Source organism: Nelumbo nucifera, chromosome 4 (assembly GCF_055504915.1).
Source record: "Nelumbo nucifera cultivar China Antique chromosome 4, China Antique-T2T, whole genome shotgun sequence".
NCBI lineage: Eukaryota > Viridiplantae > Streptophyta > Magnoliopsida > Proteales > Nelumbonaceae > Nelumbo > Nelumbo nucifera.
In genome coordinates this window covers 41,045,417-41,117,505 of record NC_142652.1, presented here as the reverse complement: position 1 = coordinate 41,117,505, position 72,089 = coordinate 41,045,417, and the positions used below count along the sequence as shown (strand labels likewise).

Genomic DNA, 72,089 nt, shown 5'->3' with positions numbered 1-72,089 from the left:
CGTTGTATTACTTTAATTCTTTTAACTACCATAGGGTTCTGTTGTATTCGGCTCCTTCGAGTTATAAGATGTATTCAGATAATTATTCTCTTTTGCATCTGATTTAATTATTAATTCTTTCCCGAAATAAAATTTTCTAACAATGCAACTAGACATCTTTTTTGTTTTTCTCCATTCAACCCTGGTGATGAACTTAAGGAATTGATCTCAAATTTCATCTACAACTAGCCAGAAACCTTATCAACGGACCCAGTTGGAACCTTTGAACCTACTCAAACTTGGGTATCTCTGGATATTGTGTGTCATGTTCTGGTATTTTATGGTGCCAAGCGTGTGCGGCAAAAAAAAAAAAAAAAAAAAAAGGCTGGAAGATATTAATCAAAGGAAAGGTGGAGATTTCCCATGGAGTCTTGCGATCATCCTTGAAGACACAAGATGTATCCCTTTTAGGCTCAGTTTGGAAAGAGTGAAAATACAAATATGTTTAGTTCAAAAACCTTCTAAGGCTCAGTTTGGAAAGAGTGAAAATACAAATATGTTTAGTTCAAAAACCTTCTAAGGCTCAGTTTGGGAAGAGTGTAAATACAAATATGTTTAAACCTTGTATTTGCATTCTTCGCAAGAGAGATATCTGTGCTTCTCAATGTCACAAAGCCTGGGCTGCTCAAGAGAGATTATCTGTGCTGCTCAATGCCATGTTCTGGTATTGAACACTTGTTTCTTACATTGATTTAAAATTTTGTCTGATTACTCCAACTCGTTAAATTTCTCTCCTGGTTTTCCTATTTAACTTGATTGATATCCATAATTTTTGTTCTTAAAATTAGAAAGACAGGAAAATTTCTTGAAGGATGAAAGAACACGCCCCTTTGGAGATATTTGTTAGTTCTTCCTGTTGAAACTTGGAAGTTAAATTTCCTACCAGGATTAAGCGGATAATGAAATGCTTTTTCTGCAAAATCTTATCATATCCCTTTCATCCAGTTTAGTTTTGCATCCATACCTAATTATGATATAGGTATAATTACTATAATATTATGTATAATATCATAACTAATAATATGGTATAATATCATATAATCCAACAGTAATTATATGGTATTATATTATATTATAATATGATATATGATATAGTTACATAAATATACTAATTATATGGTAATACCAATAATTTTAGTTTCTTAATGGAAATAATAGAATGGCATAAAATATTTTTAGATGCTTATATTGGTGTTGTCCATTCTTCTAGATAAAATGAGTTAGTTTAATTAAAAAACCAAAACTAATCTATTGTTCCAAGTCAAATAATAAGTTCAACCAAAATGCTTCAAAACTTTTTTTTTTTTTGAAAAGGTAAGGTAAAAAAATTAATAAAATAAAAAAAGCATACGTATACATGGAGAAAGTAGTTCTCAACTTAAACAACCATCAAAAGAAAAACAAAAAAGATAGAGGCCCACCAACCCAAAAGGGATCCCTCCAGAACCTAGCCTCAAACAAACAGGCAAAACTAGGGCCCTGTTTGGTTCATGGGAATAGGGGTTTGGAATCAGAAGTGGAATGGACTATTCTGATTCCAACTGTTTGGTTGGGCGGAATCGGAATCCTATTCCCATTCCTGCTGGAATGACATTCCCCCTTTTGAGGGGATAGCCATTCCCTCCTCTTCCTTGGGAATGAAATCCCATTCCTACTGATTCTAATTCCCATTCCCATTCCTATTTGAACCAAACTGACTATATATAGGAATAGACCATTCCAATTCCGATTTAAGAGGATTTCAATACTGATTCTGATTCCAATTCCAATTCCAAACCAAACGGATCCTAGGTGCTACCACTCTCAACCTCAGCCAAAGCGACAAGAATTAGAATCAAATAAACAAGTATTGGGCCTCCTCTTCCTTCCTCTTCTACCCCTTCCTTGTGTGCTACAAGACCCCATGAAAGAAGGGGGGATGCATTTGACATTTCTTATTTTAATGACTTGTCTCCTTTTTGCAGTTAAAATGCCCTTATGAACATTAATTTTTCAACGGTAAAAATGAAATAAGTCTTTAAAATAAGAAATGTCAAATGCACCTTTTGCAGTTAGCTAGGGAGATACCCTAAGCTATCAATGGAGCAACTAGAGAGCATACTGCCTGTGTTTGACTCTCCCTCCACATGATGCTCTGATTTCTATGTTGATGTGTTGAAAGTATCCATGGGGAAACTAAAAAGTAAAGAAAAACGTTCAAGATTAAATGGGATTCCAAAGCATGGTGGGTTGGAGATAAATAATCAAAAGAGAAAGAAAAAGAATAAAGAAAAAAGAAGTAACCACCTCGGTTGCTATTTATTCTCCTTCCTCTCGACAAAGAGAAGGTTCTGCTTTTCTTACATGAGGATATCGATGAGGAACATGTTGAAAAGAAATGTATGATTTTTTCAGAAATAAGAAAGAAAAAGAAAAAAAAAAAAAGTGATGGTGTCATTTAGAATACATGAACTTGCAATTAGTATCCAAACAATATGATCCCCACTTTATATAAAAGAGAATTGAGTTGGATGAGGTCCAACCACGTCCTATTCCAAACCTTGTATTGAAACTTCAAGTCTAAATCTAATCTAAAATTCTATATTGAATTTGGATCCGCTTTATTGCGTTTAAAATAAAGAAAACTTAAAATGTTTTAAAATAAAGTTTAGTTAGTTTTTAACTTATACACTTACATATATAATAATTTTATAAAAACATAAAATATTGAATTATGTAATATTAGGACTTACATATGTTATTGTAATAATTATAATTAATTAAACTAATCTCATAAAAATTATTAATTTATGAATGAAAATAATAAATTAATACAAAATTTCCAAACAATAACAAATAAAAATAAAAAATGAATACAAATTAAAAATCTATCAACACGAAGCATGAAATATAAATGGAGAGCAAGGCAATCATGGAAGCAAAGGAGAAGAGAAGTGATATCATGTTTGAGATAATGAAACTGTAGTAGTAGCTATGTTGGATAAGAATGGAGATCCCTGTGTCAAGTTCTATTAATATTATTATATAAGTATATTATGTATTTCCCTTTGATTCAAATCGATAATCATGAAGTAAAAAATCAATTGGTGCAAACAATGGGGAACATTGAAGTATACGTGTTAAGTGGTACCATTGGTAAACCATTTGATGTTTATACATGTACTTCCCTTTTATTCAAACCAATAATCATGAAGAAAAAAATCAATCGGTGCAAACAATTCACTAAAAGAAATTCAACTTATGAATACAAATTCAAGTCACCAAGCCATCCTACTAAGAGAATTGTTATAGTTCAAGTTAATACGTTATTGCAAACAAAAGGGATTTTAAGCAATTTACAGCTATCTTCTGTATTAAATCTCTATTATGTAATGATATAATTTGTATACTTCAAACAAATAGAACTGAAAACTCATATGTTCTAGCATCCTAACCAAAAAAAACCATATGTTCTATCAAAATGGTTAGCATTCTCCATTCGGATTATACAAAATGTAATCCCTTACATCCAACAAAGGATGTATATTGCATTATCCCCCTGAATATATAAACCCACAAAACAAAACAAGTTTAGCTTAATTCCTTCCATCATGGTACCTTACTTCCTAAACATAAACAACACAATGAAGCCCAATAGAAACATGAGTTTCAGGAGGCACATGAATCCCAGGCCTTCTGCAATTATTATTTTCTCAAATTTGTTCTCCAATGTTTTCACCCGATTGTCAAGCTCGACAATGAACTTCTCAATCTCCCACATACGAAATGCTTGGCCATCTCCATCTTGGTAGTTGATGATAGTAGATACGATAAACCCAAGATATGTTTCTAAAACATGCAAAATAAAATTTGATTTACCTTCAATCATTGTCTTTGTTGCTTGACAAGATAATTTTTGTCTTAAAATTGAACCCACGTCCGGCCACCTTGATGCCCCAACTCAGCAAAATAACTTTTCTCTCACTTTTTCTCTCAATTTTAGATGGTGTGTGAGCAAAAGAGAATAATGAGAAGACCAAAACAATGGGCTTATATAGCTGTCTACTATCAAAACGGCTTCTCTTTCCCCATTATTGCCATTATTTGCACCACGTTCATTTATCATCCAAACGTACATTTGCACCACGCTTTTAACATAATAACATTACATGTTGTACGTTCGTAAAAAATGTTTCATTAACTGGTGCGAACGTGCAACATGTAACGTAAAGACGTTACAGTTGATTGGAACGATCCATTCAAAAAAATCACATGGTTTGACAATCGGCTGTTACCCTACATAAAACACTTTTTTAGTAAAGCATGAACAATAGCCATGATGCCAATAATAAAGAAAGGTAAAACTTACAACTTTGCTTGGGCATATATAAAACAACTTCTATGGATTGGAGGTGGTCTCAGACACCCTTATCACACACTTCTTATATTACCATTGTCACAAACTCTTCTTTCAAACCTTAGATCACTTGGTGATTGGAGGGAAAATGTTGAATGGTCACTCATTGATACATTAAAAATAGAATAAACTACAAACATTCACAAACTAAATTCAGCTAAACAGAATAAACTTCACCATAAGACATGAGCATTAATATATGAACCATTGACTCTCTTTCTTGAACATTGAACACTTCATGAGAAGTAATATATAGATCATTAAACCCATTTCCTGAACATTAAACATAATTATACTTCATGGGAATTAATATATGGATCATTGAACCTCTTTCCTAATCATTAAACATAATTATACTTCGTGGAAATTGATATATAGTTTATTAAACCATTAAAGAACCTATTTAATGACATTTAGTAAAATACAAAACAACAAATCATTCAACTCAGGGAGTTCAACCAAGGTCAAATGGCCCTTGAATATATTAAGATGATATACCCAACTAGCACCATCAACCATGTATTTATCCTCAAGCGATTAGACATACAAAACATATTCAAAGAAGAGTAATAAGCTTCAAATTCACTGATGGCATCAATTAATCTTCATATATCCTTTCTAATCTTAGTTATTGAATTTTTTAAGCACCTTCTTAAGATCGTTTTATTATAAGAAATCACAAGAAGATGAGGTTTCATGTGTCATTACAAATTCGGAGTGAAGAACATAAAATAGTGGATTAAATTAAGGGATTAACTAAAGGTTTCATTCCTACTATATTGTAGAGCCACAAATAATGGATAAAATAGCAATATTCATTCAATATATTTAGTTCAACAACAAAAAACCTTTATACTTTCATTGAGACAAGAATGAAGCAAATTAATTCTCCTTTCAACCTTTAAACCATAACAATGAGCAAACCCTTGGTCATAGTGGAAGTGAACTCATCGAAACAAGAAGAGTTGTCGCCAACCTTCTCTATGAAGAAAATGCCTCTACTAATCTCCGCTATGAAATAAAAGCCCTCTACCCTCTACTCTTGAAACTTGAACATGCCAAATAAAGTGAGATAACTTGCTAAAGCCAAGCTTTAAAATGATATTAGGGGTAAAATGGTTTGAAAAAATGTCAAAAGGGCAGTTTGTGTATTTAGAAATTTTGTAACAGTGAAATGCAACTTCTTGTTTAATGGTCAAAGTTCAAGGGGGTCTTTGTCGCAAAAAAGTACAGGGGTATTTGTCACAGACCCCATAGTACGGGGTCCGTGTAATTTACCCTAATAAATATGTACCACTTTAAAAAGCATGAACGGCCTCAAGAATATTTCTAGATTTTTTTAGGACAAAATTTACCCTTCTATATTTAAATTTATTGATAAAAATGAGGAAAAATAGGATAATTGGTTATTGATATTGAATGAATTGAAAAGAGGTAATTTTAAGATATTCAATGCATTCAATTTCCTCTCATTAAATCCAACATTTAAGTTATTAACTTCATTCATGTTCATTGGATCATAATATTTATATTTATATTTATTTTAAACTTTTTATTATCTAACTATGAGAACATTGGTTAACCCATTTGATGCAGATGGTTGAGTTATTTATTTGTCACTCAAACAAAAGGGTGGTTTATTTAATTATTTTTCATGTTGGTCTTAAACATAGGTTTTACATCATTAAAAAGATTAGATATAGATTTAATTTGTAGAATTTATTGGTGAGAAACAAAAAATAGTTCAGAGAATGAGTGTTAATACCTTAATGAGAGGGAATTTAATAAAGTTAAAAGTAATAATACTTTAAATTACATTTTTGCCCACATAGTTAAAGGAGCACTAAATTCATAAATAAGGGTGTTTTAGTTAAAAAATACAGAATTAATTTATTTAATGTGCATTAAATATGAGATTTAATAAAAGAAAATGAGAGTTAATACCTTAAAATATAGGATTTAATGATGAAGAATATATTTTGCCCTCATAATATAGGGATACCAAGTTCAGAAAAAAGGGGTATTTTGGTAAAAAAATTTAAAATCTAGAGTTTCTTAGCACTAATACTAGTATAGATATAGATTGTTGAAAATCATCTCGGGGGATGGTCTTTCCAACGTCTATGCAATCATTTTGAGTTAACACAACAACTAATCTTGGGTCAAGACTCAAGAAGACAATATTTTTGAATTGGGTATCATTATTAACACAATCTGGGTTGGCCCCATAAGAACATCTGAACATGTATTGTTTCAATTGGGTCTACTGTGATTACCAAAAAAGGAATGTGAACCATATTATATCTATTTGTTTTTATATGAACGCGATTTCATTAATTAACAGTAATTATTCTAAGACTGATTAATAGTAAATATTTAATGAACAGTAATTATGTTAACTTATTATTTATAATTAACAATAATTATATTTTTGAAGCCAAAACAAAAATTATAGAAAAACAATACTTAATAACAATAATATGGCTACTAAAAAAACCATAATACCATATTACATTTATTTGATTTTACACCTAATTAATGAAGAGTGATTCTGTTAATTAATAGTAATTATTTTAACACCTGATTAGTCGTAAATATTAGTGAACACTAATTATGTTAATTTATTCCTTGTAATTAACAGTAATTACAGAAAAAGATTACTTAATACCAGTAATTATTGGTAAATATAAACTCGATTGTACTTACAGTGTGTGTAAGGGACCCAAGAATGGTTTGAACAAACTACTTTACTGGGTCGAGTCATTTTATTGATCGGTTCAATTATCTAAATGCTCTATTAGTTGAAATTTCCACATGATTCAACTAACCCAATTGTACTTACATTGTATACCATTTAAATTAACTTTTTACTACCATCAGGAGATTTGGTTATGGAATACTAATTTATTATAATATTATAATATATAGTATAGTATACTATTATAATATATATAATATTATAGCATATAACAATATAATATTATTAGATATAATAGTATACTATTATACATTTAAATTAACTGGATCTACGGGCCACATGGCTGCCTTATATACCTCGTTTAGTTCGTACTAAGCGGGGATTTCACCCTTTCTTGGTCTTCTTTGCTTGAGTTTGACAAAAGTTGAGGGGTATTGAGGTCCATCCCATCAAATATATATCCACGTAGATCCAGCATGGACGTAATGGTGCTCCACTGCTCCATCCCATCAAATTTCATCTGCCATCTCTCTTTGATTTTTTCCAACGCTTTCTCGAGTTTCCTTCATTCGAAGCGGCAATGCCGCTTCAGAGGAAATCCTTCAAGCATTGAAACTGAAAATTTGAAACTCGGCTCCACGAATCATCATCACTTAATTGCATAAAATTGTTTTAATCAGAAGCTAAGACACATCTTGTTCTTCTAATTGTTGCTTAGTTCTTATTTCTTATGTTTCTATCTACGTTGATTCTTTTTAGATTATCAACTATTTGATATGTATAGAATTTCAATTTCTAAAGATTGTTGTAATGCTCTTCTGTATCTAACGAGTAGGATTTCTTTTTTTTTTTTGTTTTTGATGAAGCTGCAACAATAGCCATTATGAGGACTGTCCTGATAATGACACTGATTATGATCGTGATGGTAACAACTTCGGTGGATGCATGGGATACGAATGACATCTATGATCCCTGCTCAGATGCCAAAATTCTGAAATCCGATGGTTTTACCCTCGGGTTAGCATTCTCCTCCAAAGAATCGTTTCTCTTTGAGCAGATACAGCTCTCACCTTGTGATCGACGTCTATCGCTTTCAAGCAAAATTGCTCAGCTTGCTGTGTTTAGGCCAAAGGTAGATGAGATTTCTCTACTTACCATCAATGGCAGCAACTTCTCTCTGGTACGTACCTAAAAAAAAATGAAATGTCCTTTTCCTTTACCCCTGATATCATTTGAGATTTCATTGGTGAAGGCCCAATTTTGATGATTTTCCTGTCATCAAGAAAGAAAAAGGAATATTAGCCTATGGGTGGCATTACCATTGGATGTTCTGTATATTAGTGCATGGACAAAATTTAATTTAAGAAGAAGAAAATACATGCACAAAATTTTAAAATTAAATGATGCTCGATTTTCACAGCACCCAAGTAATGATGGAATTACATGATGCAGAGTGGTTGGGGGAATTAGTTCAGATGTCTAATTATTAAGTCCTAATCCATATAGAATACAAAACTATTGAAAACAGCCAAAAGTTGTGTTAGAAATAGATTTTCTGATTGACTAATGGAGCTGAATTTTTTGGACTCACAACTATGCGCTCTCTCATTGCACCATCTTGATGACTCCATACCCTATATTTTATTCCTAGATAATACAAAGCTCTGTCTCACCAGGTTGATATGCATAGGAGAATAAATGGATAGCAAGGTGAATTGGGAGATATGATTTATTTCCAAATAGTCCAAGTTTGCTCCCTACATGGAAGTCATAATTCAGTCTTGCAATTGTGCTAAAAGGCAGAAATGCTTATACCTTCTCCTGTTGCAGAGTACTCAAGCACACATAAAGATGTACGTGGTTAAGCTTTATAGCTTTTGTCCACGGGCATCAGAGGAGATGAAATCCACTATAAAACTACATTCACAGTGTTCACAACCTCTCTCACCAAACTTTGGCCCCCAATACACCCATTTCTCCTCACACTCAACCTCTCACATATTCTCAAGATACAAGATACAAGACAGCTTGCTCCACAAAATACAATGAGATATATAAGAGAACCAAGCCCTTACAAGCTTCTTATTCAGGTTAGATCCTATATTGATGTGGATCCATACCATGAAATTGTCCACTATAGACCACTGGAAATTTTCCCTTTAGGTTTCTCTCAGTTCTAGTCAGTGTGGATCATGGATCATATCTGGAATTAGAGGCACCAACACAATGAGTAGTTTAAAGTAAAGACTCCTTGAAAAAAGAAAACAATCAATCCAATTTGCCCTTAACTACCTCTTGATTTTTTTGTGTATCTAATACCTTCATCCTCTGAGATATGGACCAATTTTGGACACCTCATCTTCAATTAATAACCTTATAATCTTACATGCAATTCTACCTATTTTATGTTAAATGGACATTTAGAAATGCTTCAAATATCATGAACTCTTTGCCATCCCTGACACTTGGTTTTCCATATGGTCTTCATCTTCCTTGTCCTTTTCTCCCTTGATTATTGTTCCAACTATGAAGACCCAAGAATTGCATACCTGACAAGCCTAAACTTGATGTATGCAAACTTTACATTCATTGGTTTCATACATGTGAAATGGACCCATTCTGCATAGTGGAGAATTGTTCTTTGTGTCTAACTTGTTCACATGTTTGCAGGCATCTTATTTCAACTACTTCATATGAAGAGACATTGCCTCAGGGTTGTAATTCTATATATAGCTTGATAAACAATTGTATGGTATAGCATTGTTATTATGAGGGATATGTGCTAGATATAGGAGATTGGATTAACTATTATAATTTGGTGCATTTTTTAGTGTTGTATTTTTTATCTAGAATTCATTGTATTCTCCTTAAACCCATGATCATATTAATTATACTACCATGCAGGATGTACTCAAATACGTTGATCCATATGAATATATGAAAACTATGAATTCAGATCTCACAGTTGCTCTAATTGTAAACATCCACAATAATCTTTGGGCTGATACTGGGACTAGTTCTAGCAATCTAGGTTGTCATCTGATGGTTATTTTTCATCAATAGTCAGAATTACCAGCTCACTTGACTTTCAACTGAATCATTGCCTCTTTTGTCCATGAATTTGTATACCAGTTTTGTACTATATTACCAAGACAAGCATTCTTTTGGTGCGGATATGAGCCACTGGACCAAAATCATTTTCTGGTTTCCTAGATTTGAACATGAAGGAATTGGGTTATTGACCATTATGTTTGACAATCTGCAAGAAGATGGCTAGAGTTGATATTACAAGTTTATCATGTATTTATTGACAATTTCCTAGTACAAAATAATTAGTCTAGTACTGCAACTTGTATTCACTTTCCGGGATATGTATGGTGGATACATGGTAGCATTTGCTGGACAAAAATATGCAGCAAGATCACAACCCACTTTTGTTGCAAACAGTACCTACATAATAACCAGCTTTACATTGGTAAGAGAATTGGATGGGGATACAAGCATATCCAGTCATGTTTTCCTATGAACTCATTAATCATTATCAAAGTTGTTACTGTGTATGCAAAGGTACTTGAATTCCAAAAGGGAACCCTTCAAAACTTGTATTGGAAGAAGGATGGATGTGCACCATGTGCCGGAAAGTCATCTTTCATTTGCCTTAACCTCCAGGACTGTGCAATTGGAATCTCTAGTTGCCAAAGCCATGGTGGGCCTTTTGATTGCAGCCTTGGCATACAATTAACTTTTTCAGGTACAAATAAGAGTGATGAGATCCTTAATTCATGGTATGAGGTGAAGAATCTTCGGCAGTACTCTCTCTTTGGTCTATATTCCAACCTCAAGAATAGTCTCACTAGCCAATATAACAATCTTTTCTAGCTATTGGGTACCACAAGGTTGTTCCTTGCTTATGAAATTTTCAATCTTATAACACCCTCAACTCCATCTATTTGAATGGATAATTGTGTTTTACCAAAAAACAGAGTGAATAATTGTGATATTAATGTATCATGTACCCTAATTGTTATCATAAAGATTTAGTTCGTATGAGTATATGCTAATTATATTCACCTGACAGTACTGACAACTAAAGCAGAACAGGCTAATGAACAGATACTACTTGAAGCCAACAAAGCCAGTATTAACTAGGTATTGTCTAGATAAGGAATATGCTTTATAGGTTAGGAATGAACAATTTTCCCTTTAAGTGGTTTACTTTGTAAAATCAGTCAAGGAACCAGAGGTTTTTCCTCTTTAAATTCTTTATGATCTTTTTGACAATTTTTGGGCAAACCCTGAATCACTTTAATATTTTTGACATTGTGAAGTACTTTTGACTATTAGTTGTCTTTGATAATGCACTTTTCTTTTGGTAATACTTAATAAATAACACATTTGATGGATAATAAACTCTTTAGGGTCTATTGCATGGAATCTGAATTAAATTTTAAAATTTCAAACAAGGTTTTAAAAGGCTAAAGGCATAGTTGAGGTGTAATGGCCCAAAAAGGTGAGGCTTAAGCCTCAAGGCGTTGCAAGGCATAAGCCTTAAAGTTTAAGAAAAAATTTATTAAAATTTATAAATTGATGAAAATAACATATAATACTAAATTAAAATGATAGAAGGTACACATATCCATAAACTAGAAGTTTATAAGTAATAAATTTTAGCATTTAAGCATTAAACAAAATAATAGCTAATCAACTAACAATTATAAACATTTTATCTTTCTTCTAAATTATTATTTAAAAGAAAGGAAACAACTAACAGTTATTATTATTATTATTATTAAGAAAAAAAATCGATTAGAAGAAGAAATGAGAAAAATAAAAACTTGGGACATTACATTTAGAATAATAAGAAAAACCTCACTTAATTTATCCAAATTCCAAAAGAAACTAAGAACTAGATTAGTCCTTTCTGCATTGAACACTCTTAAAACAACACTAAGAAAAACTAATAGAATTTGATTTCCCTTGTTGTTTTTCATTTTTACTTTTTTTTTTATTTGGCCCATAATTATTGAAGTGTTTTTTCCATATATTTTAAATTATAAAAATACATTTTTTTTGCATTAAATCACTAATTAATCATTGATACTTGAGGCATACACCTCAAGCTACGCCTCACGCCTTGAGGCTTACGCCTCATTCTGATAAAGGCTTACGCTTCACCCATCAAATTTGTGAGGCTTAAAGCCTTGAGGCAAAATCTTTATGCCTCGCCTCAAGGCTTAAGCCTTTTAAAACAATGATTCCAAATCCTTGAATTGGTAGGAATTGGAATTCAAAGAAAAAGAGTTAGACATTAGAATGCTACTATTTAGATGAGCTACAAAGTTGATTTGGAATTAAAATAAAAGTAGCATTAATATATGTCTATTAGGAAACGCCTCTAGAAAGAAACGCTTATTAGGAAGATTAGCCAAGGTGAAGGCAAGGATAGGACCCCAAGCCTCTGTTGCAACCAATGAAAGACCTTACCAACAAACTGGCTGACACCTTGTTGTTTTCCATTTTTACTTTTTTCTTATTTGGCCCATAATTATTGAAGTGTTTTTTTCCATATATTTTAAATTATAAAAATACATTTTTTTTTTGCATTAAATCACTAAATAATCATTGATACTTGAGGCATACACCTCAAGATATGCCTCACGCCTTGAGGCTTGAGGCTTACACCTCATTCTGATAAAGGCTTAAGCTTCACCCATCAAATTTGTGAGGCTTAAAGCCTTGAGGCAAAATCTTTATGCCTCGCCACAAGGCTTAAGCCTTTTAAAACAATGATTCCAAATCCCTGAATTGGTAGGAATTGGAATTCAAAGAAATAGAGTTAGACATTAGAAAGCTACTATTTAGATGAGCTACAAAGTTGATTTGGAATTAAAATAAAAGTAGCATCAATATATGCCTATTAGGAAATGCCTCTAGAAAGAAACACCTATTAGGAAGATTAGCCAAGGTGAAGGCAAGGATAGGACCCCAAGTCTCTATTGCAACCAATGAAAGACCTTACCAACAAACTGGCTAACACCCTCAATTGCCAGCATCTTCACAATCACAAGAGAGAAAAAAAGGGGCCTAAAATAAGAGAATAGGCACTACTTACCCCTTTAATCAAACTGTTCTATACAAAAATAGGAAACTTCATGCGAAAAATTGTTGTTTGGATGGTCAGGATGTACTCATAGGCCATCCAAATGTTATGTCTATATCCAATTCATCCTTCTTAAGACCCTAGATGGTTGGAATCAACCTTGGGTAGTGGTTTTATTTTTAATGTAAAGAAAATAATGCAACCTACAATAGTCTAAAAGACTTTACTACCACATCTATTTTTTGTCCTGGTCATGGTCAATAGTATATATATACTATTTAATACTATAATAGTGTATATATATATATTATTAATATAGTATAATATACTATTATAATAGTATATTATAATATATTATATTATATAATATTAATATAATTAATAATATAGTATAGTATTAATATATGTATATACATTTATATTATAATATAATTAATAATATTATATTCATATATTAATATAATATATATGTAATTATATTACTAATATAATACTATTATATGTAATTATACTATATAATCAATATATTAATTAATATTATAATATTGTTAAACATGTTATAATTAAATATAAAAATATTAATAATTATATGGTATAATATTAATTATACAGTATACAATATATATATTAATAAATATTAACTAATTTAGTAATTATTAATTAATGATATCATATCATAATATGTATTATTTGTATTAATATAATGGTATTTATACATATAATGATATGTATATTATATAGTATATAATATTAATATTATACTGGTCACGGTATATACATACCATGTTTTATACCACATTGTGTTAATATCATGATACGAAAGGGAGAATTCATCAATATATATATATGGTTAAGTCTCCATGTATTTATACCATATCTACACATGTTTATTATAATATATTTGTTTATCAATAAATAACCATTGTATAATCACAAATACGCGTAATTATGTCATCAATGACCTTTTAAACACTCACTAATGGTAATTAATAAACGCACGTCCTTCATGTTTTAATTTGAGGCCTCTTCTTTCCCTTTCATTTCTTCCTATCAGATTTGCCTTTTTCAACAAGCATGACCACTAGTTTGTCCTTTCTATTCAGTTCCTTGGCTTTCCATAACATATTATTGAGCTCTTACAAGCTAGTTGTTAGCTTATTCATGTTGTAGTTCATAACAAAATGATTATAGGATGTGGGCAAAGAGTTTAAGATGGCATCAATCTTAGTGTCACCACTCAGCTTAGAACTAAGAGCCTCCAGTTCATTGATAAAACCTATCATCTTCATGGCATGGTTATGAACCGTTTGGTTCTCGATCATCTTAGTGGTTATCAACAATTTGATGACCTTTTGTTGTGCATAACGATTTTGCTCCTCATACATAGTCTTTAAACTATCCAAAATATCTTTGTAGTTTTTTACTTTGTCAAATTACCACCGGATAGAGTTGTCTAGTGAGGCAATGATGAAACATCGGGCAAGAGAGTTTTTCCTTCCCACTCTTGATATTTTATTTTTCTTTCCTCGGAGGCTCTATCAGGGGGTGCTCTGGTGTCGAGTTAGTAACAATTTTGTTCAATTTCTCAGATATGAGAACCAAGTTAAGGTTATGAAACTAGTCTGTGTGGTTTGGTCCCTAAAGTTTGTTGTCATCTAACAATTTAGCAAGCTATTTGTGTGCCATTTTTGACAAATAATACAAATACATTACTCCACAACTTAATCATTGTTTCATGTTATGTACCGTAGAAAAGATTTTTATGTACGTTTCATTTCCATTTGTTCACCTTTGAGATTTCCTTTTATCTTAGGGACAGAGACATTATTCATATCTCTAAAAAATTGGGAAATAACATAGGTTCATGGGGCCAACTTTTTCAGCTACATAATCCATCACTTATTATGAAGGATCATGTATCCACCCATCTGATGAGCTTTCCTTTTGGCCTTCATCGGACAAGGTTCATTGCCATTTTAGATTAAACATTTCTAACTAGTAAGTGTTGACCCATCATATCGGGAGACCCAATGTACTGTTAATGAGCCTTCCATTTTAGGATAGGCCCCTCCCACTAGTTTATGATGCCCCTATCATCCTATAAAGCAATCCCATTAACTATCTCATCAAAATGAGTAGGCCAATTTTATGGTGCATATCTATCCATCAATTCAGCCTGCTTTCTTACTAATGATGGAAGGCCTTTAGAGATATCATCTTATGGCATTCCCTATCTCATATTATTTATATTAATCATAAGGGAACAAGTATAACAATCCCTAGGTCAACTTTAGGTCTTACCATAGTGGCTCTCACCAACTTTCATAAAGTCATATTCAAAGAGGCCCTAAATGGGTTAGGGTTCCTACAAGGTTCCTCTTTGGAGAGGAAAAAGAGAATGGCCCATTAAAAGGAGATCATACAATGATCCATGGGCACCATGAAAATGATGTGTATTCAGCCATGATGGACATGGAGAGCCACATAAGTCTTCTCATGGGCCAAGTACTAATGGCCCATGTACGAATTACATTCACATAGCACATCACATATATTTTGATCAAAATCAAATTAAATCTTGTAAAACTCATACCCATTTAGATTAACACATTATCAATTCATCTATGGACCGAATTATCTAATAATATTCATTTTGGTATATGAGCCCAACTGCAAAAAACAATTTGGCCCATATAGATGCCCATAATGGCCTTATCTTGCTTTAATCTATTTCTAATTAGATTTTACAAGAATGGGCCGAATTGGTCCATGTAATGGCCCATCAAACCCCTGTCCTAAATCCATATTTGTTCATTTAATCAATGATCTAAGGGGCTGTAATCAGTTCCCAACCAACCATATGTTGGACCAAAACTAGGTCAAATTGGCCTAGGGTTTGGTGCCCAAAATATGCATCAATCCACATATATTATGATCGAAAATTATTAGTTATGACTCATAATCATATAAGCAAATAAACAGTAATTAATCAAATTAAATAACAAGGGCCAATACTGTGATGGTTCGAATCCAATCCAGACAAATGCAGGATCCAAATAAACTGCTATCTCTAGATCAATCTCCATCTTTCTCTATGATCTCTGACAAGTCTTTTGATGTAAAGAAATAGAAAAACCCTAATTTCTAATGCTTAGATCAGAAAAAACCTAATACATTCTTTCTAAAAAAGACAAAGAATTAAGTATATACCAAATAATTAAATAATCAAATGGTGTGCATTAAACTAGCCACCAACAAAGATTTTGATCTCCACCACACTTTCAACCCAAGAATTCAAGAACTCAACATAAAACAAATCCATAATATATAAGAAAATATAAAGATTAATTTTCATATTATTGGCCCCAAATCTGAGAACTAATTTCTCAATTTCTTATGCTGATTAGGTCAAATCGACTTGACTAGTTCTTGTCGATTTGATCTTTCTTTCAAATCTGACTCGGTTCACTTCAAGAATTGAACATAGTGCTCTAATACCACTATTGAAAGGGTTAAAATCCCTTTTAGAAATCGATAACTGCATTTTGTTTGATCGATCTTCCACTGAAGCAGGCCAAGTTTCAAACCATATCAAAAGGGAAAAATATACCAAATATGGATACCATAAGCGCAAATCTCATGGTGGAAGTTCATGCCCAAATCAGTCTTAAAACTCGCCTCCACTAAAGATGGTGCAGTGTATAGTTGAAGTTGATTCAACGACATTGTTTTCTATAAAACTGCTACCAACTTGCTTGGATCGAATGGGGTGAATGAGTTTAATCTTCCTCATTGTTTCTCTTGCAAAAATCCTAAAGAAAAACTTATAAAAATTAGTTCTTAGGAGTCTAGGTTGAATTATAGTATATACTATTATAAAACTATATTATAATAGTATATAATATACAATAGTATATTATATAATATTAATAGTATAATTGTATTATTATATATTATTCTACATACTATAATATTATAGTAATATTATAGTATAATAGTATAATATAGTATATATAATAGTATTTATATTATATAATATATTATACACTATACTATAATATAGCACATTATAGTAGTATAATACTATTAATAGTATATATTATATTATAAAATATATTATAGTATACTATTATTATGTAATATATACTAATATAATATATTAATAATAATATGATTATAATAATATTATAATATATCAAGCCAGCAGAAGAAAACGTCTTTAAAGCCCTATTCGAGTCCTACATGGAAAAGCTTAAAAGCAAACTCCCTGATATCGACCCCATAGAGCTTGAAGAGATGTCCCTTTGATTCGCGAAAAAAAAATGAAAGAAAAAAGCAAGGGAATCTCAAAAAATTTAGAAACCGAAAGTGTCCAACCTCTCAATCCCCACTAAGGGATGATCATAAAGGAATCTTACTGTTGACAGATAGTCTACCACTAAAAAGTTCACTCTTATCTTCAACAATAAATATTTGTCAATAATGCTCCACAGTAAAGATTCATTGAAGATAAAAGAAGCATCTCTAGCTTATCACTTTGTCTAAAAAAGACAAGCAAAAAAATAGGTGTCTTAAATAGATATTCTCAAGATAAGTTCAAATATGAAAAAAAAAAGATATCTCGAAGTCACTCTCCTATCTATAAATAAGGATCAATCCTCAAGAAAAGGGTGTGTTGAAGTTATCCAAGTGTTCAAGAGTCCAGTAGTCATAAACCCTTAAGTGTGCTAAGTCTTTATTGTAGTTTTTGCAAAAATCCTTGAGTAAGAATTTTGTAACATTTCAGTAATACTGCTTAGTGAAGTTCTTTGTACTAAAGCATTGTAAGTGTTTTACGACTATACTTTACCTTAAGTATTTTGTAAGTTTAGAATTACTTTTTAGTCTAAATCTTTATCGAAGCTTTTACTCTACTTCACTATTTGTTTTACTAAAACATCATCTAGCAACATCATACTTTACTATTTGTTTTACTGTTTTCTACATATGCGTATTGCTATATTCCATCCTTCCATCCTCTTATTATCCTAGCCTTAATTTGCCTATTCCCATTTGGTATAAGAGCCATAACCCTACAAGAATCGGGATTATTAAATCATTAGGTACTGCCTAGAACCTTTGGCTAGAACCCAAAGCTGCAATTCACTCGGTGAAATCACTTGGCTAGCACCCAATTTGTTAGACTAGTCACCTAATAGTTCCCCGAGGCTAGAACCCTTGCACCCTAGGCAAAGTTGCTTCTGGTTGAAAAGGATTGGTGAAAAGCCATTGAAGTTGACTGTCTGTTAACAATTAAGGGGAAGGATAAGATGAGGAGATTGTTTAGGTCAAGATCTAGTAATGGATATAGTCTTGAGGAATGTAGTACAAGCTCATCCCTTACAAAGTCTATGTCTATAAAAAAACATGGAAGAGATCAACTATAGTAATATCAAGTAAAAAAGGAGTATTTAGTCTAAAGAGAGACTTAACATTAGAATGGTAAAAAGAATTGTCGCTCTAGGCAATGACTCAGAAGATTTTCATCTTATAGATAGAAAGGTGATAGAGGCCTATAGAAAAACAAAAAAAAAAAAGTAGATTGTCATTTCATACACTTTGGCCTAATACAAGTAGCCATAAAACCATTAACAAGGTTGGGCCTGTCTAACAGGTTCAAGGCATAACAAGGCATAATAAATTCAGTGATTCCTTCAAAGGAGTAATAGAAGGAAATCTTCATCAAGGGCCAATATACTTTAATGCTTTCCTAATTTCTCAGTGTTGCTGACGGACGTAGGGATACATGAAGCCTTAACCTTAAGACTATAGACCCAAGGCTTCAATATGAAACTTGGATCAGAGAATGTAGCATTAGTCTATAGAGTCTATTTTAAGACTATGAATACAATCTGTCCTAATACTAGGATCACCAGAACAAGGGGGTAACTACCATGTTCCAGACCAACACTAGGAATAATATAACTATTCCTATGCAAATTATGTGGAAAGATGTAAAACTACCGAACAGTTGGTCAATAGCTGCAAAACCTCCTAGACCCATGAAGTCCACTGAATTAGCATATGTATTCAACGAACAGGATGGATCCATTGAGCTGCGGTTCAGAAGAGCCTCTACTTCTTCGAGGCCCTCATATGCTGAACCATTAGAGGCAAAATCTTCTCATTCAAGAAGATCAGTAGATTTATCAGAACCACCTCGTCCTCCTCTTGGCATTATATATGCTACCTATGAAACTCTTATATTAGATACACCACCTTCAGACTACCACGTAGTTCAAAGAGGTAATCCCTCAGTAAAATGTTACAAACCAATTGAAGTAGATTTTGAGATAAATATCTTGGAAATTGAAGAAGAAATCTAAATAGATAAAGACCTAAAAAGGTTAGACTTTAATTTACAACCAATAAAGAAAAAATGGTTCTTTGAAAATTTCTCTAAAAATGAGAAAGAATGTACCCGAGAACTATGGTATGAAAATATGTTAGAAATAAAAGAAAATATTCCCTTCTGGGATTGGCTTATAAAGTAAAAATAATTCAAGCACATAAAACCACCAACAGAGGAATTAGAGCTTTGTGTAACAGAAAAATTATCTAGAGCATGGAAAATTATGTCTACAGGTAAAACTATAGAATCATTATATCCGCCTTTAGAAGCCATTAAAATAGGCAAAGAAAAACCGATAACTAGCTTTATAAAAAATTCTAATATAATAAAAGAAGCTGAGACAATAATACCTTAACACTGTTTCAAATAACAGAATAAAATAATTACACTAATATATGCCTAAATATCCTAGGAAAACAAACTAATAGGATAAAAATATTATTAATTTCATTAAAAAACTCTAAACAAAGAATGATAATTAAGAAAGAAAAACCTATGGGAATAATAATTGAATTCCCTCCTAATATGGAAATTAAGAAAGCTTCTAGATTTATCTAAAGTAGGTTATAAGGGGCTATTTACAAAATTAATTTCATCATCTAAATGGGAAAAAGGAGAAAAATCTAAATTCTCTAAAATAGAGAAAATAGAAAAAGCATTTGATTCACACTCAATAAATTTATTGAGTGAAGGATCTGAAATCGAATTGGACTCAGAAAAAGGATTTCTAGAAAATCACTTAATAGAGCTAAATAAGCTCTCATACAAAAGTAAAAAGCCCTATTACCCTAGGCATACGCTAGTAGACATATTGTTTGAAGAACTAGTTAAATCACAGATTAGTTATGATGGGAATACCTTTTACAAATGAAATCTAAATGGAAAATCTGAATACCAGATTCATGAGATGGTTCATCATATGACCATGTATGCTAGTGCCAATAAATTGGCAAGAAATGAAAAAAAGTTAATAGCCACAATAATAATTGAGTCTTTCACCGAACAACTTGAAAGATGGTGGCTCAATTACCTAACTCAAGAAGAAAGGGATTATATCCTTAATTCTATAAAAAGAGATGAAGGTAGTGAAATGGTCTTAAGTCAAGGCCAACCCATTCAGGATGTGGTAACTACTCTAGTATTAAAATATTGAGTCATTTTATAGGAAACTCCAATGATATGGAGAGAATAAGCGAACAACTTATTAATCTTAGATGTATAACACTATTTGATTCAAGGGCAAATATAAATCTCAAAGGATATATTAATAATAATATGATTATAAAAATATTACGATAAACTATTATATTAATATTATCATATATAATATGATTATTATACTATAATATTATAATATATCAATTAATCTATTATATAATATATTATAATAAACCATATATTATAGTATACTATTATACTAATAATATCTATACTATATTATAATAATATAATATTTACACTATTATAGTATATTATATACTATTATAGTATATAGTATATATTATATTATATAGTATAATAATACTATTATATAAAATAATTATAATACATACAAACATAATATATTAATAATAATATGATTAGAATAATATTATAATATACTATAATATTAATATTATAATATTATATATAATACTATCATATATTAATACCATATATATAATATATTAATATACTATCATATTATATCATATACTATATATTATACTATAATATTATGTTATACTAGTATAATATACTATAATATAGTATTAATATATGATACTATAAATATTATATAATATGTATATTAATATATTAATATTATAGTATAATATATCATACTATATAATATATACCAAGGTTCAAAGTACTGACACAGGCCTCAGTGCTTTTTTTTTTGTTTTACTTGTTTTTTTTTTTTTTTTGAAATTGGTTCAAAGGGGCCGGTTTAAGGCCCCAACTACCCTCTGAACCAGTGGTTGACCGAATACAACCCCTGTAGGGGCATATCGAGAAGCCACCGGCACAATACATATCGGCCGGTACGGGCCGATATGTATCAATACTTTGAACCTTGGTATATATAATATGGTAACTAATCATATATTATATTATATACTATATTATAGTATATATTAATATAGTATATTATATTTCATATGGTGCAATTTTATAGGCCAATATGGTTGCACCGGAATTAGATACTTGTGCATTGCAATTAGAGAACACTGCAATGGATATTATTTATTAAAATCATTTTTAAAGCTACCTACTTTCTTTTCCAATATTTAAATCTCTAAAGAATATAGAGGAATTTTCAACCCTTGATTTTAGAATTCTTCTCTTTATCCCGTGCCCAACATGAGAGGGTTTTATGTCTAAAGAAAGAAAAGGATTTCAGATTTCTGGTTCTGTTTTGAGATGAGGTTTCTAATTTTTCATTCTCCTCTAACTTTCCCTCTGTGCAACATGGTGCCTTCGAAGAAAGGGTTCTCTAAATAGCTGGCTAGGCAAGTCCTGCGAGATTTTTCTCATAAGGTTACCAATCGATCTCTGATAATGTGGTCGAAGTCCCTTCTCTAAAATATAATCAGGATACAAATTTCACAATCAACAGATGTGTAGCCAATAACAAACAATGAAATACTATGAATATCTTAGGTTGTGTTTGGTACCATTGTTGTTTCTATCTGAAATGCTTTGGGTTGATCAATATAAATTGACATACAATTGTTATTTGAGGCTGGTTGTGGTTAAAATAGGCATACCTTAAAAATGCATGTGAGAGGCTGTTTGCAGAAACATCAAATTGGTGTTTCTTGAGCTGAAGTCTTAATCATTCTAGCTGAAGTAACTCTCACATGTGATGTGCAACACATCTCTTGATCAACCCAAAACATTTCAGGTAGAAATAGCAATGGTACTAAACACAACCTTAATTAACAATCAATAGATATGATAAGCCAATAAGAAACTCCTAAAACTGATCAATTGGCACCACCATCAATGTCTAGAGGGCAAAAGATCTAGATATTCCACCATAGTCACGAGTCATAAGAAAACAACATCATACTTTATCATGGTAAACATATTGCAACGTCAAGGATCATAAGATAGGACAGACATGAATTTGGTGCACCATGAAAAAAGGCCCCCCTCCCCATTTATGTATCTAAATGCAGAACTCTTTCAATATAAGGCAACTAATCATCTGTATACAAGAGAAACAATGATTCTTGGCTTCTTCTTTAAGTAGTTTGGTGAACACAATATGGATAACAATTACTAAGCATGCACTGGTTCCTTTACATGGCCATGGTGCATACTTGTTGAATTACATTCCCTAAAGTGTCCTCTGTTTTACAAACTTCATGCCTTTCAACGCTCCATCAACCAAGTCCTAATGACAACATAACATCCAGAGTCCAAGATACATGGCCTATGGTGTAAAAAACAAGAAAAAAGAAATTAAATAAAACTATTAAATTCTAATACCAAATATCACAAGAGATACCAAAATACCAACATTTTCAACAATAAGAAACCATAAAACCCTAATTTTCATGTAATCAATAAAAACAATGAGATAGGGCAATTACCAATCTGGTTAAGACATTCATGGTAGATCTTCACATTTGACTGAGCTTTAACACCAATCTAATAAACAATTGCCCACAAAAAGGAAAGTAGAGAAGGATCGCAGAGAAAACAAAGAAAATTTGGCTAAATCAAATGCCCAGAAAGAGAAGCTATCCCAAAGAAGAGTAAGAAAGATCACCATAGAGAGAGAGAGAGAGAGAGAGAGGAAGAGAGAGAAGGAAAAAAATGAGAAGAACCTCAACAGTGGTGTATGTTTTGGAGGTTAAAGGAAGTTTGCTTGATTAAACCAAATTTTGCTATCCATATGACAGAGGAAGAGAATGGGCAGGTAAAGTACATTTTGATTATTTTGTTTATACCACAAATGGTTAAAAGCTAAATGAAAAGGAAAGAAATGAAGCAAAGCTAGCTTTCATATATAAGGCATCATGGAAGATTAAACTTGTAAATGCAAGTTCTAAAAATAATCCTGCTTTAACTCCCTAATTTGAAGGCATCAACAAAAAGACCCAGGCAAACACCAGCTTTCCAGTAATTGACCATCACAACAAAGGATTTCAACCTCCCTGTAGATAAAGAGGGGGGATTCCTGTACATAAGCATGCCAATCCCCTCAATGGCAGCAACGACAACACCAGCAACCAATACATCCCAGTCACCAGTCTGTCCTAGAATGGTAGCTAGTGCATTTGCAGTATAGAAACCCAACAGGAGGAGAAAAACTTTCATGGGAAAATTCCTTCTAGCTGCATTCAACTTCTCCAATAGCTGTCTACCACCAGCAGTTACTATCCTACCCAGCCGAGTCTGGCCAAGACCAGGACTTTCATTGTTGATGCTGTCTTGCCCCCCACTCTCAGGAGTTCCACCAGTGTCCAAAGCAAAATTTATAATCCAACCATCCCTTCTTGTCCATCGACTGTTCAAGATACAAAGAAAGAAAAATTTAAGATCATATCAACATCAGAGGAAATATTCAGTAATAATATCCCGAATAGATTATCTTAACAACCTAACCTATTGCAATATATAAAATTGATAATTCCAGAACAAAAGCTTTCAACTTTGACATTATTGGTAATACCTTTCAAATAGCTTGCACTGACCTGCATGTAAGATGATGTGCACAAAACAACTAGGTTAGATGGAGGTAGTGCATGGAAAAAAAAAATCCTGATCTTTTTTTTTTTTTTGATAGATTAAAAGAAAATTTCATTAAAAGAAAAAGAAAAATGCATTCTGAGAGGGTGTTCAGGAAACACCCAGAAATAGAAAAACAAAAGAAACAAAAACCATTCATCACCAATTGAACAGATTACATCTTTGAAATCCTCCCAACTCCCAAAGATCATCCCTCCAGGTCTTCCCGACTTAAGCAGCTTCCGGAAACAACAACGAACTCAAATTCTTTGGCTTTATCTCTTACAGTTGCATCTTATCTGTACTAGATTTTCTCACCAGACTCCATTCTAAATTCTTTCTTCTTCCAGCTCTCAGACCCGTAATCGTGTTAGACAGTGTATGCCCTTAGCTCCAATCAGCATGATGTATATTATGACATTTATTGTAAATGAATAAAGTACATATTTGATTCATGTTATTATGGTGTGTTTCTATATAATACCCTTAAACTGGACACATGAGAATCGTGTTAGTTTAGAATCTTCACAGTCGTTGGATAGATCTGGGGAGATTTATCCTGCCAAGGCTGACACTGATATACCACCAAGTTGGTTGGGGTGGCTTGTCTCAGCAGCCAGGGTGAGACCTGAGGTACATGCAGTGTGGGTTTTCTTGAAACCCTGAACCAGACCAAAATTTCAGTATTGCCCTAGACCTTGGAGATAAATGGGCAAAACTGGAATGTTACACCTGACCCCTAGACTCGATTATGATACTGCACTAGGTATCGGATTGGGCTATCTTTGATATGCCAATCAGTGAGATCCTTAGAGGGGGTCAAAACCTGGGTATGTTGGGACAATTCGAGAATACATCTGAGTGGGTGATCATAGTGACAAGATCAGCCCCTTTGTCGGACAAAGTGAATAATCGGGGATGCACTCTCTCTGATGGAAACCTAAACTGCCAGCAGTTGATTTCAACCGTTCAAATTTGTTTTTGCAAAATATATTTATACAAAGATATACATATATATTATGGTTTCAAAATATTTGCAAAAGGTTTTAATTCCTGGGATCCATGTGAGTAGAGAGTGCAGCACTGCACCTTGCAGCTGAGGGAGAGGTCCTCTCTTGTCGGGCAGTGTTTGATCATTGTGGGCTGAGAGGTTAAGTGTAAGACCATTGAGAATCATACCTAATGGGCTAATCTTGCATCTGCCCATAGTCCTTGGGCCTTCATAAGATGGCTGGACCCAATGACCATTTAGTATAAATGTTGGGCCCATTAAGAGCCCATAGTGATGGACTCGGGGGTTCACTGTATTCAACAGTGAATTCGGCTAGGCCTTGTAACAAAGGCTAGGTTGAACCCATGTGGCTGATGTGTAGATCAATGATAGGGTCCCACGCCATACAAAGAGAGCCAAGCTAGCCAGCATTAAAGTGGAAGTGAGACTGAAAGCTTAATGAGCCTAAAAGCCCATTTTGAACTGGGTTAATTAGATTAATTAAATAGGGGCGGATTTGGGATTTGGATCAGTAGATAAGATAAGGGATTATCCTTATCCACTTAAAGAGTCCATATCCAAATAAAGATTTGGATCAAAGGAACTCCTAATTTGATTAGGAAGGTTGATCTTTATCTGCAAATAAGATAAGGGATTATCCTTATCACTTAAAGAGTTCAAATCCAAATAAAAGATTTGGATCAGGAAACTCCTAATGAGATTAGGGAATTGTCTCTTTAAAGCTATAAATAAGAGAGGAGGGCGGACCTTGAATACACACTCACTCAATACAGAGAGAAGACAACTCAGTTAGACTGATCTTGCCTTCTGCTCTTTTTCTCCCTGCTCTTGCCGCCCTACCCTATTCGATCTCCAGTTCTTGGATTGGACCAAGATTCGATCTTGATATTGTTTCTTGCCAGAAGAAACAATTTAGAAGTTGTGCCCACTGTCCCATTCGATTCTTGTTGAAGAATCACTAGCTCTTGGTGAAAAACTACCTGCTAATCCTGCCTCATCCTAAGTTGTGTCATCTCCAGTGGAGGGAGGATTTGGTACACTCTTTGGGGTGAACACCTACGTTGGGAGGTGCATTCTTGCGTGGATTTCGTATCAGGTATATCCCTCCCTTATTTTAGTTTCAGATTTGGTCCAGTTTGGTTACAATAACGAACCTTGAAAATGCAGTTTTCTAAATTGGGAATAGGATTCCTAGATGGAAGTAAAGAAATTTTTTGAAATTTCGCTCAACCTTCCTGCAAGGTTCGACCATCCAAGACCCAAGTAAGCAATCACATTTCCAGATTCAACCTCCGCCACCCCTCCTAACTTTTACCTCTAACAGCCCCTCACTCCTCTTCTACCAGATCCTTTTCCCTCCTTTTGCCTTCCTCCCACACCTCCCCCCACCTAAAACTTTTTTCTTGTTTCTTTCTTCTCTCTTGCTCCTTTCAAACCGTTCAATTGCCCTTCTGACCAATTTCTCCATTCCTAAGAAAAATAAACCAAGAGATTTCCCCACCTCCATCTGTCTCTCCACTAGCTACTCAATATCCACCCTTTTCTCCTCTAATCCTTCCCCCTTCAATACCCCTGGCCAACTCTCCTACCTCCCTTATGTCCTCTCCCGAGACCTCTTGCACTCTCACTCCCCCCCCCCTCCTTTCTCCCCAACTTCTTCATCTCGCTGAAAGATAATTCTTTTCCTATTATAGACCCTCCAATGCTGCTCACTCCCTTCTTCCACAAAATGACACTTTGCCTTTTCTTTGTCTCCCATGTCTACCTCATCCTTAGCTCTGGAAGCCTGTTGCTCTCTAACCTTGTTGACACCTTCCAAAGCATTTGAGGAAATAAATAAATTTGAACTCACCTCAGTATTCAGACACTACACCATCTCCAAAGTTATCAAACCATTCAGGATGTTCGCCTGCCTTTCAAGCATCGAAACCACATCCTCCTGGTTGTCACTGCCATAGTCACTCCCTATCTTCAACTTCTACACTCCTTGCACCTTCTCTCCATCATGAGAATCGGGACACAGAGACTAGAGACTAAACAATGAAACAATCTAGATTGTTGAAAGACCATTTGATAAATATCTAGACCTGTGAGCTCGATCAAGCACAACCTTTTCCACCTCCGATGAATCCTTCCGCTGCTTGTCGCTTGAACCAGCGCTAGTCTTCCCCAATTCCTTGGCCTCACCACCATTGAGCGCAACGAACTTCATTAGTCCCTCAAATCTTGCAACAACCCAAACTGGATCATCCATCGAGTTCCCCAAATCTGTAAAGTTCTTTCTAACTCTCTTTTTCCTAAAACCTCTTGGCCCAAACTTTCTTTTACAAAAATGTCCTTTTCTACCTGTGACCTCTTATGCTGGTTCGTGTTTTTAAAACTCTTTCTAAATCTCTTCCTATGTTTACCTGCTACCACCTATCTACTATTCCCCACCCCTCAACCCCTTCACCTGACTGTTGGGCTAAGACCTTGTTAAACTCTATTTCCACATGGGCAGCACCCAACCAACCATTTAAATCCGTCCTCTCTATTTGATCTTCAAATAAAATCATCTCTGCCATGTCACCCTTTTCTCCTTCCTCCTACCCTCAACTCTTGACTCTTGAATTCCCGATCTTCCTGTCTCCTCATCCCTACTGCCTAAGACCTCTGCCCCTCAATCTTCTCCCTCGTCTTCCCCTTCCTCTTCAACACCCTTCTGCTCTTCCATCAACCCTTTGTCCTCCACTCTTGAAAATGTTGTCTTCTCCTTTCACAATCACTCTCAAACCATACCTTTCACCAGCAAACTTAAGAACCATCTTGTGTTGAATAGCAGAGACCTTTTCATCAACCCATGGTTTAAAGTATCGATACGATACGCCCCGTATCAGGCATATCGTATCATATCTTTTGAAAAAGATATGGTCCAAAACGCCTGTTCCCAGGTGTTTCGGACTCCCAACTTTTTTTAATAATAAAGAACATGTTTTAACTTTTAGGATTCCCAAAAAACCAAAATTTGAAAAAGAAAAAAACAAAAAAAAGGCGTTCTGGCCATTTCTAAGTTCCAATACGATACGACCGATATGCGCATCGTATCAATACTTTGAACCTTGTTTCAACCTCAACTAAAATTCTCGCCATGTCCAGCTTCTCCCAAGACCCGTTCTTGTCAACATACTTCAGGAATCTTCCATATCTATTGCCTATTATTCAAAGGTGATAGTACTCAACACATGTAATGGGATGTTGATCACCCCAATCCACACTGCCTATCTCCATTGCCCTGCGGACACTTCTCCTGCCGCCGAGAACCACCAATCAAGTCATAGGTCAAGGTCTCTTTTTTTGTTTTCTAATGTTCCAAAATCCATTTCGCCCCCTGCCTATTGTGGAACATAAATTGCAGCAGGCCTCCATTCAATTTCCTCACCCCCATAGCCCTTTCCTTTCCCCACTCTAAAACTTCCAAAGCTTCTAATTTCTCAACCTCCATTTCTCTCTCAACAACTATGCTCACCAGGCTAGCATCAGCACCCTTGTTCCTTCATCTTGCCAATCCCCCTGACATCGACGTCCACCTACATCTCTAAATACTATTCTTTCTATCGACATTCACCTCCACCCATGTATTGCTTATCACTCTTGACTGTTTCTGATGCTTGAGAAGCTTGATGGTCTCCCCTTCCACAAAGAGCTGGTGCCAAACCAAGTAAGCTTACGAAACATTGGATCCCTTTTGTGCTTCAATCCATTTCGCATTTGGTAAGATAAAACTTTTTCACTTTTCAATTTTTGGTTTTGACTGATCAGATGAAGACATTGTGACATACAGTCATAACTCCAGTTGCTGCACTGACACCAGCTTCACCAAAAATTGTTGTCATTGCTTCTGTGACTAATGCAGTTGCTCCAATATTAACCACAGTTGTGCCAATAAGGATTGTTGTTAGGAACCATGTAACACTTTTTTTCATCAGCAAAAATAAATTTGTATTAATAGATTTAAAGAAGTGATTAGTACAACATGATCATAGGAAAGTTATTCCCTATTCTCAAACCCACATTACAAACCAGCCCAGAACAACATGATCACAGGAACCATGTAACATCACTATGAAGCACTCTGAAGACACCAATTTCAGGCTCTTTTTCAGCCAACTCACGCACCTGATAAGGAAACCAAAAATACAAGCCTTCACTCCCCAATCTTTTAGATTAAAGAACAAAACTAGCTTTACATTTTGGGTCAAACCATATGGTGTGTATCACATTCAGTTGCCTTTTTTTTTTATAAACGATTGATAATTTATTCATGATAATCAGAATGAAATTACAATACAGTCTGCCCAAAGGAGAGGCACGAGTTGGTACCTCTCCACAACAACAACAAAGTACTACATCAGACTAGGAAATGAAAGTTTACAGAGCTGCCCAGAATAAATGCTCCCTTGATACCCCTTGCTTAGCTAACCCATCCGCTATGGTATTAGCTGTTCTACCCACCCACTGATAATTAGCAGTCATATTCCTTGAAAACCAATTAGCTTTCCTCATAATATCCTTGTAGCACCAAATAACTGAAGCTGGATTTTTTAACCAACCCACAACAACTTTGGAGTCTCCTTCAATAAGAAAATTCTGAACTCCTAACTGGTCTGCAATCTGAATACCTTGTACTGCCGCTAGAAGCTCAGCTCTAATAGAGTCCCCTATACTCACGGAGCCTGAGAATAAAGCTAATATATTACTATCTTTATCTCTCAGCACCCCACCTATCCCTAATGGACCCGGATTTCCTTGGCTGCTACCATCAAAATTCAGCTTTGTCCAGCCTTCTGAAGGAGGCACCCACACAGTTGGTACCCTGTTCTTCCTGTTACTACTACTAGCCACAGCAATTCAGTTCCTCCAAATGTCACCAAAGGAATATATTTTAAAGGAATCCAATGATCCTAGCCAATGGATTGCCCTGGTCAAAATGCAATCCTTTACATTCTGAATATTCCTCTCCTCTTGGAAAATCCTCGCATTTATTTCTTCCCAAATTATCCACAAAGCAGCAGCTCTAATGCACCTCCACATTGTTTTACCAATTTTTGTGGGCCACAGGAAGGATCAAAGATCTGATCTACTGCTGTGGTCAAATTCCATCTGCAACCAAACAAAGCAAAGATCCAACCCCAAATAGCATCAGAAAAAGAACAGGTTATAAGTAAGTGAGAGCAATCCTCACCATTAGCCCTGCAAGGTACAAACCAATTAGGAGACAAACACGTAGAAGGATTTTAGGAGATAAAAGTTTAGACCAAATCTCCTTAGCTGGGAAACCCACTTGTCCTGAGGAAGAGCAAAGGGACTTAAAGAAGGAGGCACACGTGAAGTAACATTTTGGATTAGGGGACCAAAGTCTCACATCAGATCTTAAAGGGTCCAGAAAAACACTTTTAAGTAGTGACAAAAGGTCTGAAACACAAGAGAGTTCATGATCCCTCAAGCCCCTATGGAACCCAAAGTCCCAATTCAGAGAGGATGGAGAAACAGATGTTGGAAGAAAGTGAGAGATTGCTTTACCCTTGTAGTGAGAAAGGGAATAGAGAGAAGGGAAAATGTCCTTAAAGGCAGAATTGCCCACCCAGATGTCTTTCCAGAACAAAACAGAAGTACTAGAATTGACATCATACTTGATACAGTTGAGGAAAAAAGGAAGAATACTCTGAATTGCTTTCCAAGGAGTTGCCAACGTGGCTCAACACGACACACCAGCATCCCATCCATTTCCCGAACTGCCATGTATACTATCTATCACCTCATGCCATAGTCTCTCCTGTTGTAAGGGCCATCTCCACAACCATTTTCTTAGGAGTGCTTTATTCTTCAAAACTAAGTTCCCCAGTCCCAACCCACCCTCCTCTTTCCTCCTACACACTTCCCCAATTTATTAAGTGATCCTTTTTTTCCTCCCCTGGCTCCCAAAGAAAATTTCTCATTAATTTCTCCAACTTCTTGGCCTCCTTAACAGGAATCCTAAACACAAAGAAGTAATAAATCGACAGATTTTCCAAGGAAGCTTTCAGTAGTGTTACTATACCCCGTAAAGAAATATAGCTCCTTTTCTACGAGGCTAACCTTTTCTCAAACTTTTCCAGAACCGAGGCCCAAAAGGTGCTCTCCTTAGGGTTGGCTCCTAGAGATAGACCTAAATACTATAAGGGCCAAGAGGAAATGGGACAACCTAGACACTCAGCCACAGACTCAAAAGTCCTCTCATCCAGATTCACACCCACCACACAACTCTTTTCCAGGTTTATTTTAAGATTTAATACTCTCCCAAAGCGCTTTATCAAAGATTTGAGATTACCTATTGTTTTCCTATCACCTCCTTAACAAAAGATTATTAGGTCATCAGCAAACTATAAGTGGGTCACCTTAATCCCGTTCCTTCCTATCCTCCAACCTCTCACTACTCCTTCCATGTCTGCCTTAGAGATCAAATTATTGAAAACATCTGCAAATAGGGTAAAGAGGAAAGGGGAAAGGGGGTCACCTTGCCTTAACCCTCTAAAAGCTAAGAAGATATCCTTGACTACCCCATTAACCAACACCGAAAAATGGCAAGAACTTATGCAGCCCTTTATCCAATTACACCATCTAACTCCAAACCCACAGCACCCTAGGACCTCTAATAAGAAACTCTAGTCCACAAGATCATAGGCCGTTTCTAAATCCAGCTTACAAACAAAACCTTGCTTTCCGGACTTTCTCATATCCTCCACACATTCATTAGCTATTAGAATCTGATCTGTTATTTGTCTCCCTTGCACGAATGCTCCCTGGGCTTGACTAATGATGGAGGGTAGCACTACTTTAATCCTCAAAGATAACACTTTAGCCAGGATTTTGTAAATGCTAGTCACTAAACTGATCGGCCTAAAATCTTTAGGATTTTTTGCTTTTTTCTTCTTAGGGATTAGAGCTATGAAAGTAGCATTAACCCCAGGGCTTACTTTGTTATTATCCTCAAATTCCTTAAACACAGCACAAAGGTCTTCTCTTACCACATTCCAGTAGTCTTGATAAAATGCCATGGTGAAGCCATATGGCCTAGGGGCTTCGGATCTATCCATTGAAAACACTGCATGCCTAATTTCCTCTTCTTCAAAACTTCTCTCTAACCAGATTGCTTGCTCTTCAAACAGTCTGGGGCAATCTAGACCTTCCAGCCTTAGTCTATTATTCAATGGCTTCCCTACAATTGATTTAAAGTGATCCACCAACACTTTGGCTATCTCATCTTGATTTGTGACTTTTTCCCCATCCACTTCTAATTTGGCCACACAGTTTTTTCTTCTCCTCTCATTAGCCAACGCATGGAAAAATTTTGTTTTGTCGTCCCCTTCTTTGACCCATTTGTGTCTTGACTTTTGCCTCCAGGGAATCTCGTCTCTAAGAAAAACTTCTTCCAATTCCTTTTTTAAGCTACTTCTCAAATTCCTTTCTTGCTCATTCATAATTCTTTGGGATTCTTTGGAGTCTAGCTCACCAATCCTGGACATCAAAATATTCTTTTGATCCTCTACCCTTCCAAAATGCTTCTGATTCCACTCTTTAATGCTAGCTCTCAATCTCTTCAACTTTTTGTGGAACCTTACACCTTTTCACTTTACCCCTCTCAAATCTTCATTCCACTACTCACCAACCTTTCATTCAAAGTCCCAATGAGTCAACCACATATTCTCAAATCTAAAGGGTCATGGTCCAAAGCCTAGAGATTCTTGACCTAATAGGATAAGGCAGTGATCAGATGTAACTCTAGGTAGGGTTCTAGCCACCAAATTCCTCCAATGGTCCTCCCACTCTACATTAAAAAGGAATCTATCAAGTTTGGAGCAAAGGGGGTTTTCTTGGAAATTGGACCATGTAAAATTAGCTTGTAGAAGGGGTAATTCCTTTAGACCACAGGTGGTAATTAATTCAATGAAATTTCTCATGCTTGTAGTAATCGATCTTTGGGGATTATTTGATTTATTACAAAACCTAATTACGTTGAAATCCCCCTAGGCACCACGGGCCATCCCACAAGCCTTGAATTCCATACAACTCCTCCCACATTTCCTTCCTTTCTCTATAACCATTTGGCCTGTAGACATTAGTTAACACCCAAATGAATCTGTCTTCCACATTTCTGAATTTTAAAGACAAAGAGAATCTCCCTACAAGTTCTTCCACAAATTCTACAACATCCTCCCTCCACAAGGTCACTATCCCTCCCGAGGCTCCCCATGAGGGAGCTAAAGTCCAGCACACTCCTCTTGATTTCCACACACTTCTAACCCATCTTCTATCCAAATTTGCCAACTTGGTTTCTTGTAACATGACTATATCGGGCTTCTCTCTTCTCAACAAGTCTTTAATTGCCCTTCTCTTTCTTGCACTCCCTAACCCTCTCACATTCCAACTAATGATTTTCATAGTAAGACTACTTTCAAAAGCCTCTTAGTAACCCGGTTCCATCTCACAAAGAACCCTTCCTTCTCTCTCCCCTTCCACTAAACTCGATATCACCCTCTATATCTGATATTAGTCTCTCCACTTCTGATCTCTTTTTCTTTTTCCTTCGCACATTCCCCTCTATCTTTTTAGCCGACCCCTTGACTTCACCCACCTCCTCCCCCAACCTAGAACTTCTGTAACTCTCCTTGTTCTAAGGATTTACTTCAGGTTCCCTACCATCTAACCCCTCCTCCTTTGCTTTATACTCCTCCAATAATGCACAGATTTGCTCCCATTTTCTTTCTAACTCTTCCTCCCGATTTTTCTTAACCTCCAACTCTCCCTCACTCCTCTCACCTTCACCAGTGCTAAGCTCTCTGGTTTCCTCCTTGCCTAAAGATTCCTCTCGGGATGCTGGAGTATCTGTTTCAACCACAAGAAAAGCATCAGTAACTAAGACTAAATGGACAAAAGTACCTCCATTGTTGGGAACCAAATGAGCTTCTTCCAAGGGAACAGGACCGGCATAGGGAGGCAAGTCTAATCCTATCTCCTGTGGTGATCTGCTTAGGAGATTTTTCATAGGAGATCAACAATTTGTCAACTTCCGCAACTGAGTTAGTCTTCCACTGTTGTCTGCCTTTAGGCGATACATTACAGCCAATCCAGTAGAGTCTTTTCTTTCCAAACCCATAACCTGTTCTTCCTAGGCTAAGGAGTTAATCTCCCTTGCAAGTAAAGACAGAACCTGAGTCCCAACTGTAGTTGCCTTCTGTCGTTCCATCGTACTCTTCAGGCCTCCCCCAAAGCTTTGAGAATCAGCTCCCTCTTCCTCCTGAAATAATACTTCGTACCAAAGTTTTCTTCTTCAGAAATGTCCTTTGATCTGCTTAGATCAATGCTACCCAAACTCTCAGAATCATCCAATTCAGAATCGCTAAAGTCTTCATTCTCAGAGAGCTCCCTCCTTTCCTCTAAATCACTTCGTTTAACACACCTTGGATTATGCTTTTCTAGCGACGGTTTCTCTAATCTTACCATCGGAATCAACTGTTTCGAAACTCCAGTATGCGCAGAGTCCAGTCAAGAAAAAAGCACATGCTTAGTCACGTGCCTTTTTAAGTATTTTTCTTTTGGGTTGGGCCCCTGAAATGGGCTCCCTGTATCCACCTGACCCACCTTAAGTGGGCTTAATTTTTGCGGCCCATTTAAAGCTTCCGCCCCTGATCTTTTATAAGGGCCTTCTTTAGAACGCCCAATACCCACTGCTTCTGATTTAGCCGCCCAACTTTTAGTGTTTTGGGCCCACCAAACCTAGTTTTATCTTTTTCCCTTTGGCCCAACTGTTTAATCTTCCCATTTTCATCAAATTCTCCTAATTCTTTCTCGTCTTCTCGCAGAATAGCAGGTGTAATAGCTGGTTGGGATAGGCGCCACTTGTAACTGCATGGGCATAAGATTTGTCAGAGGCCCAGCAGCTATCTTGTTGCGCACGTTTCAAACTTTCCATCTTCTGCAAGTCTTTTGAACTTCCCAAGTTTTGTTCGCCCTTTTTTGTATAACTTTCCTTTCCTTGCAGGTCCTCCAATCCTTTGCTGCCACGCAAGACTTCATCTTCCTCCTTCCTATCTTCCCTCCACAGTTCGGCTTCCATGGAGGAAGCTAACCACACCTCCATGAAAACACCTTCCACCTTCACATTCACTTTCCTGGGAATATCCTCGGGCATGACTCCATTCAACAAAATAGCTGCAGACCTGAGATCTCCCCAGAATACACCCTCCAATTTCGCTCCACACCACTGCTATCGCTTCTGCAACTTCATCCTTCCAAAGATGGAAAGGTAAACCCACGATACGCACTACCACCCCATTTGAAATCGAGGATACCTTTGAGTTGGAAGAAGGGGACCCAAAATCATCCTGTAGACATACAGCCTCGACTCCTAATCTGTTTTCAAGTGGATCCAGCAGGGCTTTGCACGTATCAAAGGGTGTAAGGATATATTCTGTTCTCAACTTCAAATGTTTTGTCAAAGAACCAGCAATTTCCTTCCACCCTCTAGATGGTTTATCAATTTCGACAATCAGCTTCCTTGTCCAATCTCCTCTTTCAGCTGTTACTCACAGAACTGCGTTAGTTCCAGTTTGCACCAAGGTAGAGAGGCACATTGCCTAGGAGATTCAAGATTGACTACTGTTCTTGAAATCTCCTCTTCTTCCTTCTTTTCTGAGCCTCTTTTCTTTTCTGCTTTCACTCTTGATGAAAATTCCTTCAGAGCTTTTACTTATCCATACACCCCCGACTCCTTCCTTCAGGAAAACAGACCAGTTGTTTCCTATTCTTGTCAAAAAACTCTGAGAGAGCTATGAATGACCCCTTGTGATTTCTTCGGAATTCCACCAGATATCTTCTTCCCACCTTCGTGGTGAGCTCTTTCCAGCTTCTCTCCTTCCCTCTTGCACTTGCTTTTGTTACAAAATCTGTGAACCATTCTACCACGTCCAACCCAACCAGCAGTACTAAAGCCTTCTTAGCTTCCCTGATTTTCAAACTAGTCTGTCCTCTGATTTTTAGTTCCTCCATCAGAAAGCTTTTCGCCTCCACCTTTAGAAATCTTCTCCACCAATTGGCCTCCACAAAGTTCTCCACCATCTCTCCTCTTCTCTTAATCTCCTCTTCTTCTCCATCGTCATTCTGGGCTAATGCTTTTCTTCAACAAGATACCTTTTTTCCCATTCCCAGGTGGAAGTATTAAAGAGATTCCATTCAGTTGCCTTGAACAACATGGATCTGGTACACCAGATACAATGTATGGAAGAATGTATGTATGTGTGTCCTTTTCTTCCAGTAATTTCAATATGTTAAGATATAAATGTATCTTGTTTATTAAACAATTGAGACTACTCAATACAGGAAATTGCAATAGCCTATGAATGTGAGAGAACCTATAACCACAGAAAGATTTCCTAGACATTTGCTGCTGTTGATTTTTACCTAACATAACCCACACCTTTAAAGCCACCTCTCCCTCCACAAATACTGATAAGGCCCCAAAACACATAGGCCAAGGCCCAACCCAGAATGATGTCCATGAACCAGTGAACCCAGTTGAGCATCCTTCCCCTAGGGGACCACCAATCAGATTCATTTATGTACGCAAGCCACGTCAGGAGAGTTATAATAAAGTGTAGCGGCTGCTATGCACAAAGGTAAATGAACATGCATCGAATGAAAGGGCCTTCATGTTTTCATACAAAATATCTTCCTCGTATTTCTCGGTGGAGGCTAGGGCTCCCTCGAATCAGCCCTTAAAGGTGAGCAATATCTTACCACATGCCCAGACCAAAATACAAAAATAAATAAAAATAAAAGGTGTTGAGAATGTAAGGGCATTTATGTCCTTTCGTCCTTTTGTGTATTTGACCGCCTATTCAAGGGCCCATTTGTAATTTTCTCAAAAATGTTAAGAAGGCTCTTCAGGTGTGAACACTAACACATCTGACTTCTTCGACAAGGAGAGCATCAGAAGATCAAGGAGAGCATCCGCTACTGGTCGTGACTAACAGATGAACCTGCTGATGTCAGCACGCCACCGGTTGGCATCAGTAGCCTATACAGTCGGTGGCGTTCATTTGCGGTTTTGGCACCCCTTGATGCGCCTCATTTTTAGAGGAGTTTTGATATACATATCATGGAGGTTTGAAGCTCTTTTACACTTTTCTTGGAGTTTACGGTTTGCATGCTCACATGGTGGGCTGGTTGCTGTTAAACCCACTTGCATTTGAAGTGTGGTGATTTTCTGAGATAATAGGAAACAGTCTCAGATTTTTTGGAGCCCTAAAATTATTTTTGGGAATTTTTTTCTTCCCCTATTTTGCTGCCAGTACCTTTCTTTCCTCTGTTAATTGTTGTAGCCCGTGTTTAACCTTCAAGGAAAGGCGTTTGGGTGTTCAGCTAGTGTTGGGAGATTGTGGTGTTGGTGAGAAAAGTGTTTTTAGAGGGGTGGTGATCAATGGATTCACACAAGGATGTGTACATACCTACCTATGTCCTCCCGGGAAGTAATTGTGGTGATTCGTGGGGATTGGGAGAGAGAGAGAGAAAGAGAGAGAGGGAGAGAGAGGTACGGTTGAGAGGAAAAAAGTCGCTACTGGCAACTGCCAGTTTTCTATTTATATTAACTTCATAAAAGAGTCTGAAATTACAAGTATGCCCCTAGCGACATATCCTATAAATAAAATAATAAGAAAAGGAAAGAAGAAGAAAAAAAACAAGTAACTGTAATTGTAACTGTAACTGTAACTATTAAATAAGCCTTACAACACTCCCCCTCAAATTGGGCTGAAGATGTCTATCATGCCCAGCTTGTCACATAACTCATTGTGCCCGAGCACGGAAGCCCCTTTGTAAGGACATCAGCAAGTTGTTCCTTGGAGTTGACACAAGGGATGCAAATTTCCCTTTTTTCCAGTTTCTCCCTTATGAAGTGTTCGTCCACCTCAATATGCTTGGTCCTCTCATGTAGGACTGGATTGCTAGCGATGTTTATTGCAGCCTTGTTGTCACAGTAAAGGGACATAGGGCTGTGAACAACAACTCCAAGCCCCCCTAGAAGGTTCTTTAGCCAAAGGACTTCAGCCACCCCATGTGCCATAGCTCTATACTTGGCTTCAGCACTTGATCTTTCTACCACACTTTGCTTCTTGCTCTTCCAGGTCACCAGATTTCCTCCTACAAATGTGCAATACCCACTAGTGGACTTTCTATCATCCACAGCTCCTGCCTAATCAGCATCTGTAAAGGCTTCCACCTTCAAGTGATTGTGTTTACTGAATAGTAGGCATGTTCCTAGATATTTCTTCAAGTATCTAAGAACTCTCTCTACTGCCTCCATGTGTGGCTTCTTAGGAGAGTGCATAAACTAGCTCAGGACCCCAACGGAGTAGGCAATGCCTGGATGGGTCATGGACAGATAAATCAGTTTTCCCACTAACTTTTGGAACTACTTCACATCTTTCAGAGGTTCACCAACACAGTCACCTAGCTTGTGGTCCACATCCATAGGAGTATCTGTCGGTCTTACACCTAATTTACCTGTATCCCGTAATAGATCAAGGGTGTATTTCCTTTGGGAGACAAAGATACCCTTTTCTGAGCGGGCAACTTCAATCCCAAGGAAATACTTTAGGAGTTCTAAATCTTTCACTTCAAATTTTGATGTAATGAATTGTTTCAAGTTTTTATCTCTGAGCTCCAACTTCCTATAATGATGATATCGTCTACATACACTACCAATACAGCAACATGCGCCTGACATCTCTTCACAAAGAGTGTATGATCTGACTGACATTATTTGAATCCCATCTCTTGAACTGCCATGTGAAACTTACTGAACCAGGCTCTGGGAGACTATTTTAAGCCATAGAGAGACTTACATAGCTTGCACACCTTATTTTCACTCTCCCTTGGCACAGAATCCAGGAGGCTGAACCATGTATACTTCTTCTTTTAAGTCACCATTCAGGAATGCATTCTTTATGTCCAGTTGATGCGGTTCCCAATCAAAATTAGCAGTTAAGGATAGGAGAACCCTAATCAAGTTCATCTTAGCCACCGAGGCAAAAGTCTCATCATAGTCAACCCCATGTACTTGTGTGTACCCTTTGGCTACTAGTCTTGCTTTGTACCTTTCAACTGTTCAATCTGCCTTGTGCTTAACTGTGAACACCCATCTGCACCCCACGGGGTCTTTCCCCTCTAGAGGATCCACTAATTCCCAAGTCTGATTTTTGTGGAGGGCATTAATCTCCTCCTTCATGGCATCTACACATTTAGGGCATTTTAAGGGTTCTGTAACATTTTTTGGAACAGGGATGCAATCAACTGCCGATAAGAAAGCTCGGTACGAGGGATAAATGTGGTCATAGGAGACAAAGTGGGTAATGGAGTGTTTGGTAGTGCAGGACCTGACTCCCTTTCGTTGGGCAATAGGGATGTCAAGGTCATCCACAGTAGTAGGGTGAGGGGATGGACTTACCTCCTGGGAGTCTGATGATGTCGGTTGCTCAGTGTTTGGCTGCTCCACATTTCTATCACCTCGCTGATCTCTCCGACGTGTACGTTGGAAGACACGGAAGGGAATAAGGTCCGGAATAGAAGGAAGAGATACCTGAACCTACTTCTCTTCCACACTACGACTCTCCCCCTGAGGATGAGGGAAGAATGGCTCGGACTCAAAAAAGGACACGTTCATAGACACAAAGACTTTACGACTAACTGGGTCAAAGCACCGATACCCTTTTTGAGAGGAGGGGTACCCCAGAAAAACACAAGGAATGGACCGAGGGTCTAATTTACCTCGGGATGGAGACAAATCATGGACAAAGGCCCGACAACTAAAGACTCTCATGGGGATGGAAAATAAAGGAGATTGAGGGTATAACAACTGATGAGGGGCCATGTAGTTCAGTACTCTGGAGGGCATGCGGTTGATGACATACGCAGCTGCAAGTATAGCATCCACCCAAAACCTCTTTGGGACATTCATGTGTAACATCATCCCGCGAGCTACCTCAAGAATATGTCTGTTTTTCCTTTCTGCAACACCATTTTGTTGTGGTGTTCTAGCACATGAGCTCCTATGAATAGATCCGTGGGAGGTGAAGAATTCGTTGAGCTCCCCATGGAAGTACTCCTTCGCATTATCAGATTAGAAAATCTGTATTTCAACATGGAACTGCATAAACATTACCCTCTGGAAGTCTTTCACTATCTTCGGAACCTCGTCTCTGCTACGCATAGGAATCACCCATGTATAGCGAGAATAATCATCGATCGATGTAATAAAGTATTTATATCCGCCCTTAGAAATTACATTGATAGGCCCCTATACATCAGAATACACAACATGAAAATAAACATTTGATCTTTTATTGCTTGAGTGAAAAGTTGTTCTACATTGTTTGCTCAACTGACACATTTGACACATGAACTCTGACACTGAACATGACTTAAATAAAACTGGAAACAAACATTTTATTATGTCGAAAGAAACATGACCTAAACGACTATGCCACAAGAAGATTTGACTCTTATTTGACTGACTATGCGACTCTGATGATGAAACCGAGAGACCAACTTTGTTGTCAAGAATGTAGAGACCATCCACTAGGCTTCCTCTACCAATCGTCCTCCTAGAAGTTAGATCCTGAAAAACACATGAGTCAGCAAAAAATGTCACACTACAATTCAAGGAGCTTGTAATGCTACTAATTGAAAGCAAGTTTATGGGAAGTTGAGGGACATGCAATACACAATTCAGGTTAAAGCCATGGGGAAGGGATATGGATCATTGGCCTGCAATGGAAGAAAAAGAACCATCTGCAAGTCTCACTCTATCCCTTCCTAACAAAAGGCTATAAGACTGGAATAAGTTAGGCTTATCGGTCATGTGGTTGGAAGCCCCTGAGTCAATGATCCAAGGGGAATCTGTGGGAGTGATATGGAATGCAGAAGCCATATTACCTGAAGTAGATGCAAATAAAGTAGAGGGAGTACCAATGACTGAGTTGTCCATTTGCCGCAAGGCCCTACCATAAGATTCCAAGTGCTCTCTGAATGAATTCATTATATCCTCCTTGGGGTCAGACTTAGTAGGGTGGTCCTGGGTGCTACTGGTAGCTTGAGTGTCTTGGGTTGCCACATGTGTTGTGCTCATTTTCTTCAAATGACCTTTACCCTATTCTTGATTCTTTGCTGCCCACTTGGGTTTCCCGTGGATGTCCCAACAAGTGTCACGAGTATGTCGAGAACGCCTATAATGGGTACTAAATAGCTTATATTTATCATCCGCCTTCTTAGAGTCACTTTTCTTTCCTGTTGAGCTATTATTCATTGCAGCCAAGGCAACCTGTTGCTCCCCCTCAGCTATAACCATCACATTCTGCCTGCTTTCTTCAGATTGGACAATGGAGTATACCTCGTGAACTGTAGGCAACTCTTTGCTTCCTAGGATCTGCACCCTCAACGGTTTATATGCAGGGTTTAGTCCCAACAAAAAAGCAAACACCCGTTGCTAAGAGACCAGCTTCCTGTAGGCCTTAGCATCATCATCATGCTTCCACTCTGGCCTGATAATGGTCCAACTCCTTCCATATGGAGGTAAGGGCTGAATAGTATGAAGACAAGCTACGGTTTCCCCGTTTATATGTTGAGGATTCAGCTTGCAACTGGTAAACCTTGGCGTAATGCCTTTGCTCAGAATAGGTAGTTTTGGCCTGTTCCCAAATCTCACTGGCAGTGTCTGCCCACATGAAATTCTTTTTTACATCAGGTTCCATGGCTGCGAGGAGCCAAGATATCACCATACTGTTTTCTTGGTCCCACCTATCATGTTCAGTCGTCTCACCCTTGGGTTCCTTCACCCTTCCATTGATGTAACAAGCTTTACCCCTTGCCGTTACATAGAGTTTTACACTCTTAGCCCACTCCAGGTAGTTCAGCCTATTTAAAGGGGTAATTGGCATGGGAAAAACCATGTTTTCACCTCCCAACCCCGCTGTGTTGCGGGTTGGTGTAGCCCCTGATGAGGTTAATTCATGACTTGCCACTGAATACTACTGAAAAACGGTCCAAATATCACCCAACAATACAACTGCCACAATCAGAATGTGAACAACTCAAGTTTTACTCCTAGAAAGTGAGCAAGAGAACACTAAATATTGCTGAGAACACAGGGAATACTGCTGAGAACAAGGGGTTCAGTCAACACAACGTCCAAACAAAACAATAAACCAATCTGGTAATCGGTTCAGCACAACCAATCCAGACATTACAATCAATCTGACTGTAGTTCACACACTCTAACCATCTAACATCCAAACAAATAGATATATAATCAAGGCATGAACCCTATGCACCATTGGCCAAAGAAAGCTGAAACACACTGAAACAAAAAACACACTTGTTCAGCACTTGTACAAAGGTGCTAATCTGAACTTGACTTCACAGCATCGAACAGAGGAGTTTGCACCAGCATCACCCTTCTCCGACTAGGGTTTTCTTGTTGTTACAGCCAGGAAGAAGGAATCACATAGCTGCCGCCAGAAACTACTAGAGTTTCCCAAAAAAAACTGCCGCCAGACACTGCAAGGGTTTTTGCAGAACCAGCCGCCAGAAACTGCTAGGGTTTCTGTAGAAACAGCCACGCCCAAACACTTTTAAGAACAGGGCAGGAGGGATCTTAGGTCTTTTTCAACCCAAAGAACCTGCTCTGATACCATGTGGTGATTTGTGGGGATTGGGAGAGAGAGAGAAAGAGAGAGAGAGGGAGAGAGAGGTACGGTTGAGAGGAAAAAAGTCACTACTGGCAGCCGCCCGTTTTCTATTTATATTAACTTCATAAAAGAGTCTGAAATTACAAGTATGCCCCTGGTGGCATATCCTAGAAATAAAATAATAAGGAAAGAAGAAGAAAAAAAACAAGTAACTGTAACTGTAACTGTAACTATTAAATAAGCCTTACAACAGTAATGACAGTGTTGGAGGGCAAATTACTACTGTAAAACTTGATGGAACAAATTTTCTTGAATGGTCTCAATCAGCTAAGCTCACAATCGAAGGAAGAGATAAGCTTGGGTTTATTACCGGAAAGGAAGCTAAGCCAAAGTTGGAAGATCCAAATTATTCCAAATGGGAGCAAGATAATTTGATGGTTATGTCATGGCTGGTATGCTCTATGTAGCCTCACATTGCCTGCAACTATATGTTCCTTCTAACAGCTAAGGACATTTGGGATAGGTTAACTTCAACTTATTCTCAAGCGAAGAACACAGCTAGAATCTATCAGTTGCGGAGAGAAGCATGTAATATGCGACAGGGAGAGAAATCGGTGGCCCAAGTATTTGTCTTCCTTACAATCAATTTGGGAAGAAATGGACCATTTAGAAGCTTTGGAGTGGAAGGATCCTATTGATGTTGAACAATATAGAAAGTGCATTGAGAAAAACCGAGTCTTTGATTTTTTTGCTGGACTAAACGCCAATTATGATTTCACCAGGCAACACATCCTTAGTGCTGATATTTTGTCACCCTCCACGGCATATTCTTTGGTGTAGAATGAAGAGAGTAGGAGGATTGCCATGATGCAAGTTCCTGTCAGTCAACACACAACTCTTGTGTCTATAAAACCCAAACAGGGTTCTGGTAAACCTGAAGATGTAGTTTGTGAATTTTGCAAGAAGCCAAGGCACACCAAGGATAGGTGTTGGAAACTAAACCCCCACCTAAAGCCTGAGAAGTTTAAAACCGGAAAGAAGGTAAATGCTCATGTTGCTACAATTAGTCATGATTCTCAGACTCATGCTTGAGGGAAGTTCTTCTGCTCAAGCATCTACCCATGACACCTCTGATGTGATGGAAAAATTGGGAGGCATCTTGCTCCATCTTGAAAAGAGTGGGTTGCCTACATCTGCTGGTTCACATACACTTTCCGGTGCCTTTGCAAAATCTAGTATTGCACTTGCGTGTCATGCTTCATCCTCTGGCCCTTAGATAATTAACACAGGAGCCAGTGATCATATGACTGGTATGCCTTCCTACTTTACCATATATAAAATTTTTTCAGGGAAAGGTAAGATTACTATTGCTGATGAATCTCAAACCCCAATCTCGGGTTTGGGTGAAATTAAACTTACCAACAACCTTTCTCTGAAATCAGTTCTCCATGTCCCACAACTACATAGAAATCTCTTATCCGTTAGCTCTCTTACAAAGTCTCATAACTGTTCTGTAACATTCTTTCCATCTTATTGTGTCTTCCAGGATCTGAGTACGGGGAAGACGATTGGCAGTGGACATGAATCCGATGGAGTTTTTCTTCTTGATCAAGTGTCCAAAGTTTGGGTTAATGTGTCAGTCTGAGTCCTGTCATGATGAAAAACTAACTCAATTGAAATTGTGGCATCACCGTCTTGGGCATGTGTCTTTTGGTTCATTGAAGTTTTTGCTTCCTAGTCTGTTTGAGTCATTGTCTAGTTATGGTCTACAATGTGAAGTCTATCAACTATCAAAGCAATGTAGAACCACATATTTTGCAAGTAACAAGAGAAATAATGTTGCTTTCCATTTAATACATATTGATGTTTGGAGACCTTATTCTATTCCATGTATGGGTGGTTATAAATATTTTATTCTCTTTGTTGATGACTACTCGTGATATATCTAGTTGTATTTGATGAAGAGACGAGATGAAATTCTTTCAATTATAAAAGGCTTTTTTAATATGGTGGAGACACAATTTGAAAAAAAGATTAAGATGCCAAGGAATACTTTGATAAGCACTTGCAAACTTTCCTTGAAGAGAGATGAGCAATTCACCAAAGTTCATGTCCTCATACCCCCCAATAAAATGGGGTATCAGAGAGGAAAAACAAACATGTGGTTGAAGTTGCAAGGGGATTGTTATTCCAAATACATGTTCCAACTTGGTTTTGGGGGGATGCTATACAAACAGTTGTATATCTTATTAACAGACTTCCTTCACGGACCCTTAATCTCCAGTCTCCTCATCAGCTCCTTTTTCCCGATGGGGATACCTTCCATCTTCCTCCTTAGGTCTTTGGGTGCGTTTGTTCCGTCCAAGACTTGAGTCCTTCTAGGTTGAAATTTGATTCAAAGTCTATTAAGTATGTCTTCTTGGGATATTCTTCAGTCCAAAAAGGATACCGTTGTTATGACCCTCACTCTAGAAAAAGGTATGTGTCCAAATATGTTACATTCTTTGAGTCTATTCCCTTCTTTTCCTCTTCTCGTCCTTCTCTCAAGGGGAGAATGCTAGTGAAGATTGGACTCCTTTTTGTATGTAGATTCCTGCTCCAGCTATAACTGGTATAGTCGATCCTTCTCCTCTTCCTCCTTGTGGTGATAGTAATACTCCTGTGCCTCCTCCTCTTGGTCTTGGCACCAGTGGTTCGTTAGACGAAAACAGAGGATGACTCCAAAGATTGAATGTCCATTACAATCTAACTTCCCAGACTCGGGTAATTTGGATTCTAAACCTCTTCTTGTTTTTGATACTTGCAGTGAACTTGTTACTAGCCTCCTAGTGTGGTTTCTGACCTTAATCTTCCTATTGTGGTTCATAAAGCAAAAAGGACGTGATAAATATCCTATCTCAAATTGTCTCTTATAATACTTTATTTCCCTCTTATTGTGCCTATATATCTTCCAATGCTTCTGTTTTTATCCCTCACAGTGTTACTGAGGCAATGCAATTCCCTCATTGGAAGGATGCTATTAACCAGGAAATGGAGGCGCTTGAGAAAAATCAGACATGGGAAATTATTTCTCTTCCAGTGGGCAAAGTTCCTGTTGGCTGCAAGTGGGTTTACATAGTGAAGCATAAAGCTGATGGCTTAGTTGAAAGGTATAAAGCTCGACTTGTGGCAAAAGGCTACACTCAATCTTACGGCATTAATTATCAGGAAACCTTTGCTCCAACAGTCAAGATGAACTCAATTCGAGTTATTGTACCTCTTGTTGCCCATTATTCTTGGCCCTTGTATCAAATGGATGTTAAGAATGCATTCCTTAATGGCGACCTTCAGGAACTGGAGTGAACATCCCTGGGAGTGAAGGAAAGGCTTGTCGTTTGAAGAAATCCCTTTATGGCCTTAAACAGTCCCCTAGAGCTTGGTTCGACGGATTCAGAAAAGCTATCTTAAAAATTGGTTTTTCTCAATCTCAAGCTGACCATACATTGTTTATCAGGATAGCGAAGGGAAAAGTGACTATGTTGATAGTATATGTTGATGACATTGTTATTACAGGGGATTATATCTCTGGAATTGCTGAACTAAAGTCTTTTCTTGGTACTGAATTTGAAATTAAAGATCTTGGAAATCTTTGATATTTCCTAGGGATTAAGGTCACAAGGTCAAAGAGGGGCATTTATATTTCTCAAAGGAAATATGTCCTTGATCTGCTTCAGGAAGTAGTGAAATTGGATTGTAAACCAGATGAAACACTAATTGATCCCAATCATAAGTTAGGGGTTGATGATGGAGATGTCCTTCCTGACAAAGTTGTGTATCAAAGACTTGACGGTCGCCTTCTCTACTTGTGTTTGACTAGACCAAATATATCATATGTTGTGAGTGTGGTTAGCCGATATATGCACAAACCTAGATCATCTCATATGCAAGTAGTGAATAGAATACTAGCCTATTTAAAAGGATGTACAGGAAAATGGATGTTGTATTCTAATCATGGACATCTCAAGGTAGAGGCTTATTCTGATGCTGACTGGGTAGGTTCTCTTGATGATAGGCGGTCTACTTCTGGCTATTGAACATTGATGGGTGGTAATATTATATCTTGGAGAAACAAGAAACAACTAGTTGTGGCTCAATCTAGTGCAGAGGCAGAGTACAGAGCTATAGCTCATGGAGTTTCCGAATTGTTATGGCTAAAGAACTTGTTAACAAAAATGGGAGTACAGATTGATACTCCAATGATATTATATTGTGATAATCAAGCAGCCATAAACATAACCCACAATCCTGTTCAACCTGACCGTACAAAGCATATAGAGGTTGATCGACATTTGATTAGAGAAAGAGTTGCCAGTGGAGAGATTTGTTTACCTTTTGTGAGGTCTGAAGATCAATTGGCCGATTGTCTTACTAAAGGTGTCTCCAAATCAAAGCTTGACAACAATTTGAACAAGTTGGGCATAACAAATATCTATGCTCAGCTTGAGGGGGAGTGTTGAGAATATAAGGGCATTTATATCCTTTCGTCCTTTTTTGTTTTTGGGAGCCTATTCAAGGGCCCATTTGTAATTTTCTTAAAAATGTTAAGAAGGCTCTTCAAGTGTGAACAGTAGCACATCTAATTTCTTCGACAAACTCCTTTCTTCTTCTTCTTCTCCTCCTCTTCTTATTCTAAAATCTCAAGTACTTTAACTAAAGGGAATTTTTTTAAAGATTGCCCCTCCACAAAAGAAGAACTTGATTCTCAATAATCGTAGCACTAATACAAACCACTTTTTTCATAGTAAAAAGGAAAGATTCATAAAAAAATAGAATAAGATACAAGGACAAATAAACCCCACCACCAGCTCAACCTCAAAACCCAAACCAAAAAAAAACAACACACAAATTTGTAGCCCACGCAAAAAAAAAAAAAAAGAAAAAGCAAAAAGCCTCAACAATTTGCAAATATACCCCACAAACTGATCCTTGTACATCTCTGTGGTCAATCTGAAACCATCACATAGGCATAGTTGTCAAGGTGTCGCCTAGGCGCCCTTGGCTGGGCGCCTCACCCAAACACCTTGACTTTTAGCAACTAGGCGCCCTTCTAGGGGACTAGGCACCCGCCTAGACGACTAAGTGCCCACCTAGGCGACAAAAATGACCGAGTGGGTGCCTTTTATAATATCATTTATATTGTTGTATCTTATTAATGTATGTGTTAATACATTTTATTATATGCTATATATATCAATTATACTTTGTTTTAATGTTTTACTATTGAAATTTAAAAGATCAAAGGGTTTTGAGAAGAGAAAAAGAAAGAAAGAAAGAAAGAAAAGAAAGACGAAAGAAAGAATAGAATAATAAAGTTATTTTTTCTAATTCTCTCTCTCTAATTAAATAAAACAGAAACTCCATCCTTGTTTTTTTCTATTTTACTTTCCATCTTGAATATTTATCATATAAAGTTGACAACCATCTTTAGCTGCTAATTAATATGAATTTTCTCTATTAAATACTTATTATAGTAGTATTATTTTTGAAAATAATGAAATTAATACTTATAAAAGATTTTTATCTTTTAGATGTGATGATTTGTCACATTTTCAGAGGAAATTTAATGTTCTTAATAAAGAGAATTGCTATTTTTTCAATTAACATACATGTTAAATGGTATATAAAACAAGGAAACTAGCCAAAAGTCAGATTTTTATATTATAAAATTTTTATCGCTAGGCACCCGTCTAGGTGACTAGGCAACTAGGCGCCCCAGTGTCGCCCAGAATCACCTAGATGCCTTGAAAACTATGCACACAGGACTTGCCTTGGTCCCCTCTATCCCGGCCTCTCATGCTCTTAACTCTCCATCTTGGTTCCATAGGAAGGATCATATCCTTGGCAAACACCACCACTTTTTTATTTCTGCCTTGCCCCCATTCACCTCTAGTATATCTTCTGCCATGCTACCCCAGTCAAACATTCTCTAACTCATCTCCATGCATTTGTTGCACCACTGACAACGAAGATATCCAAACACCAGCATATGTGGAACCACCCAACCATGACATGATATATCAAGAATCTCCTGACCACCAACACTCCTACAATCCCCTACAGCTGTACCTACTTCTAACCACAATAATACAGTGGAAAAAAACTTGAGACCCCAAGTCAGGTGCTCTGCGAACAAGACATCCACCCTCATTCCTCTTGGTCACTTTTAAGAAACCTTGAAACCTGTCTTCTTCACAATATGGTACCCTTAACCTTAAGCACTCTTATATTGTGATCTAGGGCCCATTGGGCTCTTGAAGCCTGCTGATACGTGATGGCAGTTGACCACCCCCTACTCTTCCTGGCTGGAAATGAGGTCGCACCCTGGCACAATTCAGGTGATGACACCAAGAAATCTAAATTTCCCTGACACTAGACTCAACCCCTAACTAATCAATCACCTCTGGGACTGGATTCCAAGATTTCTCTAACCCTTGTACATTGTCACACCCAACCAATCTAAATGGGCTAACACCTCGAAAACAGATGACAAAGGACTGACATTACCTAAATTTTCAACCCCTTCCACATCTACTAAGAGCACAAGAACGACCCCATTTAGCACTAAGTCTAATGATTTGGAGACTGGTAAGCAATCTCCCCCAAATCAAGATACAAAATGAATTTATATTTCTCTATTGGAGGCTCTGCGGTGCAAGAATTCAGTTTCCATGTCAACTGCACATGAGCTTCAAGAAGGAATGTTTAGTTAGAATTGGTTTACAGCTTCTCCCTCTCTCTCTCTCTCTCCCTCCTGAATTCTTGAACCCAATTGTTCTTCATTCACCAATTCTCCTGAATTCTTGAACCCAAATTACTACATCTGTTCTCATTCCTCCTCTCCCTCCCTCCCTCCCTCTCTCCCTCCTGAATTCTTGAACCCAAAATACTACATCTAGTATCATTCTTTAATCCACAAAAATGCAACTCTCCATGCATCACCAATTTCCTTGAAGATAACTCCATCCCAAGCACTTCATGGCACCTAAAATACCCTAAACAACCACCAATCACATACCTTCTTTGTAACAAGGGCCACTTACAATGGCTTCCACTTACCAAAGCACAAATACTGGTATAGTCAATAAGCTTCTTCCTATGGCCTCGAATGAAATGAAGCTTCATCCATCACAAGAGGATGGAAGAAACTTACTCCCTCTCCTTCCCTCCCTCCCTTTCCTTGAAGATAACTCCACCCCAAGCACTTAATGGCACCTAAAATACCCTAAACAACCACCAACCACATACCTTCTTTGTAACAAGGGCCACTTACAATTGCTTCCACTTATCAAAGCATAAATACTGGTAGTCAATAAGCTTCTTCCTATGGCCTCGAATGAAATGGGGCTTCATCCATCACAAGAGGATGGAAGAAACTTACTCCCTTTGAGTTTCTTCACCCATAGTTTGTTTCAACACTTCCACCCCACTGAAACCCATTTGTCAATCTTGCTGGGAGCAGGATTGCAGCCACCAAACCAACCAATAAACATTTGCATAACAATTTTCATGCTCTACCACCCCATCATGTACAAAATCTTGTTGAAACTTGAAAGGCCTAACAACCAGCACCAATGCCACTCCCTGTTTGTTGATATCAATTATTTCTCTCATGCTTTCTGGGAACAGAACCATGTTACTCTCTTTCGAAAAGAATTTAGGTCAAGATCAACTGCAACATGCATATCAATTTCTTTCCAGCAATCTTGGTATACCATTCCCTCCTGTGAGTGTTATATAATGTTTTTTTCTGTTTTTGGTAATGAGTTTTATATAATGTTAATATACCAAAAAAAATGAAATAGTCAAATAATTTTCCAGCTAATTGACATGGTTTCTTGTTTGTTCTCAGTCCTGCTTACTCACAAATCACAATATATGTTCTAGCTATTTTGTAGACATTTTAGGCAAAAGCTCTAAAGTTTTAATAGTATGCCACTTCTCCCATCATCCCTTGCTGACTCTTGAAAGCTTATGAATAGAAAACACATCAGCCTGCATGTTCCTATAAATAAACCAAATCCACTACGATGACTAGAACTAAACAGGAATACTAAGGAAAGACCCTCAACTGAAAAAAGCAGCCCCAAATCAGTTCAACTCTCTACCAACGGCTCCAGCAAGACCACCATTCTCTCTTCTTTTTCAGAGTATTACATTGATATGCTGATACATTTTTTTTCCGGAGAGGTTAAGGCTGGGGTGCAAGGAAAGGTATAATGAAATGCAATTGTACATACAATTATGAGAGACAGGAGAATCTTTGACAACAAAGCAGTTTTTTTTAGATATGGGGGGGGGGGGGCGGGGTAGAATTTTTGGCCTTCTTAGCTCATCAGTGATGATAAAACCAAAGTTCATAGGAAGTTCTCATGCAACCTGAGTAGGAATCTCCTAAAAATCCAACATTTACCCAAACTCCCAAGATGATACCTCTGTTGGAGTTGCACCCTCTCCTCCCACTACAGACCTCATTAGACTCCCATTTGATGGTAAGTTGAATAAAAAATCTCACTTCAGCTAGAATTGGTGGTGTTTTCTTGAGACTAGATGATAGTATTTTGCTTATGTGACAGGAGCTCAAATAAGTGCTCTTCTCACCAGAATCAGTATAACAAAGGATTTTTGCATTTCAGCCTTCACCTTACAGAGTGATTTTGTTCAGACACAATGGGTTCAAAGGGAATTAAATTCTATAGGAGAAGCAAGCAAAATACAAGATTGAGCTAGCTGTTTTTACAGTGACTGCTCTTTTCCCAAATAGTTTTTTTGAGAGGGAAGGGCAGTATGGCCTATGGTTATTTTCCACATTATTTGCATTTCTGTGCACTTTGTCATGTACATCTCTTTTGGCATATAACACAATGGCCAGTAGTTATTTTCCCCAAGGAAAACAAATGGCCTAAAATGCCTTCATGTAAACGTTTGAAATATAATACAATGGATTCTGATAATCCACCATGAAGCATGGATGATCTAAATGTTTAAAGAGTTGTAGGGTAGAACAAACCTCTTCCTTGGAAGTAGTGTAGGAGTTATGCCAAGCTTAGGAATCTTTCCACTGAATCTTGGTCTGAAGTTACAGTGCTGCATTATATGACAAATTGTAGGTGTAATATATATTCTCCTGCAATAATCACTCTCCAGTATTGGGGTGGTTAGTTGCACAACAGTTGCTCCCATTCTGCAGCCCATGAACTGCAAAACAAAACAAGATAAGAAAAGAATATAGTTAATCAGGGGAAAGCCAACTTTTGATATGCACAATAAGCATTGGTCCAAAAACTAAAATTCCAGTCAAGCAATCAGTAACATTAGTTTTGCAAGGACTGATCCATTCCTACTTGACTTGGTTTCAACATTTTCTGATGAGGTGGGCTTTTGACTCTGAAATGTATTTATCAATAAGGCTATAACTGTTCAAATTCTGATTGTTGTATTGTCAAAAAAAAAAAAAAGTCAAGAGAGGAAGTTAACTTCCATGCACCTTGAATAACTGAAAATTAAAAAAAAAAAGGAAATCTTAGTCCCCTTGTAACCCACACTGAATTTGCTGCAACCCAAAATTTCCATAAAACCAAACAGAATAACATAAAGGCTCATATATAGGAGGGAGGCTGCTTCAATACAAACTCTTACAGAGTGTTGTGAAACAAATAATTTCATAAAGTATTCCTTAACAACTGAAAATATTAAGTTATCATCTAAAATGGATTTTTTTCCTTTTCTTTTTTTTTGTTTTGAAAGATAAAAGGAAAAAGGATTTCATTAAAGAAAAAAAAAAAACAGAAAGTACAAGGGGAAGGTGATAGTATCACCAAAGAAGAAAAAGACCTAAAACCAGCCAATCACATAAACAAGACCAGACACAACCCCAAAACTAAAACAACAAAAACAAAACAAGAACTCCAAAGCCCCCAAAAAAACACCCTTAATCCTCCCCTTCAAGCACTTACTCCTTCCCTGAAGTGCTCTCATCCCAAATTTGTCCACTTTCACCTACTATGACTTCTTTGACCTCTCTTCCCTCCAACTTCTTTCAAACCCCTCAAAAGTTCTTCTAGTAAACTCTTCTCCTCCCTAAAAAACAGCCCAAGCCCCTTGTCCACCTCTACATCTCAGTTTGCAAGATCTCCGATAGGCAAAGGAGATCAAGAGGAATTAGATAGGTAGAGGCCCCATCCTAGGAGGCTTCTGGGGGTATAGTGGTATTATGGAAGGATGAAGTGTTGGAACCAATGGAGGAACTGATTGGCAAATATTCCATATCTGAAAAGTTGAAGAATAGGGAGGATGGATTCACCTAGGTGCTAACTAATGTCTATGGACCAAATAATTATAGAGAGAGGAGTGATATGTGGGAGGAACTGTATGCAGTATGGGGCCTATGGGAAGGTATTTGGTGTTTGGGAGGGGATTTCAATGTGATAAGATTTTCCAATAAAACTTCTAATCCCCATCAGTCTATCATCACTAGTATGAGGAAATTTAATGAATTCATAGGCTTGTGTGAGTTGAAGGAGATGCCCCTGTTGCAAACAAATGTTACCTGGTCCAATTTACAGGAAAACCCATTATGCTCAAAACTGGATAGATTTTTGTTTAATATAGGGTGGGAGAATCATTGGGAAGGTTTGGTTTCTAGAGCAATGCCTAGAGTCACTTCAAACCACCACTTCATTAGATTAGGAACAGAATGTTTTATACAAGGTCCTACCCCTTTTAGATTTGAAAACAGTTGCAGAAACTAGGGTTTCAAGAGAGAGAAAGAAAGAAGAGAAGAAGAGAGAGTAATGTTTCGAGAGGTGTCACTGTTCACACCCTCAAAAGTTTACTTTACAATTTGAAAAATAATAATTACAAGAAGGCCCCTATCTAGGAGTATAAGAAAGGAGGAAAAGACCAAGAACACCCTTGTCTAACCATTCTCAACACTCCCCCTCAAGCTAAGCATATATGTCAAGCATAACCAGCTAGGCAAGGTTCTTAGCGAACACCTTTAGTGAGGCAATCAGCTAGTTGGTCTTCTGACCTTACAAAAGGAAGGAAAATCTCTCCGCTAGCAATTCTTTTTCTAATAAAGTGTCTATCCACCTCAATATGCTTTGTACAATCATGTTGGGTTCGGCTTCAGTCAAAGCTGAATGCATTCGAACATTACGAGAGAATGGCGCGTGTCCATAAGCGCGTGTGCATTCTATATTCGTGAGAGGATGGTAAACGGGCATTTACCACGAACGTCGTTAGCCATCCCCCACTCAAAGTGTTTTTGCGAAACCCTTTTTGTTCTCTTCTTTCCCGTATCTCTCCAGTCTCCACCCAAATCGACCCATCCCTCTGTTCTGCTATCCTCTCCAACTGGCGAAAGCAAAAGGCATCAGTGGCGGTAGAATCTTCTTTCGTTAACCAGCGACAGAGAGCAGGTAAATCTTCCTTCTTCTTTGCTTCTCTTAAATAGTCTTCTCCCATGAAAAGATGAATGCGTTCTGTTGATGGTAGTGATGTTCCACCGACGACGAACAGCTTCATCTGCAACTAATCCGCCAACAACCTATGGCTGGAAGATGAAGTCGTTCGTCTCTGACGAAACATCAATGCCATCAACAGAACGCATTCAACTTTTCATGGGAGAAGACCGTTTAAGAGAAGCAAAGAAGAAGGAAGATTTACCTGCTCTCTGTCGCCGGTCGACAGAAGAAGATTCCACCGCTAGTGATGCCTTTTGCCTTCTCCAGTTGGAGAGGATAGCAGAACAGGGGGATGGGTCGATTTGGGTGGAGACTGGAGAGACACGGGAAAGAAGAGAACTGAAAGGATTTCGCAAAAACACTTAACGCCCATTTACCATCCTCGCACGAATATAGAATGCACACACGCTTATAGACGTGCGTCATTCTCTCGTAATGTTCGAATGGTGTTCGAACACATTCAGCTTTGACTGAAGCCGAACCCGATCATGTTGGATAGGATTGTGAGCAATATTTATAGTTGCTTGATTGTCATAGTATAGTCTCATTGGAACATCTACTTGGATGCCCATCTCAGTCAATAAGGTCTTCAACCAGAGTAATTCAGACACTCCATGAGCCATTGCCATGTACTCTGCCTCAGCACTAGAACGAGCAACCACTGATTGTTTCTTACTTCTCCAGGAAAGCACATTGCCTCCAACTGAGGCACAATAACCAGATGTAGATCTTCTATCATCGATGGGCCTTGCCCAATCAACATCTGTGTAAACCTCAATCTTTAAATGGATGTGATTGGAATACAACATCCCTTTGCTAGGACATCCTTTCAGGTAGGCTAAAATTATGTTAACTGCATGCATATGAGATGTCCTGGGTTCATGCATATATTGGCTAACCACTCCAACAGCATAGGAAATGCCAGGTCTAGCCAAACAAAGATACAGAAGGCATCCTACCAATCTCTAATATACCCCTTGTCTGGAAGAACTTCTCCTTCAGTAGAGTTCAACTTGTGGTTGGGATCAATTGGAGTTTCTATAGGCTTACACCCTAACTTCCCAACCTCATGAAGCAAGTCAAATACATACTTCCTTTGTAACAGAAAAATCCCCTTCTTGGATCTTGCAACTTCAATGCCAAGAAAGTATCGAAGATCACCAAGGTCTTTAATTTCAAATTTAGAAGCAAGAAATGACTTTAACTGAGAGATACTTGTGATATCATCACCTGTCACAACAATGTCATCAACATATACTATCAACATTGTTACTCTACCATCAACTCTTCTAATAAATAAGGTGTGGTCAACCTGAGCTTGAGAAAAACCAATCTTTAAGATGGCATTCCTAAACCTGCCAAACCATACTCTTGGAGACTGTTTTAATTCATACAAAGACTTCTTTAAACGGCACACTTTTTCCATTACTGTTAGGAAAACTTACCCCAGGCGGTAAGTCCATGTACACTTCCTCTTGTAAGTCCCCATTAAGGAAGGCGTTCTTTACATCCATTTGATATAAAGGCCACGAGTAATGGGCGGAAAGAGACATGATCACACAAATAGAGTTCATTTTAGCAAATGGAGCAAAGGTTTCCAAATAATCAATGCCATAAGTCTAAGTGTATTATTTGGATACAAGCCGAGCTTTGTATCTTTCAATTAAGCCATCTACCTTGTGCTTAATAGTACAAACCTACTTACGCCTAATAGGAATCTTATCTTTTGGGCAAGGAACAACCTCCCAAGTCCGATTCTTTATTAGGGCCTCCATTTCTTGGTTCATAGCTTCCTTCTAGTGGAGGCATTGCATTGCCTCTGTAACACTGTGAGGGATGGAAATAGAAGAGATATCAGATATATAGGCACAATAGGAAGGTGAGAGAGCATCATAAGACACATAGTTAGTAATAGGATACTTCCTACATGTCCTCTTCCCTTTTCGAATGGCAGTAGGAAGATCAAGGTCAGAATCAATAATAGAACTGTCAGGAGGTTCAAAATTACCCGAGCCCGGGTGATCAGATTATGATGGGCAATCTGCTTCAGGAGCCACCCTCTTACTGCGCCTGATGAAAAACTATTGTCAGGACCGAGGCCGATACATAAGAGGAGGAGGAGGAATACCATTGTCACAAGGAAGAAAGGGAGGAATAGAGGTAGGAACAGGAAGGCAGAAAGGAGTCTGATCTTCACTTGCATTCTCCCCCTAAAGAAAAGGACAGAATGATTAGAAGAAGGAAGAGGACTCCAAAAAGGTAACATCCTTAGAGACATATTTCTTGCTAGAGAGAGCATCAAAGCATCTATAGCCTTTCTAGATTGGAGAGTAACCAAGGAATACACACTTAACTGATTTAGGATCAAACTTGTGCCAGGAAGGACTCATATCATGAACAAAACAAACACAACCAAAGACCCTAGGGAGTAGATTAAAAGGAGGTTCATCAAGGAAGAGTAGTTGATGAGGAGAATGAAGGTTAAGGACCCTTGATGGGAGTCCATTAATGAGATACACGGTTGTCTCAATAGCATCACCCCAAATATGAGTTGAAACATGAGTTTGGAAGAATAAACCTCGAGCAACTTCAACCACATGCCAGTTTTTCTTTTAGCCACCCCATTTTGTTGTGAAGTATGACTACATGAACTTTGGTGAATAACGCCCCTGTCTTCAAGAAATCTATGCAAGTGATGTTCAAAGCATTCCTTGGCATTGTCAGATCTGATCATCTTAACTCTTTTCTAAACTATGTCTCAACTATATTCATGAAAATTTCAACAATTATAGGAACTTCATCTCTACTTTTCATCAAGTAAAGCCATGTATACCGATTGTAGTCATCAACGAAAAGAATGAAATATCTATACCCCCCATACAGGGGACAGCATATGGGCCCCAAACATCAATATGGATCAAGTGGAAAGCAACATTACTTCTTTTACTGCTTGCAAAATATGTATTTCTACATTGTTTGGATAAATGACAAACTTCGCATTCAAAATTCAATTTGGACATGGAATCAAACAAGTTTGAAAACAAAAACTTGACAGAATTGACAGACATATGACCAAGGCGACAATGTCATAATTTCAAAAGACTCATTTACTCATTGGAACAATACTCAGTCTCACTTGACAATCCATGCTCTGAAGGTCCATTTAGGAGGTAGACTCCATCCACTTCATGTCCATTTCCAATCGTCTTCCCCGTGCTTAGGTCCTAAAAAACACAATGGGTGGGAAAAAAAGTCACTAAGCAATTGTGGGATTTTGATAGAGAACTAATAGACAATATTTTTTTTTTTTTTTGTAGTTGGGACACATATAGAATAGAGTCAAGAGAAAGGTTATTAGTGATTCTAACTTCACCCTGACCTAAGATTGGGGTTTGAGATCCATCAGCAATAGTAATCTTGCCCTTCCCTGAGTATGAAATAAAATGTGAAGGCATACCAGTCATATGGGCATTGGCCCCAGAGTCTACAATCCATGGGTTAAAGGAGGTGGAAGAAGCAAGTGTAGTATCTGTCTTGGCATATGAACTAGATAGATTACTAAGTCCAAAACCAGATAAGGAGGATGTACCACCCTTCTCTAGTTGCAACAATACATTCCTGAGTTTGTCCATCACATCCAAGGGCTGAGCATCATTACCAACTATAGCCAAGCGAGCATTGCCCTTCTTCCCAGTTTTGTACTTCTCCGGTTTTAGATGATGATTGAGCTTCCAGCACCTTTCTTTAGTGTGTCTTGGCTTCTTGCAATACTCACAAATAACATCATCGACCTTCTCTGCAATGGGATGTTTTCTAGTATTTTGTTTGGGGCAAAATGACATGAAGGCAGAATGATCACTCACAGAGGATGGCATAATGGCGGTTCTTCGGCTTTCTTCCCCTTGTACAAGAGAGCAAGCAGTAGCAAGAGAGACAACACCTGCACTAAGAATGTGTTGCCTAGTGAAATCAAACTCTGGGTTTAAGCCAGCCAAAAAATCAAAGACTCTATTCTCCTCTATGTACTTCCGATACTGCTCACCATCTTCAGGGCCCTTACAAACTAGAGTTTTCAAGTGATCATTTCTTCCCAGATAGACTATAGAGAAGAGAAATACATAGCAACAAATCTTTCCCCCTGATGTATACTACAAGCTTCCCTTCGAAGTTGATACACTCTAGTAGTATTGTTAACTTGGGAATAAGTAGCAAGCACCCTATCCAAGATATCCTTGTCAGATGGAACAAACATGTAATTTCGGGAAATATGAGGTTAAATTGAGCAAATCAGCAATGACATAACAAGGGAGTTGTCATGTTCCCACCTTGCAAATTTCGAGTCTTCAGGACTCGGCTTCACTTCCCTTCCTTTGATGAATCCCAGTTTACCTCTCCCGGTAATGGTAAGTTTAGTAGACTGAGACCACTCTAGAAAATTAGTTCTATCCAGTTTAACAGTAGTTATCATACCACTGGAAATATCTGCAATTCTCAGGAGCACACCGGGAACCATATGAAAATCCTTAGATGATTCCATATTCTAACAAGACACCTTTTAACCAACCAAAAAGGACCCCCAACACTTTAATCAAGGTTCCAAACCCAAAAAACTAGGTTACCACACGATTAAGAACCAAAGTAAGACCCAAAAACTAGGTTGGTAGCAAAATAGTGGGAGAAAAAATCTCCCGAAAATCACACATTGCTCAGAAAATTACGGGACCACTTCCTGTCAATCCCAAATTGAAAAACGACCTGAATGGTCTAGGTTTTACAACAGGAAAAAAAATCATTAAACCTGCTATACATGGCTCAACATCACATCTGGGATTTCTACGATTTTTTCCTTGAAAAATCCACCAAAAATGATAAAAGCTTCAGATAATGACAAGAGTCATACCAAATTTTTTCTAAAATCAGGGTGAATCAAACTGTGTTGGTTTCATAGACTGATGCCAACTGTACGGACTACTGATGTCATCCGGCAATGGTCTAACATCAGTAGTTCGCCTCTAGGTAGGAGATCAGTAGAGAACCAACTCCCAAAAGCTTTTACCCACTATAATACCAAGTTGCAAAAACTAGGGTTTCAAGAGAGAGAAAGAAAGAAGAGAAGAAGAGGAAGAAGAAAGTAATATATCGAGAGGTGTGTTGTTCACTGTTCACACCCTCAAAAGTTTATAATTTGAAAATTGATAATTAAAAGAAGGCCCCTGTCTAGGAGCGTAAATACTGAGAGAATATAAGAAAGGAAAATTAGACCAAAAATACCCCTATCTAACCATTCTCAACAAAAACATGTGGTTGACACACCCAAATCTTATTTGAAGAGTGAAGAAGTGGTGGAAGAAGGACCTAAGGGGGATAAGGTGGAAGGGAATCAAATTCCATAAGAAATTGTAAAGATTGAGATCTAAAATAAAGGAGTGGAATAGGGATCATTTTGGAAGGTTAGAAGAAAGAAAGTTGACTCTTATTTCTCAAATTGAAGAGTTGGATAATGTAGAAAGTGGAAGAAACCTTCATGCAAAAGAAAAGGAATTGAAATGGAAATTAAAGAAAGAATTGGAGGGAGTCCTAAAGAGAAAGTAAATATCCTAGAAACAAAAGTCAAGACATAAATGGATAAAGGGGATGGGAATACAAAATTCTTTCATGTGATGATGGCCAATGGAAGAAGGCGTAAGAACTTTGTGGATAGGATGGAAATCAATGGGAAGTAGATCTCGAATCAAGATGAAATAGCCAAAATCTTTGTGGATCACTTTAAATCCTTCTATTATGGAGGAAAGGTTGAGTTTAGAAGGAAGAGGATGACTCTCTGTTTATGTGGTGGGATAAATTTGGAAGTGATAAGAATAGGGAAGGGGATGTCAAAAGGGAAGAAATAGCTCAAATCCTTTGGTTTCTATGGAAATGTAGGAACCAAAGAGTTTTTAACAATGTTACCATCCCCCCTCCCATCATTATTGAACGGGCAATGTATGCTCACAAAAATACACCACTCTTACTAATGGCCAGGAGGAGAGGAAAAATGAAAAAAGTTCAGAAACCCATTCTATGGAGTCCCCACCCCCCATGAAGGTGAGAGAAAGATAATTTGTGATGCTTCCCGAAACAACATGAGGAATTGCTCCATTGGTATCATTGCAAGAAACCACTTAGGTGTTTTTCTCGACACCAATATGTATAGTGTGGGGACAACAACAATTGACATACTCGAGGCTTGGGCTACTCTTGAAGCCCATAACATGGCTCTAAATTTTAGAGGATCCCCCATCATCATCGAAGGGAACTCCAAACATGTTATTCTGTCTTCAACAGGTACTTAACCTGCCCTAGAGATTGAAAGACACCATCAATGACTGCTTGGACATGAAGAGATTGTGCAAGACTGAGGTCATCTACGAATACACCTATCGTGAAGCAAACCAAGCTGCTGATTGGCTAGCAAACAAAGCTCAAAGAAATGGGAGTAAACACTCAATGCTCAACCCGAGGTCCCTTCCTAGGGACCTAAATGCTATAGTTTTTGGAGATTTGTTGGGACGTGCTACCCCCCATCTTGTGTAGCCCTTGCCATTGTTATAAAAAAAAAAAAAAAAAATGAGTTTAGAAGGATTAGAGTGGCCCTTACTAGATAAGGAGACAGCAAGATGACCAGAAAGAAATTTTGAAGAAAAGGAAATAAGAAAGGCAATGTTATCCATGAATAGATCAAAACTTCAAAAGCACCTGCCCAAATGGATTCACAATGGCTTTCTACCAGGATTGTTGGGAAGTGTTGAAAGATGATTTATTTAAAGTCTTTAAGGAACTATCAAATACACATATTGTTAGCCTTGGAACTAATGCAACTTTCTTGGCCGTGATCCCAAAAAAACTTGATGCTAGCCATCCAAAGGACTTCCAACCCATTAGTTTGGTGACCAATGTCTACAAGAAAATTGCAAAAGTCTTATAGTTGAGGATCAAAGTAATACTCCCCTCCCTCATCAGCCAGTTCAAGGAGAATTTGTGCAAGGAAAACAATTAATTGATCAAATCCTAATAGCTAATGAATGTATAGAGCAAATGAAGAGATCTAGAAAGGAAGGACTTGTGTATAAATTGGACTTGGAAAAACCCTACAACATGGTGGACTGAAAATTTCTGGCAAAAGTATTACAACAATGGGGGCAAGGTGCCAACCAGCTGGTTGGTAAGGTCTCCTGCTAGTCGTAGCAGAGACTTGGGATCGAATCCCGCCTACACCTGGGTTGGGGGTTATGGGTTGGGGGATGGGCTACCCCCCATTGTGTAGCCCTTCAAAAGATATCAAAAAGAAAACAATGGAGGCTTAGAGAGAGATGGTGCATTTGGATGTTTGGTTGTGTACGGTCTTGTCATTTCTCTATCCTTGTTAATGGAGTGGTGAAAGATTTTTTTTCCAATTTGCAGAGGGTTAAGGTTGGATCCCCTCTCACCTTTCCTTTTTGCTTTAGTGGCAGATGTCTTTAGTGGACTCCTCTCTAAGGCTGATAGGGAAGATGAATTTAGGGGTTGGAGAATGAGTAAAGATAATGTTCCAAATAATACTCATCTCCAATTTGCAAACAATATCACAATATTCTATGAAGGGGGAGACATTAGGAGAGTGAACAGATTGAAAGATCCGACTAAGAAGTTTGTGAAAAAGTACCAAATCTGAAAATCAACTTAGATAAGAGTTGCATAGCAAAGATTAATATGGAGAATGACCTGAACTTGGTAGTGAATTGTTTAGAATGTTGTATCACCCCTGGCCTTTGACCTATCTAGGGCTACCTCTAGGTGCAAACTTGAAGGAAAGCAACTTTTGGAACCCAGTTGTAGAAAGATGTTAAAGAAACTGGCTGCTTGGAAGAGAAATTATATCTCTCTGGAAGGTAGGATTACTTCAAATAAGATCAACATTGGCTAACCTACACATCTACTTTCTCTCTATTTTAAGATCCCACCAAGGGAAGAAAAGAAACTGGAAAAAAAAAATATGAGAGATTTCTTTGGGACCCAAGAGAGACTAGGAAAGACCACTTAATAAGCTGGGAAGTTGTGTAAAATCAATGAAGAGGGCGGTTTAGGTCTTTGGGAATGTAAGAAAGAAGATTACAGCTCTCTTAGGGAAATGGTTATGGAGATGGCCTTTAAAGAGGGAAATTTTGTGGGTTGAGATAATGGCTAGCAAACATGGGAGATTGGATAATGGTTGGGATGTTGGTGTATCACAAAGGGCTACCTTGGCAGCACCTTGGAAATCAATTCACAGCCTCCTCCTTCAATTCCTCAGGGATATCAGATATGATGTTTGCTCAAGGAATTTAATTCACTTTTGGGAAGACATTTGGTTAGGTAACTGGCCTTAAAAGGAGTTTTTTATAAAAGGATAAAATATTATTAAAAGAAAAAAAGAAACTGAATACAACCTCAGAGCAGGTGTTAAGATAACAACCCCCCCCCCCAGACCACACAACTATGACCAACCAATAAGAACAAAAACAGAGAAAGCAAGAGAAACACATCATTTCTGCAACAACCGTGCCAAAGAAGCGATTCACCTGCAAAGTCACAAGTCAATCTTCCACCCCATCGAGCTCTTCTTGGCCTCCCTCCTCATCCCAAGATTCTCCTCCTAACTCTTCAAAGACCTTTCTCAAGCTTTCTTCCCTCCTTTGTCTCTCATAAGCTTCCAAGGCTTTCCTTACAACATTCTCCCCCCTCCCCAAAAAAAAAGAACAAGCCTGGGGATATACCAACTCCCACCTCTATATCGACCAAAGTCTTCAAATCTACGCCACCTTTCTTCATCTCCTTATCCTTTGGGTCCTCCTTAGGAGAGACCTCACTCAAATCAAACTCATCCCTTACAACTTTCTCTGACAAGTCCGGATTGATCAGCTTCTCTTGGTTAGAACCATCCTGACGAGGTTTATTTCTGTCCCCATTGGATGAGAATGAAGAAATTGGGCAAGATTTCTCCTAACTTGAAGAACTTAATTTAATCTTTCTTTTGTAGATCTTTTTATACTTACTTGTAGGTCCATCTCCCACCAGGTCCTCCTTTAGCCTTGAGAAAACTTCCGTTATATGCACTACATTGAGTTTGCTTGAATTGCTGGTATTCTTTGGGGTTTCCGAAGCCTCACTATTGTTTGCACTTGCCTCTTTTCCCCTACGATCCAAATCAACTCCCAACCTTCCAACAAACACTTCCAAGACCTAGTAACTGGTGTTGATCCTATGGTCCTCATCCCTTTCTTCCCTATCCCCTCCCTAGTCTCTTCTTCCAAACCTTGTGATTGCTCTCCACCTCCTCTACCCCCGCCTCCACTTGTCCACCCTAGCTTTACTCATAACCCCTATTCCCAAATCCTTCTCTGAGCTTCCTCCAGGTAAACTAGAAACAAAGTCCTTACACTCCTTGCTTAACTCCAAGCATGACAAGATAGGTGTCAGCTCTTTCTTCTCAACCCCTGGAATGAGCGCCAAAGTAGAAGAAAAAACTTCATCACCACCTCCTTGAGAATGCTCCCTAGATCTCGAAGGGACTTCGAGATTGAAAAGACAAGGCTCAAGAGTTTGATCATCAAAAAATCAGTTGCCGACAAACTAGTATTTGAGGCATTCCGAGGAGACCTTAGGTCTGCCCCCTTCTTGAAGACTCTTTTCTCGACTCTCCCCCTTCGGATTCCAAGACCATATCCACCTAAGCCAGTAGCCCCATGCCTCTTAACATCATACCACTTTTTTCCTTAAATCATGGGCCCCATTATTTGTATTCTCCATATCCTTATTCGAGAAATTAAAAACTTTCTCGGAACTGACCCCCTGATTGAAGACTCCCACCACATGTTCCTTTTCTCCAAAGAACTCTTCGGATCCCAATTGCAAAAATACATTTTTACCCCCCCCCTTTCCCATGTCCCCCTATCACTTCTGCTTGGCCCTCCAGCTCCCTGACCTTTTTCTTTCTAATGTCTTCCTCCTCCAGACTTGCATTCACAAGATCAGCCAACACCCTTTTTTCCCTTGTAGAGCAGTTTGACTCCTCGATTCAATCAGGCAAGACCAATGAATCCTCCTTAATCCACTCTTCAGCAAAGTTTAATGCCTTGCTCAGGGGGATTAGATGTATGTGCTCTACTTCAACCAAGATCCTTGCCGCTACCAGATTTTTTAGTTTATATGTTTGGGCATCCACTCTTCTAAAGCAATCGCAGGCATTTCCGATAGCATGAAATGTATCCAGGTTCCAAGCATGGAGAGGAATCCCAAGGCCGTTAATCCAAACAAGACTCTTGCTCCCGATCTCTCTAATTGCCCCCACTAGCGGGTTCCATCTACCTAACCTGAGTTTCGATGACATGGACTTTGAAAACTCTCTATCCAGAATTTCATCTACTTCTTCCTTGCTATGGAAAATGAAAAGAAAGAACCTTGCATTTAACTTTCTCACTTGGACATCCTCTTTTGAATTCTACTCTGACCCACCTTAAGACTTCCTCTACACCAGGTTCAGCACTAACAAATTGCCCTACCAAGCACTTCTCTAGCCAACACACCTTCTCCAAAGCGCCTTCGCTCAAATTAACGTAAATCTCTCTCATTGTTCATTTGATACAACCGATCCCATTTACGACCGGCCTTTAAAGGAGTTGTTCCTCCCTTTGTATTCTATCTCTTTGTATAAAAAACGAGGTGATCTCCAATTTTCTTGTCCTTCCTTCTTTGTCTTTGAGCCTTAACTGGGATCTTGGGTTTCGATGAGGGTTGAGAGATGAGGAGGCTATATGTTGGTCAGAGCTTCTCCTTCTTGATAATGTCTGCTTAGAGCTTTCTAAACCAGATAGAAGAGTTTGGTGCCCAAGTCCTAAAGGTCTCTTTTCTTGTGCATCCTTTTTTAAAGTTCTCTGTCAATCCCCTTCATCTCTATCCTTTCCTTGGAAATAAGTGTGGTTTCAGCCAATCCCCCCCTAAAATTAAGGCTTTTTGTTGGGAAGTGGATCTTGGGAAAATTAATACTCTAGATTCTTTGCAAAATAAAAGACCTTCTTTGTGTATTTACCCGAATTTGTGCACTCTATGTAAATCCGATCCAATGGTGAATCTTGTTACCACTTACCACTTACATTCATCAAAAAAAAAAAAAAGTCTTGTTACCACTTACTAATCTCCTGATCACTTGCTAAAGAAATATGGGATTGGTTTTTCTCTTTGTTTGGATGTAGGTGAAATATGCTAATGGAGATAAAATGTTGTTTGATCCAACTACCATTGTTTTGTTGAAGAGAAGGGGAAGAATAATGTGGAGGTGCAGAGTGCACTAAAGCAGAAGTGATCTAGACTTTAAGGGAAGAAAGAAATGCCAGAATCTTCCAAGAGAAGGAAAGATTGTTTGGTGACATTTGGAGTGTGTAATGACCAAGTTATACATTGCCTAGAAACTCTGGGCTTGTTCAAAACTTTATCCTTTGATGACATTTGGAGGAACTGGATTTTTGGTAGCTTCTAGCTTGGTGCAGAAGATAAAAACAAGGATGGTTTGGACACTTCCCAATGAAGATTGTTTGAAACTAAACTTTGATGGAAGCAGTCAAGGCAACCCAAGTCCATCTGGAATAGGAGGGGCTATAAGAGACAAGGAAGGAAATTTAAGAGCCATCTTTTCAGGACCCATGGGAAATGGAGACTCCTTAAAGGCAAAACTTTATGCAGCTCTTCAAGGAGCCCAAATTGCAAAAGAGTTAGATGTAAAGAAATTGGTTATAGAAGGGGACTCCAATGTGGTGGTGGGTTGGCTAAAAGACCCAAATTCAATGATTCTCTAGCTAAACAATAGATGGATTTAACTATACAATGGGTGGGAAGGGAGAATAATGCACTTGCTAATTCTCTAGCTAAGCAAGGGGTAACTAGGGATCAATGTACTAGGCCCATTTGTAAATTTGTTTCATTTCTTTGTTAAAGAGTGAGGCTGCACCTTGTGCCTCCCATTGGGATGCTTGTAACAAACTTTTACCCTTTGCTTCCAATGAAATTCAATGAATTTTATTTATCAAAAAAAAAAAAAAAAAAAAAATTTCCATGCATTAGCACCATACCTCCTAAAGATGGATCCTGCACCTAGTGTTTTAAAAGCGCAAGGTGCAAAAAGAAAAAAAAAACACACAAGGGGCAATTTGTGCCTGAGGCACAAGGCAAGGTGCGCGCCTTTTTAAAAGCAAGGTGCAAATAATTAAAAAAAATTAAAAAAATCAAAATCAAAAAAAAATGTCAAAATTTTCAAAAAAAAAACAGAAAATGCAAAAAAAAATCAAAAATATTAAACATAATATTAATAAAAATATAAACTTAAATTTTAAAATAAATGCTTTAAAAATCATATTATCTAAAATTAGAATAAAAAGCATAACACGTAAAGTGTATTCAAATGAAAATTTAAAAATAAAATCAAACATATAAAGCATTTTCAAGCATGTAAAACCCACAATCTCTTTTTTTCCTCAATTTCATTACTTCAAGTAGCTAATGTGATGTAAAACATATTGCATTCCTGATTCTATGAGTTGCTTTGTACCACGCCCCTCGAGGCAAGCCCAAACAAGTCCATGCTAAGGTCTTAAATTCTTAATTCTCACATAAAAAATAATGATTATATAACTTAAAATGCCTTTTAAGAAGATATTTTGTTAGAATGAATAAATGAACAACATTATCAAATAGAGGGTTCTCGGAACTTCGGTGAGCGAGCGAAGCAAGCAAAGTGGGGCAGAGCCCCCAACCTAGCCGCTAGGTTCAAAAAAAGCAAAAAAGAGTGAAATTTACAAAAAGGTGCACACCTAGGCTGAGGCGCAAGGCACATCAGGTGCACGCCTAGGCGCCCAAGCATGCGCCTTTTGAAAGAGCTGCACCTAGTACCTAGGTGAGGCACATACCCTAAAATGTGCCTCGCCTCTACGCTTAGGCACACCTTTTAAATCACTGCCTGCACCTCCTCCTTAGAATTAAACCCATCATCCGTTTTTCCTCCTCTGAAACAAGGACCCCAGACTGATTTTTCTCTTCAGAAGAGACTTGATCCACCCTAAAAATTGCCTCAGGCATCAGCACCTTTGACTTCCTTCACCTACTCTTGAAAATCCTTTTATACCTATTTGTAGGACATACCCCCACTAAACCATCTTTCAACCGCAAGAAAGCTTTAGTTACATGCACTATATGAGTATTATTTGAACCATGAGATTCTTAGTATCCAACACATTAGCACCAATGTTATATTATTTGAACCATGAGATTCCCTTCCAAGTTCACCAAGTCTGACACAGGCATAACTATCAGTTTTATATAGAGAAAATGGAAAACATAACCATCAGATATGTAGACTCCACCAATACACATAATGGTTATAATCTTAAAATAATGACCTAGTGGCTAAATGTGAACCTTATACTACAGAAAGAGAAAAACGGATCAGGGTGCAGAAGCAAGTCATGGAGGAAGAAACATATGAGCTATAGGCACTCTGTACTTTCAAATATGGGGAATGAGGGCCTAGGGCAATACAAAAGAACTAAAAGTAAGCAGCCTTCTTCTAAATGCAGTGTATGTCCACACAAAAGACTCAAGGAACTTTACAGATCCAACAAAGATAAAGGACAAAAAAATGCCCAAACCTAGTGCAGATTTGTCATTTGAACACCTGCTTCACAATATAGTAATTTTATGCACAGGTATACCAGGAAAAATTTTCATCTCCCAGTTAATATGGAAGCCCTGCTCACCTTCCAAAAAAGTTACTTGCAAGAATAATCAAAAAGGAGAAAAATGAACTTAAGATGTATAGATAACTCAGAAAATCCAGACTCAAAAAAGAATTGCAGAATACCTAGACATGAACAAATAGAATGCACTGAAGGAACTACAAAATATTGGTGTCCATAAATCAGAATTTAGAAATACACAACGAGAAAAGGAACCATGGATGTTTCTTTAATAATGATGATGATGATAGAAAGGCAGATTGGTGGTGGAGAAAGTTGGGTAGCTAATTTGAAGAATTTCAACTACATGAGGCTCTGTTTCAGGATTAGGCCTATCCAAAACTTAACAACTTCTCAACCCAACCTGTCCCAGGTTGCAGACCTAGATCTCGGACTCAATTTATACATCTGAAAAATGCATGACTTGTTTCAAAAGAGGTTTGATTATTTCAACATTTCCATTTGTTTTATGCCATTAGATGCAAAATAGCACTATGGACCTAATAAGAGAAAATTAAACATCACCCAGATAGAAATTCAAGAAAATATGATACCATCTCTACGACTTCCTAGGTAAAGGCCACGGGACCTAAAAGACCCAAACATTTAATAATGTTGAAACACAACTTGTATGGGATATGCAATTGGTCACCAGTTTCATAAATTTTGTCAAGGTAAGTATGTAGAAAGTATTCCAAAGAGATTCAGAAAGGAAAAGATTAAAAAATAAAAATAAAATAGAAAGACTTGAGGCTACATAAAATATACCAATAACAAGCAGCCACAGAATCAATAGAAGTAGTAACAAGAGAAACTAGACTGGAGAAATTTAATGAGTCCAAATGGGAAATTTTGTCGAACATAACAACTGCCAGTTTATTCTATCTTTGCAGTTGGAGAAAAGGATGCCTATTAGGGAGTTCTTTCTAGCTTTCTTTCTCCACGTGCAAAACATTTTTTGTGTAGCTCTTCTGGATGTGGTTAGTAGTGCCTATTTCCATAAGTTTCTTAGTTCATCAAGTAACTGAAAAATGAGAAGAATCAATAAGAAAAAACTAAAAGAAAAACTCCCAAAATATTAATGAGTTTATGGTACTTTTACATTGTGCTATAACTTAATATGCAATAAAATGAAGACCCATTTAAAAGAACAAGAAGAAAACCCCAAGATTTTCTGCGTGACTATGAGTTCATATAACAACCCAGATAACCAATTGAGACTTGAACCAAAAAATAGTGAATGACGAAATTCAATAAAGAAGAAAAAATTAGTACCTGGGTAATACACAAAATCTTCTGCCGCAGGACTTCAACAATGAATTTACCCCCTTCAAAACCCTAGAAGGTTTGGCAATATTAATGGCGGAGCGGCAGGAGTGGTGGTGAGTCTGGTGACAAATCACCCTCGCGGGAACGCTTTAACCTCCCTGTGGGGTCTTGGTGGTTCTCCTTTTCTTCATTTACCTTGCGACGCTTCAATTTTCTTTCAATTTTGTGTTCGATTTTCTGTTATTTCGGTTAAAACCAAATTTCATTTATATATTAATATATATTATACAATATATAAAGGAAATCTAAAACTAATGATTTTTCAGCATTTCTCTTTAAACTCACCATAACTTTTGAAAATGTCTAAAATTCATCATGTGTAAGTTTTTGTTTTCCAAAACTCACCTTCCATTAAGGTAAGTTATCCATGTCAGCATACAATTTGCATGACTAAATTGCCCCTGACTAACAAATTATAGAAAATCTCTCTCTCTCTCTCTCTTCGCTTGGATCTCCATATGCCGCACTGCCGCTCACCGTCTCTCTTTCTTCGCTCAGGTCTCCAAATCTCCAAGGTAGACATCGCACCACCGTCTCTCGCTCAAATCTATAATAGATGGGCACCGCACTACCCTCTCTTTGCTCAAGTCTCTCAGATGCCATTCCACCCTCCCTTGCTCAGATCAATAGTAGGTGAGCCTTGCACCATCCTCTCGTCACTCAAATCTATAATAGGTGGACATTGCACTGCCCTCTCCTTGCTCAGATCTACAGTAGGTGGGCACCCGCAACGTGGACATCACACCACCACCACCATCGTCTCTCAAATCTACTGTTTTAATGCCACCTCTGCACCACCACTCATATTTTTGGTTTGAAGGTGTAGAGGAACGAATACAATGATAAAAAATTTCAGAAATTTCTAGTGTTTTGAAATATTTGTAATGTATTGTAAATTTTTGCAACTTGAATCTTAAATGTAAATCCCCATGGAGGACTTCATAAATGTATCAAAAATATTTTCGTAAATTTTTATCTGTCTTAAATATTTTTTGAAAAATCATTACAATATTCCTTGGATGCCATGTCTAATTTGTGTTTGATTATGCCGAAAATTTTTATTATTTTATTAGTTTGTCTGCAATTTTTTATTTTTTCTAAAATTTATATATTTTTTTAAAAAGTGAGCATTTCTTTTTTTTTTTATTTCTGCTTTTTTACTTATATTTACATTTTTATCATTTTATGTATTTTTTGTAATTGATTTTTTGACAAATTTATCAATTTCTTGTTTTCTACAATTTATTAGTTTTTTCTATTTAATTTTTATCATTTTATGTATATTTGCAATTTCTGTTTTTATCCAATCTTTATATTTTTTGAGTTTTTTTGTCTTTTTCAGTTTTCAATTTCTTTTTCTTTTTGCATTTTTAGTGTGTTGTTATAATTTACAATGTTTTTTATAATTTCTGTTTTTTTACATTTTTCTATATTCTACAATCTATAAATTATCTTGTATTTTTGTTATTTATTTGCAATTTCTTTCTTTTTCTATAATTTTTGTGTTTTTTCTACAATTTTTATTTTCTGATTTTGTTTTTCAAATTCTATAGTTTCTATAATTTAAAAAATACGTTTTCCTTTTTTTCATGTCTTTTTAGTTAAAATATTAAACCATATATGTATATATTTTATATTTTTCTATGAAGGGTAAAATGGTAATATATTAACATCAAGTTAGTGGCATGGTGAGTTTTAGACATTTTGAAAAATTATGGCGAGTTTAAGAGAAATGCTGAAAAGTCCTAGCGAGTTTTAGACAATTTCCCATATATATAATACATTTATATTTTAATATATTATGCTATACATACAATTATATAATTATTGGGAAATTGTTTAAAACTCACCAAAGTTTTCAACATTTCTCTTAAATTCACCACAACTTTTCAAAATGTCTAAAACTCACCATGTCAATAAGGTGGCATTTGATAAATCTAAAAATTCAGATCTAAAAAGTTAAAAAGATATTAAAAGTGTCTGAAATCTGAAAAGAGGCATAGATTCTTTTCTACTTTTTAGAGGACTTGAATCCGTAAGTTTGTTTGTGTTGGATCAACCCTTTACCATTTGAAATTTATTGATTTTATTATTTTACCCCAAAAACATATTATTTATAAATGTTGAATTTAATTTGCAGTATCTCATAAAAATAATTTTCAACCTCAAAATAATATTGAAACAATACAAATAAAAAAATAATAAATTATTAATTAATAATTAATAATTGACACAAATAAAAATTAAAATAATTTTTAAAAATTAATGAAATAATTAAAAATTACTTGTTAATAAAAATAATTAATAATTAATAAATAACACAGGTAAATTTAATAAAAAATAATTAGTGTTTAATAAAGCATA

The 72,089-nt window shown here is 37.1% G+C and overlaps 2 protein-coding genes across 5 annotated transcripts in view; one reads left to right on the top strand and one right to left on the bottom strand.

The window, feature by feature from the left end:
• The window catches only part of LOC104611064 (ras-related protein RABA1f-like), a 3,953-nt gene extending 3,937 nt beyond the window's left edge, over nucleotides 1-16 (top strand). The window contains exon 2 of the mRNA XM_010277979.3: nucleotides 1-16. This exon is cut by the window's left edge and continues 742 nt beyond it. The gene's annotated coding sequence lies outside the window, so the exon portion shown is untranslated.
• A 23,511-nt stretch (nucleotides 17-23,527) lies between these two features.
• NPQ7 (antigen receptor-like protein (DUF565)) lies at nucleotides 23,528-69,910 on the bottom strand. 4 transcript variants are annotated; one of them, XM_088903938.1, is made up of 4 exons: nucleotides 69,672-69,910; nucleotides 69,165-69,420; nucleotides 52,161-52,348; nucleotides 23,528-24,125 (listed from the first exon to the last, which is right to left on the bottom strand). In XM_088903938.1, exons 3-4 carry the CDS (start codon nucleotides 52,343-52,345, stop codon nucleotides 23,681-23,683), a joined length of 630 nt encoding a protein of 209 aa, XP_088760064.1. In that variant the 5' UTR covers nucleotides 52,346-52,348; nucleotides 69,165-69,420; nucleotides 69,672-69,910; the 3' UTR covers nucleotides 23,528-23,680. The 4 variants fall into 4 exon arrangements, with proteins under 4 accessions (XP_088760064.1, XP_088760063.1, XP_010276282.1 ...); XM_088903937.1 differs by having other exon boundaries at nucleotides 52,161-52,350; nucleotides 69,284-69,420; XM_010277980.3 differs by lacking the exon at nucleotides 69,165-69,420 and having other exon boundaries at nucleotides 69,672-69,909.
• Nucleotides 69,911-72,089: the final 2,179 nt, after the last annotated feature.

Bases quoted from the DNA above. Each gene is read 5' to 3' on its own strand.
- NPQ7 (XM_088903938.1), bottom strand. From the start codon at position 52,345: ATGGGCTGCAGAATGGGAGCAACTGTTGTGCAACTAACCACCCCAATA. The intron at 24,126-52,160 runs GTTTGTTCTACC...TATCTTGAACAG, and splicing joins ACACTACTTCCAAGGAAGAG to TCGATGGACAAGAAGGGATG.